This window comes from Camellia sinensis, chromosome 10 (genome assembly GCF_055761805.1).
Source record: "Camellia sinensis isolate YWXY chromosome 10, ASM5576180v1, whole genome shotgun sequence".
Taxonomy (NCBI): Eukaryota; Viridiplantae; Streptophyta; class Magnoliopsida; order Ericales; family Theaceae; genus Camellia; species Camellia sinensis.
In genome coordinates, this window is record NC_138970.1 from 12,814,707 (window position 1) to 12,886,795 (window position 72,089).

General features: G+C 37.5%; 1 protein-coding gene and 2 long non-coding RNA genes across 4 annotated transcripts; all 3 read right to left on the reverse strand.

The window, feature by feature from the left end:
- Nucleotides 1-13,469: 13,469 nt before the first annotated feature.
- On the reverse strand, nucleotides 13,470-23,943 carry LOC114264984 (uncharacterized). Of its 2 annotated transcripts, XR_014341634.1 has the most exons (6): nucleotides 23,667-23,943; nucleotides 16,883-17,696; nucleotides 15,264-16,780; nucleotides 15,081-15,171; nucleotides 14,862-14,975; nucleotides 13,470-14,740 (listed from the first exon to the last, which is right to left on the reverse strand). It is a non-coding gene; the product is annotated as an uncharacterized LOC114264984 (long non-coding RNA). The 2 variants fall into 2 exon arrangements; XR_014341633.1 differs by having other exon boundaries at nucleotides 13,470-14,975.
- Nucleotides 23,944-24,873: 930 nt separating this feature from the next.
- Nucleotides 24,874-43,372, reverse strand: LOC145800967 (uncharacterized). The gene is made up of 3 exons (XR_014341635.1): nucleotides 43,163-43,372; nucleotides 42,031-42,291; nucleotides 24,874-25,264 (listed from the first exon to the last, which is right to left on the reverse strand). It is a non-coding gene; the product is annotated as an uncharacterized LOC145800967 (long non-coding RNA).
- A 2,517-nt stretch (nucleotides 43,373-45,889) lies between these two features.
- On the reverse strand, nucleotides 45,890-49,043 carry LOC114264981 (disease resistance protein RGA2). Its single transcript, XM_028205720.2, has 2 exons — nucleotides 46,310-49,043; nucleotides 45,890-46,213 (listed from the first exon to the last, which is right to left on the reverse strand). Exon 1 carries the CDS (start codon nucleotides 48,604-48,606, stop codon nucleotides 46,351-46,353), a length of 2,256 nt encoding a protein of 751 aa, XP_028061521.2. The 5' UTR covers nucleotides 48,607-49,043; the 3' UTR covers nucleotides 45,890-46,213; nucleotides 46,310-46,350.
- Between the last annotated feature and the right edge of the window lie 23,046 nt (nucleotides 49,044-72,089).

Genomic DNA, 72,089 nt, shown 5'->3' on the forward strand with positions numbered 1-72,089 from the left:
TAATATAATCCACTAACAAAATAATAATCTAAGTACTTAAATCATAGTCCTACTCTCGGCACTCCCACAAGTAAAAAAAAAAAACCCCGTGTAGCTCTACTCCTCAGAATCTGAAAAAAAATAAATAAAATAAGAGTAAGCTAAATAGCCCAGTAAATAACCAACTATCACTGCTAGTTGGATCAAGTATACAAGTATACAAAAAAAATAAATAGTCGATAACCAACAAATATAAGTTTTGTTACAATTCAATAAATGAACAATTATTTGTAAGATGGTTTCATAGCTAAAAATAAACAATGTACAATACATTTTAATTGAAAATCCAACAAGATAATTCAAAGTAAATTCATTGTTCAAATCGATGGTTCAATAGTTGGATGGTTCAATGATTTGATTCACAAAACCCAAGTCTTAATGACTATGATCACTTAGCCCGTGACAAGGCCCAAAACCACACATAGGTTGGTGGTAAAACCCCAAAAGAAACTAGTTCTGTGCCAATAAATAACCCACATTGGCTAGGGTCCAAATCGTAATCAGACTAGAGTGATATTCAAAATTCAAACAATACACAAATTTTGAATAAAATATTCGACATTTTCAAAATAAACCTTTGGTACAATTTTCAGACTAGTTTCACAAAATATTTAAATAATTTTCATAATAATATTCAATGTTATTTTATACTTGACCCATATTTTATTTTAAGAGAACATGAAGGCCATAAATAAATATTTATAATTTTAATCGATTCAATAGAAATAAAAGTTAACCAACAGTGATAGAAAGTTACTTACCTCAAACAGCTAGAATAATATTTCCCAAGCTAATCTCAAATTACCAAGATCCACCTCAATCTCACAAACCTAATAAAATATTACACCGCATAAACAATTATTATGTGCACCCATCCATCTCTTCTTGTAACAACAATAGAATAAATTAACCCAATAGTCTATTAGGAACTCCCACAATTTAGCATCAAAACAAAGCCATCACGGCTTCGGAACTTCTCAACCCATATTATTCTATTGTTGTTTATATATATGTAAAAATTTGTAATTGCTTGTAGTCAATCTTGTATCCCCAAACACACCACCATTAAACTTAACCCATCACATATCAATCTCAAAATATGAACCAGCCAAACGGGATGTAAAATACACTCTAAAATTGAGCAAAATCGAGACCCCCAACATAGACTACATCAATATATTTATTTAATCATATATGCCCATAAAATCATCTATTGATATATTAACACTAAAATCATAGATAAGAATACAATAAAATAAATCTTACATAAGTGATGAATAAAGCAAAACCACCACTCTTATGAATCCTCCTTCTTCCATTTGGCTTTGGTCTCTTTTTTTTCTTTTTCTTTTTGTTTTTTTTTTCTCCTTTTCAAACCCTTGAGCAACAGCCTCTAAATTACCCAGCAGCACTTTCACGAGACTCCCTTTTCTTTCCTTTTTTTTTTCTTTTGTTTTTCTTCTTTTACATAAAGGGTTATTAACCTAATTCCTTAAAATTACTAAATTATCCATACAAATTAATTTAACTACTACTTTATTCAAAAATAATTCTACATATAACTTGGGTTTTACATTACATGCATTATACATTCATAAATGTTTATTTTGAATCTACAGCATGTAACACTAGTTAATAAAAAACAAAATGAATGCCCTATGGGCTTACATCTTTCCAAGATTTTACTTGGGTAAAACAAAGAGAGTCATAAGCTCTGTACATATATAAAGTCCTTGGCTTGAATAAACATTTAACACAAAATACAAAATAGAGCCTCCAGCTCCAAAACCCTCCCAAGCTACGTCTTTGGAGGAAACATGTCACCGGTATCTGAAAATGATTTCCCAAGTAGGGTGAGCCAAAGCCCAGCAGAGACAGTCCAACACAATATATGAAGTTTAACTAAGATATAAGTGTCAGATAAACATTAACACACATTCTTCCCATTGACCATTCAGTACCGATATACACATCTCAATGCATTTTCATTTATTCATTCCACATTAATCCATTCATGTTTATACTTTTCCAAATAACCCAACTGAGACTACAACTCAATGGTTTTCAATCAGCATAACTATCATACAAACACTTCAATCTTGCCATTTTACAAAAATTTCGTCCGGGAGATCGGCACTCATGTATACATAAGATTTCAGGACTTTCACCCTGGACACTCTGGCCAACTTAATTCTCATTGGAGTCCATCTCCTATCTCCTCCCAAACAATGAAGTACATCCCATTTCTCCTCCCAAAACGTTATATATATAATGTATTTAAAAACATCATCATATACAATGACTAACCACAACACATATTCAATGCCTTAATCATACCGTCATATTCAATGACACAATTTAAAATAATTAGTTTCGATTCACCTAATCCTCATGCAGTTTCTAGAACAATCATAGCTATCCTTCACCGATAGCCCAAGACAGATATTTCTAAACAGATATACAATCTTTTAAACAGATAATTCCTTAAATTTCCATAGATAAGTGATTCGATAAATCCAACTACACCATTCATACATATATCCTCTCAATTTCACATTCTTCGTACCAATTTCATTATTTTTACAAAATAATTATTCAAGATATATTAGGGCAAAACTTCCCATTCTTCCAATATTGATCCAAAGGTTAAAATCAACTATTTTAATACAAGATCACTTCAAAACCAAACCCCATGACCAATTATATAACATCACATAGAAACCCCTCTTTTTAGACTTGAACCCAACCCTAGGTTTCTTCTCAAAACCCCCAAATCTCACCATTTATCCATAACTGCAACGCCTCACTACTTGCTGGCCCAAATAACTTGTGGGTCGACCAACAATACCCAAAAGCTTAAGTCCAAGTTATTTAGTAGCAAGGTAGTAGTGCTTTATATACCCAAGATCACCCATGCAAACTTCCGATGTGGGACTGGGTGTTACAAACTCCCCCACTTATAAATCCTCGCGAGGGTCTATAATCAATCAGAATACCACGACAAGCTCGTGGCCAGCCCAGAATAAGTGGCCCACATGGTTGTGTGCATGGGTCGGCTTTGATACCATTTGTAACGCCCCACTATTTGCTAGCCCAAATAACTTGTGGGTCGACCAACAATACCCAAAAGCTTAAGTCCAAGTTATTTAGTAGCAAGGTAGTGGTGCTTTATATGCCCAAGATCACCCATGCAAACTTCCGATGTGGGACTGGGTGTTACAAACAAGTTACTTAGGCCAGCAGGTAGTGGGACGTTACAATAACAACAAATAACTAGGTTAAAGATCATAACAAAGTGTATAATATCCCTACCTCAAGTGTAGAAGCTCAAAGGAGAAGTGGAGAAACCTCAAAGATGTCGAAACTCGACTCTATTCGGTTCAAAAGGTACATCTTGAGATGCTCCAACTTTTTAATGAAGGCATAAAGGTGTAGAGACCACTAGATCTAGGCCAAAATGTAGAGAGAGAGAGAGAGTATTTTAGAGAGAGAGTCTCAATCTAGGTTTTTGGAAAGTTTTAGAGAGAGAGAAGAATGAAAAAGTGATATAAAATGTCACTTTCGCGATCTGATATACGCACAGTCTGCTCGAGCGAAGAGTTTGATGCTTGAGCACCAGACACAAAGTTTGCTTCCGCTCGAGTACAAAAATGGCCCGCTCGAGCGTAGAATACACACATCCAGTATTTATGCAAACAACAGACAACCTGCTCAAGCGCAAGAAATGTCGCTCGAGCGTCCACCTGCTCGAGCGTAGGAAACGCCGGGGAAACACCCCTTCAGTATTTTGCAGACGTGCAAAGTACTGAGTATTTGCAGACCCCACTTGAGCGCAAGAAGGCCCGCTCGTGCGGAAGACCAAAATTCTGGACAACAACAATCAAGCACAACTAGCAACCAACCTATTCTAAACACGCCCAAGACATTCCAAAACTCAAATTTAAAGAGGAAAATGAGGAAAAGACATCAATAACAATATTAAATCACAAGACCCGAGTCCGGAATATAATGGTTGACGGGTCCAAACCGGAATCGCTATACAATTTCTCCTATAAATAGTTAGTCCCTTATTTGGGTTTAACACTCAATTATTTTCGTTCTTACTTCTGTTATTGCTCTCGGCATTTTGCTGCATTAATTTTTTTGTAAGAAAGTGTATAAACACAAAGTGTGTTCGTTGTATGAATAGTTTGTAGTGCTGCTACTGTTCGTTGTAAATCATTTCATCCTAGGAGATAGACGTCCATAATCTATGAGCACCCTAGAGAGGACAGAGTCTTAAGGAGACAATGTTAAACACTGGACTTGATCATTCTAAGAAAATATTTTTCTATAAGTATTTTCCTGTTTTTTTATTTTGTTTTCTTCTTCCTACTATATTTCCATTTTCTATTTGGTTTCTGTAATTAAACAGATTTTGAAAAATCTTTCTTTTAATTTATTCCTTGTATGTTCTATTTGTTGTTAAGTACACAAACAAAACTTAATTTTAATACAATGAAGATTATCCAACAATCTTAAGACATATTATTTTGTTTTCTTTGATAAGTTTTCATTGTATTAGTAATTTCGTTTTACCTTGTTTTATTTGAATTCAAGAAAATATTTTCTAAAATAATTTTTTGATTTTTGTAACAAGAAAATTATTGTGTTGTGTTTTATTTTTCTAGTTTCAGTAACTAGAAAAGTAAAATTATTTTGTATTATAACTTATTTTCTGGTTTTAGCAACTAGAAAATTAATTTGTGTTTTGGTTTTGGTTTTTTTCTAATTTTTATAATCAGATAATATAGCTTTTGCAACTAAAAGTAATACTCAAAATCTGATTGTTACAACAACTCCAATCCTTACCAAAAACCATGTTCAAGTTCCAATAAATCATGGAGAAAAATCGAAAAAAATTAATGGCACTCAGTTTAAGAGATGACAGCAGAAAATGTTGTTCTATCTTATAACTCTTAATCTTGCCCGGTTTCTTCGTGAAGATGCTCCAGTGCTTAAAAATGATGAAAGTGATCGACAAATTGTTATTGCAGTGGATGCATGGAAACATTCTGATTTTCTATGTAGAAATTACATCCTTAATGGCCTAGACAACACGTTGTATCTGAAAACAGCAAAAGAATTGTGGGATTCTTTGGAGAAAAAATACAAGACAGAAAATGCCAGCACAAAGAAATTTGTTGTTGATAAATTTATGGATTTTGCCATGGTAGACTCCCAAATGGTAATTTCTCAAGTTTAAAGTTTTTAATTAATTTTGCATGATATTCGTACTGAGGGTATGTCTCTTAGTGAGTCTTTCCAAGCCGCTGCATTAGTGAAAAAATTACCATCGACTTGGAAAGATTTCAAAAATTATTTAAAACATAAATGCAAAGAGATGACCATGGATGAACTAATTGTAAGACTGAGAATTAAGGAAGATAACCGTAAGGTTGAAAAGATGAATGGTAAAAATCCTATTAAGTCCAATGCTAATGTAGTGGAACAAGTGCCCAAACCACATAACAAAAAAAAGATGTTTGTTGGAGATGGTTCTAAATAAGGTGACAACAATGGCAATAAAAAATTCAAAGGAAAATGCTATAAATTTGGCAAGAGTGGACATTGTGCCTCCTCTAATTGCTAACACCCTAAGAAGGATCGCGGAAGTACAAGCAAAAAAACCCTCAATCAAGCCAATGTGATAGAAGTCGATTACATTTCTGACAGGATAAATGACATCAATCTCTCTGATGTGGTGTCTAAGGCTAATTTGGTTAGAAATCCCAAAGAGTGATGGATCGACACTGGGGTAACTCGACATATTTGCTCGGATAAAAAGATGTTCACTACTTATAATAAGGCTGCAAATGGTGAACAACTATTCATGAAAAATTCGTCTACTTTTGCTGTGGCTAGATATCGAGGAAGAAACTTACCCTCAACAACGTGCTGGATGTACCAGACATCTGGAAGAATTTAGTTTTTGGTTCTTTGTTAAGTAAAAATAGTTTTAGACTTGTATTTGAATCTGATAAGTTTGTATTAAGAAAGAGTGGTATGTATATGGGTAAGGGATACATGAGCGATGGTCTCTTCAAGTTGAATGTAATGACTGTTGTACCAAAATCTGCTATGAATAAGAATAACACATCTTTTGCTTATATTCTTGAGTCAAATTTATGGCTTGGTAGATTAGGACATGTGAATTTTGATGCTTTGGGTAGACTAATTGGTTTGGATTATATACCAAAGTTTGAAATTGATCCTAATTAAAAATGTGAGATATGTGTAGAAGCAAAACTAACTAAGGCTCCATTTAAATCGGTTGAAAGAAAAACTGAATCTCTAGGATTAATTCATACTGATGTGTGTGATCTTAAATTTGTTCAATCTAGAGGAGGCAATAAGTATTTCATTACATTTATCGATGATTGCACAATATATTGTTATGTATATTTACTTAGAAGTAAAGATGAAGTCTTGGAAATGTTTGAACTATGTAAAATTGAAATTGAAAATCAACTTAGTAAAACCATTAAAATGATTAGAAGTGATAGGGGTGGTAAATATGATGCACAACATGGCATTATTCACCAAACTATAGCACCATATTCTCCACAGCAAAATAGAATTGCTAAAAGGAAGAATGGAACCCTTAAAGAAATGATGAATGCCATGTTACTAAGTTCAGGCTTACCGCAGAACTTGTGGGGGGAAGCAATATTGTCTGCTAATTATGTTCTTAACAGAATACCCCACAAGAAAATAAATAGCACTCCATATGAATTGTGGAAAGGTCAACCACATTCCTATAAATACTTAAAAGTGTGGGGATATTTGGCAAAAGTAGAAGTTCATGTTCTGAAAAAGACTTAAGATAGGACCAAAAACAGTTGATTGTGTGTTTATTGGTTATGCGTATAATAGTAGTGCATATCGATTTTTGACTTATAAATCAGAAATACTTGATATAAATGTGCACACTATTATAAAATCAAGGAATGCTATGTTTTTTGAACATGTTTTTCCTTACAAGAAAGGACAGGAATTAAGTTCACAAAAAAGAACTTATGATTGTACACAAAGTTAAGAGACTAATGACAATCAAAGGCAAGAGACTAGTAATGTTCTCGACCAGTAGGATTTAACCGATGATGAACCAAGACGAAGTAAGAGAGTGAGAATATCAAAATCCTTTGGTCCGGATTTTCTAACATATTTGTTAGAAAATGAACCTCAAAGCTTTAAGGATGCAATGACAAGTCCTAAAGCACCTTTGTGGAAAGAGGTTGTTAATAATGAAATTGAATCCATTATGCAAAATTATACTTGGGAATTGGTGGATCTTCCACCCAATTCTAAACCACTTGGATATAAATGGATATTTAAGAGAAAAATGAAAGCAGATAGTTTAATAAACAAATATAAAGCAAGACTTGTGGTAAAAGGTTACAAACAAAAGGAAGGTCTGTAATATTTTGACACATATTTCCCTGTGACAAGAATAATATTCATCCGTATGCTTATTGCTATAACAGCGTTGTATAATTTAGAAATACATCAAATAGATGTTAAGACAACTTTCTCAAATGGTGATCTAAATGAAGAGATCCATATGGAGCAATCCAAAGGAGTTGTAGTGCCAGAACAAGAAAAGAAAGTTTGTCGACTTGTAAAATCCCTCTATGGGTTAAAACAAGCTCCTAAGCAATGGCATGAAAAATTTGATCATGCTATGCTTAACAATGGATTTAAGATAAATGAATGTGATAAGTGCGTCTATGTTAAAAACACTGACACAGGTTATGTCATCATTTTTCTTCATGTGGGTGACATGCTTATTATTGAAAGCAGTCAAAACATGATCTAATTAACCAAGCAAATGCTGAACAAAAGATTTGATATGAAAGATATGGAGGTCGTAGATGTTATATTAGGAATGAAAATTACTAAAATATCTGATGGATATGCATTATCACAATCTCATTATATTGGGAAAATTCTTCATAAATATATCAAGGATGATGTGAATATAGCAAGAACACCTGTAGACATTAATCCCAAATCATTGGAAGCCTAATGTACCTAATGAATTGCACTCGTCCTGATATAACTTATACTGTCAGTAAATTGAGTAGGTACACTAGTAACCCCGGAGAAGACCATTGGAAAGCGATCATTCGAGGTCTTAGATATCTAAGATTTACCCATGATCATGGCTTAAACTTTACTCGATATCCAGCAGTACTTGAAGGCTATTGTGATGCAAATTGGATATTAGATACTAATGATTCAAAATCCACTAGTGGATATGTCTTGACTCTGGGTGGCACTGCTGTTTCTTGGAAATCTACAAAACAAACATGCATCGCAAGATTCACAATGGAATCTGAGTTCATCATTTTAGACAAAGCAGGAAAAGAAGTAGAATGGCTTCACCACATTTTAGAATACATTCCAATGTGGCCAAAACATGTGTCAGTTATTTGCATTCATTGTGATAGTCAATCTGCAATAGGCAAGGCACAAAGTCATATGTATAATGGTAAGTCACGACATATTCATTGTCGACATAATACCGTAAGGCAATTGCTTTCAAGTGGAATAATTTCAATAGATTATATAATATCTAAAGAGAAGATTGCGGATCCGTTAATAAAAGGTTTGGTAAAAGAGCAAGTGTATAGTTCATCAAATGTGATGGGATTTAAAGCCTATTACATAAGCGTCATCATAATGATAACCCTACTTAGATGATTGGAGATCCCAAGAACTAAGTTCAAAGGGACAACTAAGTTATGTGTGGCTCACTAGAAATCACCAAGGGATTAAAAAATCCCTGCCCATTCCTATGGTAAGAGTGATATCTGCAATATGTGTTATATGTAGGGGTTTAAGGATAAGCTTTGCTTTTAATGATTACTTATATCTTGATTTAGGCATAAAAAGTCAAGATGAGTATAACGGATACTCTCAATAAGAATCACCTATACGAGTGTCGAACTGGGGTCGATTCTATGAGAATAAAGAGGCTAAATTCTCTAAAAGCACTCACAAACAACTAGGAGCGTTCAAGGCCAAAATGAACACAACTGTGAAAACCGCGATGTGTCAGAAAATATTTGTATGAAATCTATTGTCTTGACTTACACTAACAGCTGAACAATTCAAGGCATCGCATCCATTGATTAACTAGTAAGTTCAATAGGTTATCACTAAAGAAGGTTCAAGGCCGAAAGCTACCTATCCTGATGCAAGAAATTTTCGATTTATACTCTCTCGACAAATTCTGCATGTTGTTTCATTTCCATTGTCATCAAATTCCATTCAGTAGGGGATTGTTAGAATGGTTAAGAAAATTTTGTACAAAAACAAAATTTTTAGTCAACTTTGGACTATAATTTAACTAGGTCCCAAGTATCGGTTATAGCGGGTATTGGTGGTAACGCATTCTATACTATGTTATGATTCATGTAGTATATTTGGTTGTTCAAAACCATTATCGGGTGAATGAAAAATTAAAACCAAAGTGAGCTCCATGAAAATGGTGTGTTTCGTGAAATTTTCATAGAGGTTGGGGTTAAGATTTGTCCCACATTGCTTTAATGGGCAAACTTTGTGTGGATTTATAAGCTTTGGGTTTGCAACTTGGAGAGGGCCCCAAGGGATACCCAAGTTTTGTGAAAGGGTGAGATTATGAACAAAGTGGGCTAAACCTATTGGACCTAAAACAAACACACATGCGTGCGTCGCCGCCGCCATTCATCCTGTCGGTCGGGCAGGCTAGGCGCGGGTGCGTGGTGTGAGGTTGGGTTGGGTTGGGTTGGGTTTGTCTGGCCCAATGCTATCTTTTTGGGCCAAAAACATTTGAATTTTATTTTTCTAAAATTAAATTCTTACCATTTGGAATTTGAATTTTGGTTTGAAAGTCAAAATTAATTTGTTTGGTCCAATGCACGTATTCTTCTTTACTAAACAGGTTCCTACATATTTAAATTAAACCTAAACAAGTTTTATTTGTTCAAATTTAAACCCGAATAGGTACTGTACCTGTTCATATCTATCTGAATAGGTTTCTATCTATTCAACACTATTTCGAATAGGTTTTCACTTGTTAAAACTTGTTCTAAAAAGCCACAATTTCTCCTATAAATAGTCAGTCCCTCATTTTGATTTAACACTCAATTATTTTCGTTCTTACTTCTGCTATTGCTCTATGCATTTTGCTGCATTAATTTTTCTGTGAGAAAGTGTATAAATACAAAGTGTGTTTGTTGTGCGAATAGTTTGTAGTGCTGCTACTGTTTGTTGTGGATCATTTCATCTTGAAAGATAGACGTCTATAATCTGTGAACACCCTAGAGAGGACGAATTTGTCTTAAAAAGACAGTGTTAAACACTGGAGTTGATCATTCTAAGAAAATATTTTCTGTAAGTATTTTCCTGTATTTTTATTTTGTTTTCTTCCTCCTCCTCTATTTCCATTTTCTGTTTGGTTTCTATAATTAAACAAATTTTGAAAAATCTTTCTTTTAATTTATTCCTTGTATGTTCTGTTTGTTATTAAATGCACAAACATAACTTAATTTTAATATAGTGAAAGATTGTCCAACAATTACACTTTTTACTTTTATAGTTTGACTTAAATTTTTACTTTAATCCTTCTATAATTTTAATATGAACAATTTCATCCCTACATTTTTTCGTTCCAATCTTGAATTGATCATTTCGTTAAAATTTTTTTTAATTTTTTCAACGTGTACACTTCAAGGGATTGACAAGTGTTTCATAATCATTAATCTTAACTTCTAACTTGAACAGAAAGACCAAATTAAAACTAGAAAATACCAAATTAATCAATTTAAAACAATAATAACCAAAGTAAAAATTAAGTCAAATTAAAAGGGTTAAAAACATAATTAAACCTTACATATGTAGGTGTGTGTGTATATTAAAGCAATAACTACTTTTTCTCTTTCTCTGGGTTAAATAACATACTTTTTCTATTTAGATTAAGGAATTAAGTAGAAATTTAAAAAAAAAAATGTGATGAAAATATAAATGAAATAAAAATTAATTTTTACTCTATATTTTTCATTTTTTTTTTTTTTAGTCTCTTCCCAAATTTATCTATGATCTAACACAACCTTATATAATTATATATATATATATATATATATATATTATATTTGTGTGATTCTTTTACCTTATTTTACAATTACCAACATTTGTTTTAAAACTATATATTGTACACACTACTCTATTATTAAAAAAATAATAATCTATCTATATCTTCTATATATATATATATATTATTACGTGAAGGCCTCAATTAGTGTAATGAAAACTTACTCTCCTCATGTTACGTGACAGTATTTTTTATTTTTTTAAAAAAAATTACACAAAAAGGTGGACGAGGTACGAATTTTTGCAGCATTATTTTATTCTTTTCCTTGAGGTTATACTTTTTTCTTTGTGATAACTATATCTTCTCTTGGTTTAGATATTTGATTTCTTTATCTTATCTTATTGTTTACCAAGATTTATTTATAAAGAAAATTTGATTTAACATTTTTAATCCTTAAAGTGAAATTTTAATAACAAAATTAATCGGGGTTTTCAATCATCTACAACAAATGGATATTTATAAAGAAATTTCTTTTTTAGAATAGCTACTCTAAATATTTTAAATTTGCAGCCAATGCCTCGTAAAAAAATAATAATAATAATAAAAAAATAGTAGTGATATTGTAAAAAATATGTGCTTCAATTATTTTTTTTTTAAATTTTATAGTTAAACGTTTGACCCAATGAGATATTGACACTTGTAAGATTTAAGTATTTTTAAATTTATAAACAAATTGTATAATAGGCTAAGTGCAGTTTTTCTTATCTTAGGTTCAAAAAAATCATGAGTTAAAAGTATTCCTCCTCAATTTTCATATAAGTAGGTTTTTTCTTGGAAAAATTACTCATAAATTCCAATTTGGAAAATGTTACTCTATTTAGTTCTGAATATTTTTTATTAAACCATTTAGTCCTTTTTATTTTTGGTATAATATATTTTTTTGATATACTGTATATAGAGTTTACCTTTATGCTCATATTGTGATTTCTTTTTGATTTTTTATTGGGGTGTGCGTTTAAGGTATGCTGCAACATTACTTTTTTTTAGGAGGGGATTTCGTAGACTCCTATGGAAGCATATGATGTGTCCCAGTTGGTGATGTGTGTTGCTAATGTTGTTTTGGGGGTGTATTGCTGATAGATTTTTGGGTGGGGTGTTTGGGTTGGTGCTAATTGATTCTTCGAGGTTGTATGTGATTGACGTGCTATGTGAAAAAATTCAGATTAGTTTTATTTTTGGTTTTCTATTTTTGTTTGTGATGGGTTTTCTGATGTTTTTTCGGTGTGTTTATTGGACTATTGTGTTTATGATGGTTGTTGTGGTTATAGGTTATCTTGGATGCTTTTTTTGTTTTTTCACATTGTGGTTTCTCAGTTTTGTGTGGGGGGTTTTGGATTTTGATTTGGTGTTCTTTTGTGGGATTTGGTGTTTGTAATGTGTAGTTCAGTATCGTTTTTTTTTTTTTTTTTTTTTTTTTTTTTTTGCAATGTGGTTTTTGGGTTTTGTGGGGGGGGGGTGGGGGGGGTTGGATTTTGATTTGGTGTTGTTGTGTGGGAATTGGTGTTTATATGTGTAGTTCGATGTCGGATAAACATTTTTTTTTTTTTTGCAATGTGGTTTTTGGGTTTTGTGTGCGGGTTTTGAATTTTGATTTGTTGTTCTTATGTGGGAATTGGTGTTTATAATGTGTAGTTCAGTGTCGGATGAAAAAAAAAATTCGCAATGTGGTTTCTGGGGTTTGTGTGCGGGTTTTGGATTTTGATTTGGTGTTCTTGTGTGGAAATTGATGTTTATAATATGTATTTCGGTATTGTATTGTCGTTGGTATGCATACACAATGTGCCGACGATGAGGGTTTTGTGAGAATTTTCCTTATTGATGTTTATGTTGTATCGATTAGTTGTGATAGTGTTACATTTGTTAACATATGACGATGGAGTAGTCTTTTATTAAGATATGCCGATACAATTTGTAACAAATGTCGATGCAATTTTTAACATTACATCTGGGTCTCGTTGTAACAGTGTAACTAGTGCGCGACGTTTAGTCAATTCAATTAACGTAGCATAACCATGAATAGTGGTACATTTATGAAGCTCTGTATATAATGTTTTTGCTTGTTTTGCAGCCATGGAGTTTGCAGTGTTGTTGATATGTACGTTCGGCCAGACGAATGCAGTGTTTACATTATTCGCACATAACAACTTGCGTACAAAATAATAACAAACCCACCAATAACATTATCATTGCCAAATACGTGAATAGATAATTCTTCAACTGCATTACAACGTCAACCATAACACCGACAAAACTGTGAACAAAAAACTGTACCAACAGTACAGACAATCCTAACAATTAGTATATTATTTCAAACATTACGAACAAAGTACATATACCAAATGTGTCATCCCTTTCATAAAATTGTATCCCACAATGATGTTTAAATTATTCGGACGTAACAACGTTATCACTAGCACATTCAAAATGCCACTGAAAAAACTCAAAAAAACCACTGTACTCACACACCTCCAGGCAAGTCAGCCAAAAGACTTTCCACAAAAACTTTTATCCCAAAAAGATGTTTAAATTATTTGCATATAACAACGTAATCAATAACCAAGTCAAACTGTAAGCAAAAACGCTCAAAAAAACTATTGAACTTACCCACCGCCAAGTAAGACAGCCAAAAAATTTGTTGTTACGTACGTACAACAACAAACCAGAAAACATAAATAGTTCAAATACCAAGTCCAGGAGCAAAGTGTAGTGTATTGGGATGGGGGGTAAGGACAGTGCCATCAACGTATTATTGCACTAAGTCCTCTAATCGAGTCGTTTAAGAACATCTTAACAATTGCTGCACATAACTCAAGTGGCATTAGCCCATCCATCATGTTAGCAATGTCGCAACCATGCATGTATGCCTGATGATGAAGCAAACAAAAATTGCACAATCCGATTTGGTACGTAACAGAAAACCAACAATCTTAATACCCCCATGGTTGGAAAACAATTCAACTATTTTTAAAAAATAAAAACAGCAACCAAAGCAACATCACAACTTATGTTTTCGGGCTATGTTGTGGGCAATCCATGACTGAAACAAGTGGGCCATCAAAATTGCGTTGTAACACTACCGACTACCAATCGTGTCTAAACGAATCTCGCATAGTAGTCTTCCACCCACTACTTCTATAAAATAAAAGTTTCACATACATCAATTGTATGCCACACATATCAACTTCAAACAAACAGGAATAATTAACGTAAGTACAAAAAAAAAATGCAAATTTCCCTACCTGTCGCCAAACTTATGAAAAAAATCACTACGCCTTCTAACAAGTAATTTCATGTTCACAGGCTTACCACTTTCAGCGATTCATTGTAATATTCATCCCGCATTCCTCTTCTCGGTTTTGTAGAATTATAATGTTTCCATGTCTCATTGAACGAGTCGTGCACCATTATAGTCCAGTGTTTGGCATGGTACACCGAGTAATGCGTGCATCTGTGTTCTTTCGTGGTTTTGGTTTGAACATTCAGATACTTCGCCCGCAATAGTGCACTCGGATTCCTCATCACATCCTGTTACATTTTGCCAAACACAAACAGATTCAGCTATTCAAATAACCCCATACGTATGACAATGTTGGGTAGGTGGAAATGTCCACGTAAAAGTCTGTGCGCTTACAGTACATATACTTACCGAGCATAACCTACTAAAAACGTAAGACATGTCAACGTTCTCGATCCTATCAACTACTTTTTTCTGCAACTCCATCAACATCGCTGTGTATGTGTCAATTACCTATACAAATCACTGACAATGTTCTTTCTATCAAACTACAATCTCAAACTGAACAAAGTCATAACTAATCATTTCTATTTATTCACACAATAGAAACTCGAATCACACTTTACTTACGTTCCCTTGAATAAAGGATTGCTGCACTAGGTCATAAATATCTGCAAACATGACTTGTATACCACTTTCACCTCCATCCCAGATTACAGCCCTGCAAACAATTTCACATCATTACCAATTTATAAACTTACATCGTCCCTCATACGCGCTAAAATAAAATTCAATGAAATTGTTGATGATTACCCATCGCAATCAAAGGTGTACACTCTTTCCAAAAGCTGCATTTCGTCATGTTCAAGCATGTTTCCCACAGCATGCTTCCTGCTTATTCCAAACCCTTGCCATGTTTTATTTCCAACTTCAACATCCTCAACGTCGTAAATTATTTCAGTCCCAACGGTCTCCCTATTGCCCATCTTCTATATTTGTTTAGCACGACCACCTAAATTGGGATACTCGTAGTCGCTTAATCGGAATTCACATCACGCCTTACTCTTGACTCTTCTCACCAATGATGTCTTGTTCAGACTAGGACTAATGTCTTCACCCTTGCCTATTCCTTCTAAACCAATGACGTCAAGAATGACGATGGTGTCTAGTTGGCCACCAACACCGAAATTCTCAATGTCACTCTCTATCGCCACATTATCACATTTTGTACTGTCAACACGTTCATCACCCAAATTTGCAACCCAATCCATACCATCAACACACTCTATCGAACCCTTCCCAACTTGGACAAAATTTTCACCAGCTGATGCTGAACGTTGACCACTGTCACAACTTAACAAATTTTTTGACTCATTACTTTTACCTGACCGATTTTCTAATGGCATCCGCAGGTTGGAATTCTCCTTTAGAATTGACTGGGTCATTTTGTAGACCTCACAGTCGTCCACGTGGTCTTCCAATGTTGTTATCCTTGCTTATAACCTACTAACTAATGTGCTTAGACGAGTAATTTCAACATCTTTTGCAACAATTACACCATCAAAGCCAATCAATAGGTTGCTAGCCTACGCACCTAGCATCCTTTCCATGGCCTCGACCTTACCATCTAGCTCACCCGCACGGCCAGACTTTGTTCGAACTTCTGTCTCCAACTCATCAATTCTGTTCAAAGCTTTCTTTAACTATTCTGTTGCATCATTGGTGTCTTCACAAACAGTGGCCCTAGGTGGTGTGCATGATAGGTCTAACAGATCGGGGAATAACACCGGCCATGCTTCCCCAGCTGCCAATATTTTCCCAGCCTCGTTGTTACTACCACATGACTGTGGCTTGGGAATGTCTTCTTTCTTAGTTTCCGACGTCAATTCAACCTCACCACCATGTGGCGAATCTGGCTGCCAACAATCCAAACTCGTTTCAACAAAGTTCATAGCATCAATTGGCGCATTAGCAGCCCACCCAGCCCATGTACTCACCGGCTCCACTTCCAACACCTTCCCACTTTGTTCCACACCGACTTGTGCATCTGCTAACACCTTAACAAAATACCTTTCAATGACAGTTCCAGCAAGTTTATCAGGATTAAATTGGGAAAAAAACACAACGGTACCATATTTTTAATTACCAATAAACCAAACATGTAACACAACTCACCAACAAGTTGTAAGTCATACCTTTATAGAACCCTCCACCGATAATTCCAAACTTTTCAATTTCCCAATGAGTTTTCCAAGGTTCCACTGGAAAAAAGGTAATGAAACATTGCACCTATCTAGCTCTACAATGCCCATGTGCTTACAAAGGAAGAGCTGCAAACATTAAAAAATGATAATGGTAAACATAACGTCAAGGATTCATGTTTACTGTTTAGTAGCGTTTGGGTACTTTAATACTGTAAATCAAAAACATACCAGTAACGCGACCACACACCCGATAACCCGTTCTGGCTTGTTGTGCGCCTCATTCAACAAAGAAATCTATGCGTTCCAGATCGATGATGTCCAATCATACAAGCGTAACATCTCCGACTTATCAATAACCCGAACGAATGCCTACCCAATGGACTCGCTCATTGTAGCAAAAAATAACTTCGCAAATATGTACAAACACATCAATTTCGCAACATCTTCTTCGTCACGCTCCGTCCTCCCATGCATTGCCACTACAAGTGAATCTTTGATTACCTTTGATGAAATCCTACTGACGTTATGGCAGCGTTGTTGTATAAAATTTGACGGAGCCTTCCTACCATGCGCTAAATCCAACTTCTCTTTCCTATATTGCACCCCAAAAACTAAACAGATGTTACTATTCCGGATCAACAACCCTCTCCCCCCGATGAAAATTTTCTCATCATTCGGATTGTATCTCTGAATTATACGACACACTGTTGCATTACACTTCTTATATGCGTTCGGATCCAATTTATAAACTTGGATCGCATCAATCATGAGCCAAAACGGGTCTTCTGTAAGTGCTTGACATGATCATCACCCAAATCGAACTCCAACACGGTTTTGATCACTCTGGCAATATTCGACCGGTACATTAGCTTCGTTGTGTCCACAACAACTTTTTTCATAAGCCTCGTAACTGTTCTTCTTGTTTTGAACTACAATTTTGCTTGTCTCCCTGTTGCCAATCGGGTAGAAGTCTTAACTGAAGAACATGACTACGGAGTTCTACATTCCACCTTGCGTCTCGCACTCTGCCACCTTGCACTTCCTGCAACAACATTAACATTACTATATCAGCAGAAGAACAATCAACTAAATAACAACAACAAACAACACAACATTCTCGATATCACCACAAAAACAATCAACAAAACAATACCATAACAACAACACGTAATAATAAATTTGTCTTTAACCATTAACTAGTTGCCCCACTGTGTATTTGACCATTGCTTCCACATCTAAACACAATATTTGAAACTACCATTTTTTATACATTTTAACCAAAACATTATTCATCGCCGTGGGCAAAAACCACCAAGGGTTCTAATGTTAATTCACCGCGTAACGCAAATGCCGTAACATTTCAAATACCAAACTTTAAACCACACTATAACGTCTACCACCTAACTAACGTATACAACCATTAACTCTAACAAAATTAAGCATTACGTAAACCACATATATGTCCTCAATTACTGCCTTGCACATATTACACCACATCAATACAATCAAATCAATGGTACAACCCTCATTGAAATTCAAGCAACTTACAAATTCAAATTAACATCGACATTTTAACACCACCACATCACCCATTAACTTATTCTCAGACCCTACCCAAACAAGTGACCATAGTCCAAAAAAACAAAAGTAGTTTCCAGTGCCCACTCCCTCACTTTTTACCACTCATAACGACATCACCCAAAAACAGGGGTCCGTCACCCACGTAAATAAACACACAACTGGACCATCACAAAAGATCATAACCACCGCTATCCCTTACTCAAATCAAGACACCAATCCACATTATAACACAACTACATCATAATAAAGGGCACAACAGTAAAAATCATTAAACCTAAACTCCACTCCCGTCCTGCCATTAACACACCAACGTACAACACAAAACACACCACCAATCGACAACAGGATAGAACGTAACAAGTACATTTCAACAATCCGCAACAAAAATCAAAGGCACACATCAGAAAACTATATAGTACATATCTGCCGCCATTTCTTCCCGCGACGATCATCGGCGCCAATGATGTATAGATGTCGTATTCAATGCCAATTAAAGAATGGAATGGTGATCAGACCCAACTTCACGATGGCAGCAATGTATTTCAATGAATGAGGTTTCTAGTAACTTAGGGTTTTCGGCGACAATCAAATGTTAAATTCAGAAATTAACATCAACATTACCAACCCAAACAAAAAATCTCAGAAATCACGCAAACAATATCGCTGCAACGTTCAAATCCCAATCTGCAACCCAGAAATTACCTTCCATATTCATCCAGATATGTGGGACAATAACGAAACATTGCATTTCGATGTTGGACACTTTGGTAAAATTAACACCAATAATAACCCATATTTACCCTTACTTTTTGCCACGTAGCACATAAAATATGGACTTTCAAGTCTTTAGTATTGAAATGGGACCTATCAGTCTTCCAAAAAAACACAGCACTAAACGGTTTAGCATTTTCAAATTCAAGATTTAATAGTGCTTTGCCCTTTCTTGGAATAAGTTATTTAAGTTATTTCTATATTACAAGCTATAAGCAAAAATTGTACCAAATATTTTGGTATATATTTTCAAAATTTTTAAAAAAGAAAAAGAAAAAGAAACTATAAGCAAATCCAATAAATTACGCCAAATGTGGTTGATATCATAGAAAATTTTAATTTGACTTATTATGGCATGAATAAAACAGCAAAAGATCTAAAACATTAGGAAGAAATCTACAGTACGACCCTAAATTTGTGCATATTATAAGAAAGCTATGTTTTTTTTGGAAGATTCATTAGAAAATCTTTTTTCAAGTGTTTGTATCCTAATTAGTCCATAAGATATTATTGTATTCCAATAAATTCTATTATTTGAATATTTGATCCACCAAATCCTAATTCTCATATTTAAGGTATTTTATGGACATTTCTACCCTTACAAATATTTTTTGAACGGTTAGCAATTTGGTGATGTGAACACTCATATTTTACAACGTGAATATTCACATTGACGTGTAAATGTCCACATTGACGATGTGAATATTCACATTGACGTATTAACATTCATATTGATGGTGTGAACAGTCACATTGACGATGTGAACATTCATATCGCAGAATATTCACACTGTAAATGTGAATATTATTATTAGGAATATTTTGGTAACTATGTCATCCATAAGACTTATTGGAACATAAGAAAATAATGTGGACTAAATAGAATATAAGTAGGTAAAAAGAGATTTATAAAAAAATGCCCTCTTTTTTTTTTACTAAAAATTATAAATATGTATACTGAGTTATGTCACTTTGTGATAAAATTACGAATAATAAATTTATGATGTCCACTCTCAAGTTGCGAATAAAATAATTATGATATTTTTTTGCCAGCCAAGTCATGATATTTTATAGTAAGAAAATTTATGACATTTTGTGATTTATGTGATGAAGTGTGGTGAACTTTCTATAAGAAAAAGGTGTACATGCTTTACAAAAATATTATAAAATGTGAAGTTTAACTTGAGATTTTAGATAAAGTTCGAAATGAATGATTTTTTTTAATCGACTTATAGCACCTTGAATTTTGAAAAATAGAATATTCAAATAGATTATTTATTCTAAATTGAGTGTTTGTTTTTTAATCGAATTGAAGCGGATAGTTTCTTGTAAATTTTGTTACGCATCATGAAAAAATATCATGAAACTAATTCAAGAATAATTGCATAACATATAATAAAACATTATAAATTAATTTAATGTTAAAAAATCTTCATGAAGACATTTCATAATATTTCTTTCATAATACCTACTATTTTTTTAACACAAAAATTAGACTTCATGATATTTCTTTCATAATACCTAATATTTTTTTAACACAAAAATTAAATACACTCTAATAGATGTTTTATACTATTAATAACATATACATGTATATTATACACCTCATAATGGGCATCAATTCGCGCGCTTCGCGCACATCACAGTCACTAATAGGGGTGTCCGCGGTTCGGTTTGGGACGGATTACAGTTCGGTTTGGACCCGCCCGCATGTATGCAGTTTGGGAAAAAATCAACCTGCAACCGCCCGCAATGCGGTTCGCGGTTTGTGCGGTTAGGGTTCGCGGGTGTGCAGGCAGTTGCGGGCGGTTTGCGGATTGAACTTTTTTTCCAAAAATTTATTTTTAAACCTTTTTTTTCTCCCATTTTGTCAATCTTTATTTTGGACCTTTTTTCTCATATTTTCTAAAATGCTCCAACATTAATAATTAATGAATTAAAACTTGTAAAAACTTATAAAATAAAAAACACAACAAATTCAATTCGTAACCTAAACAAATCATTCAAAATCTACATTCTATCATTAACTTGCATTCATCCTAAATTCATCATTCATAACCCAAATTAAAAAATCCTACATTGAAAATTCAACATTCATCATTCCTAATGTGGGCGGGTTGGGCGGGTGCGGTTCAAACCCGCAACCCGCCGCAACCCGAAATTTATGTAAAATCCAAACCGCACCCTATCCTAATGTGTTTGCGAAACCGCCCACATGCGTGTGGATCGGATCGGGTAGGGCGGTTTGGGCGGGTCGGATAACCCTATGGCCAACCCTAGTCGCTAATGCTAGAATTTTGTAAAGGAGTAAATATCTTTTACAAAAATGATTAAATTATATTTTATCCTCTTTATGGGTTGATTTTATATTTAGGTAGGGCCTCATGTGTTGTTAATTTTTTATTTTGACTATTAAAAATTTATTTTTTCTCATATTTATTCTTCAAGTTTTAAGTTTTTTTCAATATACTTTAAAAATTAATTTATCTCTAAAAGTAAATAGAAAATCAAACATTGTCAGCCATGTAATATCAAAATATTTTATAATCTATAACTTACCCAACTCTTAATATAATAATATTTTTTTATCTCATGTGATAACTAATATGACATTTTTTGTCTAATTTTGAATAAAAGTTAGTTTTAAGAATAAATTTTTAAAAAAAATGAAGGGTTAAAATAGAAAAAAAAATAAACTTCAAAAGTCAATGTAAGAAAATAACTAACATAAAGGAAGCAAAATATAATTTACCCTAAAAAAACGCATTGAAACTAGAATTTTACAAATCACACCCAAATTATGGAATGTTTTGGAAAGTAGGTTAAAAGTCAATTTTTTGACTTCTTTTTGAAAAAGCACGTGAAAAAGTAAAGAGAAGATCAGTGGCGGAGCCAAAAATTTTATGTAAGTGGGGCACCTATTAATTACAATCTCAAAATTTTTTCGTGATCATTAGGGTTATAGTTCATAATCCAAGGTCGTAATCCTGGATCTGCAGGAAGGTCTACCAAGTTGATTTCTATACAACTTCATTTCGGAGAGGAAAAATTATCACTTTCTTTTTGAGGAATAGATGACTTCAACTTTGATTTACTTTTGAAGTATTTCTCTATGACTATTTTAAAATAAAAATAAAACCCTAATCAAAATCCCTAATTTTAGTACAAATCACAACAAATCAAAATCCATAATTTTAATATAAATTTTAGTACAAATTAAATCCGTAATTTTAGTACAAATCACCACAAATCAAATCCCTAATTTTAGTACAAATCACAACAAATCAAAACCCCAAATTTCATATAACTCACCACAAATCAAGATTCCTAATTTTATTGTTAATTTTAAATCCCTAACAAATCACAGCAAATCAAAAGCCCTAATTTTAATATAAACCACCACAAATCAAGATTTTTAATTTGGAAAATTTACTCATAAATCTTATTTTCTGAAAAGTTGAACCATTTAGTCTTAAAAGTTTTCTTATGCACCATTTAGTCCCATTTATACATCATCATCAAAACAACATCAAACATCATCAGATATTTTTGATGTTTGTGGGTGTTTCAAACATCAGATTCATTTTTAAAAAAAACTCACCTTGTTCAATTTTCCATCTTCCATTATCACAGCTTTTCAACAGACTCAAAAATTTCACAAACTTTAAATTTCAAAGATCTAACTGGAAAAAAAAAAACAAAAAACAAAAAACAAATCAAGAAAAAGCGATGCTAAAACGATTGAATTCGAGTCGAACCTTGGTGAATTCTCGAGAAATCGAAGCTTTAGCATAATCAAGCAGCGGAGAAAATAGTTTCGGAAATCTTCCGAAATCTCAGGTGCGAAACAGAACCGAATCAGATCGGATCGGCTGTTGCGCGATGAATCTGATGAAAGAGATCGACGGCGGCCGATTGGTCCGCCATTGTTAGGGTTTACAAAACACGTCGGAGTTGAGAGAGAAAGACAGACAGACAGATTCAGGACATTATCAAGATGTTGCTCTGGTTCTCTATCTGCGATTGCCAGTGGGATCCAAACCCAGATTCGATGATGTTTTGTTCATGATGTTTTGACGTTGATGTTCATGATGGTAAACATTAGATTATTGAAATCTGATGTTCATGATGGTAAATGAATCTGATGTTTCATTCTATAATTTCAAACATTATTGAAATCTGATGAACATTAGATGTTTGAAATCTAATGTTTGAAACATTATTGTAATTTTTCACGATGTTTGAAATCTGATTTCAAACATTGTAATTTTTCACATTATTGTAATTTGATGTTGCTTTGATAATGATGTTGTGATGTTTGATGTTATTTTGATAATGATGATGTTGTTTTGATGATGATGATGTTTGATGTATATGCCCTCTATGGTCAGTTTCCTTATAATGGGACCTTTCTATAAGAAAACTTTTAGGACTAAACAGTGTATAAGTTGTTAATTTGGAATTTATTGGTGCATCACCCTTTTAATTTTAGCATATCAAGATCTCTAATTTTAACATAAATAATCACAAATAAATCTTTTTCTAAATTTAACAAATCAAAACATATCATTTTAACCGCAAATAACCATAAATCAATACATTATTTTTCATTTAAAGCAAAAGATTAGAGAGAGAGAGAGAGAGAGAGAGAGAGATATTACTTGTAAACAATGGAGAGAATAGGCTGAGAGTTGGAGTGTGGTCTCGTGTGTGGTGTGGTCCCGATTCACCGTGAGTCGAAGCAGAAGTGAGTCGAAGAGTCGAATGGAAGACTACAGCAATAGCAGAAAGCAAAGTGTTGTGATATGAATAAAGAAATGGGAGACAGGATGTATGTATATACATCTTAGAGTTAGAGATTGAGTAGCGGGTAGGGCCCATTGCACCTGTTTGGTACACAATTTCTTTTTGCAAATTTTTTTTTTTTTTAAAGATAGGGCCACATTTGTTTTGTGTTTTAAAAATAAGTAATAAAAAATAAAAAAATTCTAAAAGTTAGGGGGGAAACATGACCCCATGGTCCCTTCTTAAGTCCGCTTCCAGAGGAGATATGACCCAAAAAAATTAAAAAGTCAATTTTTTTGACGTTTAACCCAATTGTCAAAATTGGCCATATACTTGTCAACCACGTTCAATTGCAGAATTAGTTCATTAAATAGTAAGAAAGCTAATAAATGGAAATTTACAAAAGTCTATTCGTAGAAATCTACACTTTCAATTTTCCAATATTTTTAAAATAATAATAGTAATCTTCACATTCAATAACCCTGTTTTGGCAGGAAACAGTTCCCGACATCCCATCTCTTAATAATCTCCTAACTTTAAAATTAGGAGGTTATCATGTTTGGTTTAATTTTCATAAATTTATTTTAATTTTTTTCTTTAAAAAAATAAAAAAAAAATTAATTTAGTGAAAGAAATAAAAAAAAAATACTTACTATTTTTATATAATTTTATTTTTAGGAGAACAAAAATAATTTTTTAAGACTTAAAAAATATATTTTTTATCTTTATTTATCAAATTAATTTCTATTTTTTCAAAAAGAAAATTCTGAAATTCTTTTTGAAAGAGAAACCAAACATGAGATCCCAGATACTTTTGACAGTATCGGCAAATCGAGACTCCCGCACAGAGGAAGCAAAGTGGTAGCAAAAAAAAAAAAAAAAAAGGCAAATCACACCACAATAGTGTTAGCAAAATATATTCATAAATAGATAGTAAACATTATAAATATTAAAATTATAAAATTTATCATGAATTTGTAATAATTTTTTGTTGACACCACAACATAGTGATCCCCCCACCCCCACAAAAAAAAAAAAAAAATCAAAAAAATCAAAAAGATCAAAAGATAGAAAAAATCTTACAGAAAGAATTCATCACTTTCATTACTCATAAAATGTCAACACTTTCATTCAAAAACATCATCTTATCATCGGCATCACTACAACCAAATATCGCTCGCTTAATAACAAATTTAAAAAATCTATTAAAAAAAAGTATAATATAAACATCCCTTTGCCAACCACTTTAACAAATTTTTCTTTTTACAGGTTGGCAGACGCAGAATTTCCCTCTAGTTAGAGCCAAAAATCATAATCGTATCTTCATTCGCTCTTAAACTTTCTTCATAAAGTTTTAATAACAAATTTAAAAAATCTATTAAAAAAAAGTATAATTGTACGGAGAAGAAATAAACCTTCTCGTATAATCCTATTGATCAAGTCTGCGCTCCTCCGTATGTCGTCGCTTTATCACCTGAAAACACAAACGTAAGCTAGCTGGCGGGTGTGTGCCAGAAACTTCTCCGATGCCTAAGTCAGTAAGCTTGACAAATAGACAAAAGCTCTGTGTATTCAGAAAACAAAGTTGTGTTACCTCTCCAAATGTGATGTTTGTGAGCTTTTATAGGTTTCGTGTGGCACAATCCTAGTAGGACTTCTACTCCTCCCTGCAGAGTCTTCCTAGGATTCATACTCCTGAAGGATAATGTTTATCCTTCAACACCCCCCTCACTGCTTAAACCAAGTGAGATGGTTTTACCATGGCCGAACTACCATACGACCGAAGTAAGCATGGCCCTACTTAGTCCGAACTATAATTAGTTTGGTTCTCTATCCTTTGTTCCTCTTCCACTTACTAGGGTATGCCCAAAACCGAACTATCTTTTTACCAAGGTATAGACCGATCTAGTTTAGCTGCGCCATGACCGGTATACGTTCAAAGCATCCTTCAACCAAGCTAATCACCAAGAGTCCTTCGGACTGATCTAACTTCTGGCCTTGAGACCGGACTAAATTTAAGCCTCTTCAAGACTGGAGTAACTTTTTGGCCTTTTTACTCACCCTTCACACCGAGGCCCATAACAACCCAGCTTGGCCCAATTCGCATATAAATTATCCTCTCAATTGCCCCTTAATTCTATCTGCATAGCATGATAGGGATTACCTGTTTATCAGCCGAGCTAAACTATCTTTTAGCCTCTCCAGCCGAGCTAAAACCTTCTAGCTTTTCCAGCCGAGCTAAAAAAAACCCCATAAGCATATCCAACCGAGCTAAAACCTTCCAGCCTATCCAGCCGAGCTAATTACACACCGGGCTCCGCTTGTCCGGTCAAAATGTCTCTTCAATCACAGCATCTGAATCGATTCCCATTCTAACGACACGTGGCAGGTTGCTATTGGTCATCCACAGCTGTAACGCCGCCCTCGTACTTCACAATATTCGAACAGTTCCCGCCTCCAGCTCCTTCACCAACACAAACTCTTTTGCATTTCAAAATCACTCACCATACTATTCAACTTCTCTCTCTGAACCTCCATTGCTCTTCAACCTCTGAGCTCGTGTTCTCCATTGCTGCTGCTTTCATCTCCAGTTCTTGCCTCTTCATCTGGTAAGCACTGCACCTCTATCTTGCTTTCCTTGTTTTCGTACTTTGTTTTGTGTGTTTTTGCCAAACACATTTTTTTTCATTTGCTTTGCTTCTTCTGAAAACACTATGTTAGTATAATCCTCAAGTATTCATGAAATAACCTGTAGAACACTGCCTTTGATCCAAAATTACACATAACCGAACTAGTAAACTGTTTGTAGTTTGATGCCAGTGAGACCAGACTATACAACCGAAACTAACACTCGTACCATTAGTTTTATTAAGTCGAACCTTTTGTTTTATCATAGCCGAGATAAGAAACCGAACTAATTATGCAATCAGTGTACTGGGAAAACCTCAATTCCGACCGAACTACGGCTTCGGGGCTAAACCAGCTTTCTAAGTTTTTAGACCGAACTAAGAAAGCTGCCCCTAGGCGCTCAACCGGTCTAATAGAACCTCCCCTCAACCGAGATATCAATCACCTTGTTGGAACCGAGATAGATCCTGTAACATCCTACATAGCCGAAGTAGGTCTTTTATTTTCTTTGCTTTTTTTTCTTTGTAGCACGGTCCAACGATCTGTGCTTAACACCTTTGTTTTCCACTTTGCAGACTTAGGTTGCCCAGGCACTCTGAGCGCTCAGCCGAGCCACTGAGCACAATTTTGCCACAGATCTAATTTATTCATAACTTATAAAATAAATGAGGAAGTATAGATTTTTAGTAAATACTCCGAGCGGTCTAGCCGAATTCCGAAAAGATTACAATATACCCGACGACGTCCAACTCATTTTAGCCGAACAAGATGTTGTACCATGGGGCAAAGAAGGCTTTGTACCCTTTACCCTTCTTTCAATAATAGAAATCGGGCTAAGATTTTCAGTCCAACCCCTAATTTGTGAATTCCTTAGGCAAACCAGACTATGCCCAACCCAGCTTTCCACCAACTCCTACCGTATAATAATGGGTATAGCCGAACTAAACCGCCAAGCAGGCATTAACCTCGGTCTAGCCGAAATCTTCCACCAGTATTCCATAGGTTCGAAGGAAGACGGCTGGGTGTACTATCCTAGAATACGCCGTCGACGTGAGAAAATAATAAAAAACACACCGAATAAAGACTTGAATGATGACGATTTTTTCTGGGTGTCTGGGAACTTTGAGGATCACCAAGCCCAGATTCCTGGCCGAAGTATTAATTGGAAAAAAGGAACACCTGGTATAATTACTTCGGTTTCCTTATCTGCTTCGTTTTATTTCGGTTTTCTATTTTTCAACCGAACTAACAGTTGTCTTCTTTCGTAGATTCTGCCCACCTCCAGTCTCTATACAGTTACCCAAATCTAGCGACCTTACGCACCGCACTACGGTATCCAGAACGTAGTTGGGCCAAGCTGCTAAAGTTCGAACCGACCTATAGATACAGCGGCCGTCGAAAAGCCAGAGTGACTGACTTTTTGTTGGAAGACGCTCCTTAACCGAACCCCACCTTGCCACAAATTAACTTAGTCCCTCTGACAGCCGAACAAGAAATGGCAAAAAAGAATAGAGTCAGGGCCCTCCTGACCGAAACCACCAGACCCGAAGTTCCGCCACCATGCAAAACTCAAGAGACCGTGGTGGCCCTTCCTTCTCAACAGCCTTCTTTATCACGCCGAACTAAATGCGCCCGGACTACCCAGACCGAACAACGGTTAGTTGATGAAGACGAAACCACCCTCCCACCGAGCCACCCACCGAGTCCGCAACCAGAGCCATCTAACCGAGCTACCTCCAAGTGGGCACCGAAGCTCACTTATCAGAACCGAGATATTGAGGAAACTGATTCGGTGATTGCTGAGAAGGATCACATACTGGCCTTCAACCTTACCAAAAGTGTGTGCCTTCCAAAGGACATGGAGCACCACAATCAGCTAAACACCGAGCTGAAGGCCATCCGGTCTTCAACAAAATCCATGATCCTGGTAGGTAGCACTCTCTTTTGCTTTTGTACCTTTCTAATTCTTCCTACTTTCAGCTCGGCTAAAAAGGAAAGTTTCTATTCTATTGTTGGCCATTCAGAAGAACCACATTGCATACAAGCGGGTGTTGGAGCTCAGGAGAACATCAAGGGAGGCCATGGCAGAGGCCGAAGCCAAAACCGCCGAGCTCAAACAAGAACAAGTGAGGACGGCCGAGCTGGAGGCCGAGGTGACTCGTCTGATCGGCCTAGTTGCTTCGGCCGATGCTGACAAACAGAGAGCCCTAACCGAGATGAAAAACAAGTATTTGCGGGAACTGGCAAAACTTGAGGGTGTTAAGGACGCCGAAATAAACGTTCTGAAGAAGAAAGCTGAAGATGCCGAGGTGAAGGGCTTCAAGGAAGGCGAAGCTGCATACATCCAGCAGTGTGAAGCTACGAAGGACTTGTTCTTCAAGTGCGGCTGGAGGGGTGCCGTAGAGCAGCTCGGTTGCGGTCCCGACACCGAGGTCTTCAATGCTCCTCAGTATTTTATTCCGGCCTCACTGGCAGAGTATGCAGCCGATCTTCAGAAGCAATTCCTTGAAGCGTCTGACGATGACGATGAAGAGAATGAGCCAACTGACACTCCGGTTGACAATGTTCCAGCTAACTAATCAGTTCGGGCGGAGCCTGCGGTGGAAGATCTGACCATTAAGCAACCTACTGAAACCGAGCTCCCAACTCAGACTGTAATTCCGTCTGAAACCGGACTTCGGGTTGATGCCGAGCTGGATGTCGAAATAGATGACCTTTTTAGCTGATTTTGTATTTTTTCTTTCTCCTTTTTGCTTCGACTTGTAACCGGGCTATGGCCCCCCCTTTTGTAATCGCTTTGAACTTGATTAATGAGAATGATCTTCTTTTGTGCTAACTGTTATTCCGGTTTGATCTGTATACTTGTGCCTGTAATGACTTTTTAATGACTTCTATTGCTCCAACTGTAATCTTGGTTTACTTTCCTGTTTGAGCATGCTTTCTAACTGCAACTTGAAGCATACTATTTTTCGGCCGAGATACTTTATTTCGGTCTTACCTGTGCCAACTGACTGACCTTACTAGCCAACCACTCTTTAGCCGATACGCGTACTTCGGCTGAAGAGTACCAAGAGTGGTTTAATCCAGTTAACCATTCTTCAGCCTATACCCTTATTTCGACTAAAGAGTAATAAGAGTTGGTTTAATCCAGTCAACCACTCTTTAGCCGATGCCCTTACTTCGGCTAAAGAGTATCAAGAGTTGGTTTAATCCAGCCAACCACTCTTTAGCCGATATCCTTACTTCGGTCAACCACTCTTTAGCCGATGTCCTTACTTTGGCTAAAGAGTACCAAATGTTGGTTCAATCCAACCAACCACCCTTTAGCCGATGTCATTACTTCGGCTTAAGAGTACTAAGAGTTGGTTTAATCCAGCCAACCACTCTTTTAGCCGATGTCCTTACGTCAGCTAAAGAGTACTAAGAGTTGGTTTAATCCAGTCAACCACCCTTTTAGCCGATGTCCTTACGTCGGCTAAAGAGTACTAAGAGTTGGGTTTAATCCAGCCAACCACTCTTCAGCCATACCCTTACTTCGGCTGAAGAGTAACAAGAGTTGGTTTAATCCAGCCAACCACTCTTCAGCCATACCCTTACTTCGGCTGAGGAGTAACAAGAGTTGGTTTAATCCAGCCAACCACTCTTCAGCCATACCCTTACTTCGGCTGAGGAGTAATAAGAGTTGGTTTAATCCAGCCAACCTTTAAGTTAGTTTTTCCAGCCAACTTAGAATAGAATGTTTGGTTATTCCGACCAAACGTCCTGCAGCCTGGATCCTTATCCTGGGCTTAGGAGGGGTGTTGGTTTAATCCAGCCAACCTCTAAGTTAGTTTTTCCAGCCAACTTAGAATAGAATGTTTGGTTATTTCGACCAAACGTCCTGCAGCCTAGATCCTTATCCTAGGCTTAGGAGGGGTGTTAGTTTTTCCAGCCAACCTATAGATTGGTTTTTCCATTTGATGTCCCTAACTCACTAATACAATCTCATACAAAAAACAACTATGCTGAAAAGAATTGACTTTGTTTTATTGAGAGAAAGGAAAATTACACATACTCGTAAAAAAAGCTAAAAATAAAATAGTTTGAGATTGGCAGTGTTCCATGGCCTTGGAATGGCTTTGCCGTCCTCATCTTCCAGGTGGTATGCCCCTTTGCCAGCTAATCCGACCACTTTGTAAGGTCCTTCCCAATTAGGCCCTAACTTGCCATCTCCTGGTATCAAGGTGTTTCTCATCACTTTGCGCAGTACCCAATCTCCGATCTTGAATTGTCTTGGATGCACTGTTTTGTTGTATTTCCTAGATAACTCTTGTTGGTATGAGGCAATGTGAACCAGTGTTCTTTCTCTTCTTTCTTCTGCAAGGTCGAGCTCCAATGCTATGGCTTCTCCATTTAAGTCTGGATCAAAATTTTCGCTTCTAATTGTAGGGAGGCCAACTTCCAGTGGGATTACTGCTTCCATGCCGTAGGCTAAGGAGAATGGTGTTTCTCTTGTTGATCGTCGAGGTGTGGTGCGGTAAGCCCATAAAACATGAGGAAGTTCCTCCGCCCACTTGCCTTTTGCCTTCTGTAACCTTTTCTTCAGTCCATCCAAGATGACTTTGTTTGATGCTTCTGCTTGGCCATTTGCTTGAGGATATGCTGGTGTAGAATTATAGAACTCTATCTTGTATTCTTCATAAAAGCTTCTAAAGATTTTGCCATCAAACTGGGTGCCGTTGTCTGATATGAGAGCTTTAGGTATGCCGAATCGAGTAATGATATTTTGCCAGACGAACTTCTTCACATCTTTTTCCTTGATTGATGCCAATGCTTCTGCTTCCACCCACTTTGTGAAGTAGTCTGTTGCTGCGAGAAAGAACTTCCTGTTTCCGGGCGCTATTGAAAGTGGTTCTACTATGTCCAAGCCCCACATTGCAAAGGGCCATGGGCTAGTCAATGGTAGGAGTTCTCTGGCCGGCTGATGTATTTGATGTGCGAACTTCTAACATTTCTCGCACTTTTTCACATACTTCTCTGAGTCTGCTTGCATGTATGGCCACCAGTATCCTTGCGAAATGGCTCTGTAGGCTAACGATCTTCCTCCTTGGTGGCTTCCGCACACCTCTTCGTGTATTTCGAACAAGAATGCTTCTACTTTGCTGGGGTGGACACACTTTAGATAAGGTCCTGAGAATGACTTTTTGTACAATGCCATAGATGGGGAGAGCCAAAATCGCTGCGACTTTGCTCTAATTTTGTTGGCTTCTTTCTTTTCTTCCGGTAAGACGCCATCTTTTAGGAACAGTATGATGGGATCCATCAATGAGGGGCCTAGCTCGGCGCAACATACCTCTTCTGCTTCGGGGTCTTCAATGCTTGGTCTTGGTAAGTAGTCGATGAGCAACGGATGAGGGATGGAAGTATCTGCCATTGAAGCGAAGTCTGCTAGTTCGTCTGCTCTGCTGTTTTCCTCCCTGCCAATCTGTTCTATCCTTACTATTTCAAATTTATTGATCTCTGTTCTGACCAATTCTTGGTACTTGGCGATCCTGTCATCCTTTGCTTCATAGTCGCCAGAAATTTGGTTTACCACCAGCTGTGAGTCACTGTAGACCATTAATTCGGTGGCCTTCATGTAGAACGCTGATTTAAGAAGTGTTTCATACTCCGCTTCGTTGTTTGATGCTGGGAAGCCAAGGTTGATTGCTTGCTCCACAACTAGGCCGTCTGGTGAGATGAGGACTATGCCAAGTCCTGCACCATGCCGGTTGGATGCTCCATCGACAAAGAGCTTCCACATCTCACCAACGAACAACTTCCAGCAAGTGGAGGGGTCAGATGATGTCGTGGGGTCAAGAATGTTGCTGGTGTTTTCTTCAAGGTCCATGCTTGCTGTCTGCCCCTCGCTATCTGATTGTACCAAGTCTTTATGTGTTGGTGAGTCTTGGCTTGGTGTAGCACGGTTTGCTTCTTCCTTGCTGTCTTTACTCTGGTCTGCCATGGGGTCTGACTGAATATTCTGCATCAGGGATTGCCCTATTCCGGCGCCAATTTCTATTCCTGGTTTGGTTGTATCAGTTAGGTCGACTGGGCAGATACGATGACTTCCTGGGGTGAATTCTGCGACAAAGTCTACCAAAGCTTGGGCCTTTATCGCGGTCTTAGGTTGGAACTTGATGTCGAATTGTCCCAACTCAACTGCTCATTTCAAGATTCGCCCAGAAAAGTTTGCCCTCTCAAACAGAGCTTTTAATGGGAAAGCTGTGAGGACAACTATGGTGTGGGCGTGAAAGTAGTGCGACAACTTCCTTGAGGCCATCATCAAGGCCAATGCCAGTTTTTCCAGTGGCAAATACCTTGTTTCGGCTCCCAGCAATGTCTTGTTGACATAATAGATGGACAGATGTTGAATTCCTTCTGCACGGACCAACACTGCGCTAATTGCGTGCTGAGAGACTGCCAGGTACAGGAAGAGTTCTTCTCCAGGTATTGGGGTGACCAGCAATGGTGGAGAAGACATGTATTCTTTCAGGCTTTCCAGAGCTTGGTCACATTCTTCGTCCCATTCGAACTTGGCTTTTAGTACATGGAAGGATGGTCGTAGTCTGTCCGATGACCGGCTTATGAACCGATTGAGCGCAGCTGCCATGCCAGTGAGATGCTGCACTTCTTTTACTGAGTTTGGTCTCTTCAAATCCTGGATTGCTTTGATCTGAGAGGGGTCTGCTTCTATACCCTGGTTGGTCACAAGGAATCCCAGGAATTTGCCAGATCCTACTCCGAATGCACACTTGGACGCATTGAGGCGCAACTTATGCTTCTTCAGGATCTCAAACATCTCGCCTAGGTCCTTGAGATGGTCATTCTCATCCTTGCTCTTGACCACCATGTCGTCGATGTAAGCTTCCATTGTTCTGCCTAACAACGGTTCAAACATCTTGATGACCATCCGTTGGAATGTCGCCCCTGCGTTCTTTAGGCCAAAGGCCATGACCTTGTAACAGTACAGTCCTTTTGGAGTTGTAAAGGATGTGACCTCCTGGTCTGGTTCATGCATGGCGATTTGGTGGTAGCCTCTGTATGCATCCAGAAAGCTAAGTCGGTTGTGCCCCGCCGTTAGGTCTACCAGTTGATCTATCCGTGGTAAAGGAAAACTGTCTTTTGGGCACGCCTTGTTGACTGTTTTATAGTCGACGCAGACACGCCACTTGCCATTCTTCTTTGGCACTACGACTGTGTTGGAGATCCATCTTGGGTAGTGCACTTCTCTAATTGCTCCTACCTCCAGCAGGTTACCTACTTCTTCCGCCACTATCTCGGCATGGTGGAGTGCTGATCTGCGTGTACGTTGGATGATTGGTCTGGCGGATGGGTGGACATTGAGTTGGTGACAGATGAAGTTGGGATCAATACCTGGCATGTCATATGGTGTCCAAGCGAACACTTCGATGTTAGAGGTCAAAAATTTCAACATCTCTAATCTCTCAGTGCTGGACAACGACGAACCGAGCAAAAAGAACTTATCAGGGTTCTTTTCATCTATTCTTACCTCTACCAAGTCCTCTACCGCTTTCTGATCAGCCGCTTTGCCGACATCTGCGAATAGCTCATTGCTCTCAGGTTCTTCCACCGAATGAACGTATCCTTTGGCAGCGCAGCTGCCATTCACCGTGACGAAGCATTGTTTCAACATGATCTGATCTCCATAGACTTCTTCAATTACCCCGGTATCGTTGGGGAACCGCATTACTTGGTGGTAGGATGACGCCACCGATCGCATGGCATGCAGCCATGTTCTGCCCAAGATGATGTTGTAAGTGGAGGGGACCTTCAATACCCAGAACTCCACTTGTTTTGTCACGCTTCCTGCTCTGACTGGAAGAATTATTTTGCCGACGGGCCATTCTGGCATGGAGTTGAATCCAATTAGGGGAGATACGACAGGTGCCAAGTCTTTGTCTTGCAGCTTTAATTGTTTAAATGTTTCGTAGTACATGATTTCACATGAACTACCCTGGTCAATCAGAATCCGCTTGACGTCAAAATCCTTGACTCGGAGAGTGACGACCAGGGCATCATTGTGAGGGCAATATATCCATTCCAAGTCTTTATCCGAAAAAGACATGACGTTTGTGGCCTCTGTCTTCCCCTTCTTGATGACAGGTTGGGCACTTAGCACCTCTCTTAAGTGTTCAGCCTTTTTGATTGATCCCCTGAGCTCGCATACACGCTCAGGTTCGAAGAGTCCATGTATCACATTGATAATGCCTTGTGGTGGGGCGTCAACTGGCATCCCGTTGGGGTTATTATGGTCCTGGGGGGCTGGTTGCGTCCCTCCTTCAATGTATTTATCCAAGTGTCCTGCTGCCACCAACTCCTCCAGGTGGTGCCTCAATGGCGTGCAATTCTCAGTGCGGTGCCCCTTTTCTTTATGGAAGGTGCACCGTGATCTTTCGTCATAGTCCTTTTGAGCTTCCCCAAGCTTAACTGGCCATCTGACGAAAGGCTCATCCCGTATTTCACTTAGAATTCGGTACATCGGTTTCTTGAAGACCATGGTTATGGCAGTACGGACTCTCAACCATCTTTTATCCTGGTCCTCTTCGTTGTCTCGCCTGCCTCGTCCGTTTCTGCTTGGACGATCTACCGTGTTGACCTTTGTCGAGGCCTTTTTCTCTGGCACTACGGTGGTGCCAGATTTTGTTTTGGCACGGGCACTATCCTCTTCCACCCTGATGTGCTGATGCACTCTTTCCATCAAGGCTTCCATGGTGAAGGGTGGTATCATGGTGATCGAGTCCCTTAGTCTATTCCCGACTGGAAGGCCTCTTTTATACTGTGCAATGACGAGATTGGTGGGGCAGTCCCCAATCTGGTTGAATGTCTCCCAGTAGCGACTATTGTAGGACCTTAGCGTCTCTTTTTCACCCATGTCGATGGAGAGTAACTGGTCAATCTCCACCGGGGTTTTGGTGTTTGTTCTGAACCTTGTGACAAACGCCTCCGCCAATTGTGCCCAGGAGGCTATGCTGCCTTCTGGAAGTTTTTCAAACCACGTCAAGCCTAAATCGCCAAGGCTTGACGGGAAGAGGATGCACATTAGAGCCTCGTTTCGCCGATATACCGCCATAACCTGGCGGAAGTGGCTTAGGTGAATGTAGGGGTCCGTTTTCCCCTCGTACGTAGTGAATTTGGGTTGAAGGAAGCCTGTAGGTAGGGGCGCGTTTTCAATTGCCGGAACGAACGGCGAGGTCTGTAGCCTCGCTAATGCTTTGTCCGTCGGTTCGTAGGCAGGGCGTGGTAATGGCATTCCAACCTCGATGCTTCCATGCGATCGAGGAGCCAATCGTTGAAGGGCAGAAACTCTGCGAGGGTCGCGCGCCTTGGCGTCCTCCTTCCATCGTGCCTTTTCTTCCAGCATGATCCGCAAATCGGATGATCTGGGCAACTCCGTCTGTTTGGATGATGTTTGGTGCGAGTGTGAGGGTTGGTAGGTACTTCCCTCTATGTAAGACCTCAATGATCTCGTTCTCTCAGACCTGGAGTAACGAGTTCTGGCGGTTCTAGACTGAGTATCGCCTGTCCTGAGGCTTCTACTCTCTGCTTGTGATGGTGTGGAATGCCTTCCATGGTCTTCTGAGCGGCGAAGGGGCGTCTTGTTTTTGCGCCCCTCTCCTGTCGCCACTCATTTTCCCTCCATCTGGCGCTTCAAGGCCTCCATGTCCGCCGCCATCTTCCTTATTAATTCGTCTTGCTCCTTCACGTGGTCCTCCAGAACTTGAGGATCAATCATCTGCATTTGCCTGTCAGGACTTTGTGAATGAGAGTGATGGGGGCTGTTAGTCCGCCTCCCCCTCATATCCCTCCTGGAGTTATGTCGTTGGGGCTCCAAGTCCGCCATGGGAGGGATAGAAGGTAGTCCTTCACGCCTTGCACCCCCATTTGGTGTTTGCCCGTCGATGGCGGACTGTGGTAATTCTTCATTGTGCGCCATTGTTCCTAAAGAGGTAAAGCTTGATCTGGAGGTTTTGTCCTGTCTGTTTTTCCCACAGACGGCGCCAATTGTACAGGGAAGAAATAAACCGTCTTGTATAATCCTGTTGATCAAGTCTGCGCTCCTCCGTATGTTGTCGCTTTATCACCTGAAAACACAAACGTGAGCTAGCCGGCGGGTGTGTGCCGGAAACTTCTCCGATGCCTAAGTCAGTAAGCTTGACAAATAGACAAAAGCTCTGTGTATTCAGAAAACAAAGTTGTGTTACCTCTCCAAATGTGATGTTTGTGAGCTTTTATAGGTTTCGTGTGGCACAATCCTAGTAGGACTTCTACTCCTCCCTGCAGAGTCCTCCTAGGATTCATACTCCTGAAGGATAATACTTATCCTTCAACACCCCCTCACTGCTTAAACCAAATGAGATGGTTTTACCATGGCCGAATTGTCATACGACCGAAGTAAGCATGGCCCTACTTAGTCCGAACTATAATTAGTTTGGTTCTCTGTCCTTTGTTCCTCTTCCACTTACCAGGGTATGCCCAAAACCGAACTATCTTTTTACCAAGGTATAGACCGATCTAGTTTAGCTGCGCCATGACCGGTATACGTTCAAAGCATTCTTCAACCGAGCTAATCACCAAGAGTCCTTCAGACCTGTCTAACTTCTGGCCTTGAGACCGGACTAAATTTAAGCCTCTTCAAGACCGGAGTAACTTTTTGGCCTTTTTACTCACCCTTCACACCGAGGCCCATAACAACCCAGCTCGGCCCAATTCGCATATAAATTACCCTCTCAATAATAATACAACTTTGTATAAACAACATCCCTTTGCCAACCACTTTCACAAATTTTATTTTTTTTTTAGAGGTTGGCAGATGCAGAATTTCCCCCTAGTTAGAACCAAAAATTATAATCATATCTTCACTCGCTCTTAAACTTTGTTTATAAAGTTATCCTCAAAAAAACAAGAGCAAGGCCACCATCACTTCACTTCTCATCAGAATAATATTGGGTCATCCGTACCTTACCGGACCATTAGCCAAGCCACCTCCCACCATTAATCTATGGAACTTGGAATTGTGAGAATATATTGTGAAATATATTGTAAGTCTTACAAATTAACTTAGAGTCCTATTAGAGGCATGATTGTATTAGAGTCATGATCGTATTGTATTTGTATTTCCTTTTTGGTTTAGGAGTTAGGGCTATATATATTCTAAGGTCTGATTGTAATGAATACACAATTGAATATACAGAGGAAGGTTTCTGGAATCTTACATGGTATCAGAGCTAGGTTTCAAACCCCAGCAGCCGTCGTGAAATCCTTTCTGGTTCTAATTTCTAGTTCGACTCTGTTTTCTAGACTTGATCGAACTCCTAAGTTATCATCAAGTTAAGCCTATGCTTCGTTAGGCTCGCGAACCCCATTTGGTTCATCGAAGGTCATCTGATTCGAGAACCGGGTTCTCTTCTCTCTGGTTTTTTGGGTTATTGATTTGTCTGTTTCATCGCAACACATCTGGGATCTGGGTGCAGGTTGTGAACCATCCTCGTAACCCGTCTAAGTCGCACAGACCCTCGTCGCAGTTCATCTGGGTCGAGAGGACTCTAGTCGTCTGTCTCTGCCTCTTTCGTGCCTCACGCAAAGGTTTGCTCTCGCCGATGATAGCTGATCTTCTCTTCTCCGACGATAGTTGGTCGTCTTGGGTGACTTATCTAGTCGACCTATCGGTTCGAAGTGGTCACTGTGCTTCAATAGCTGATCTTCTCTCTCTGGTTCTTCTTCAGTCTACTCATGAGTTTATTACATTTAAACCTTTCAATTATCTATTTATCATCCTTTGACTCCTGTTTTGCTCTATTTTAAACCCCTCAATTTTCTATTTATTATTATGATGTCTCTGGCTTTGAACGAGTGTGTCTTCTGCCATCAGATGGGATATTGGAAGTATCAGTGTCCTAAGAAGAGACGTATGCATGCTCCGTCTTCTCAGCAGTCTCCGACACAATTCTGAGCTCCACCTCTAAGTTCTTCTTAGTCTCCGATTGCATACACTGTCTCTGCCCCGACTCTTGATCCTGACTTGGCTTCCTTAAGTGCTCAAATTAGCCAGCTTCAGCATATACTGTCTACCTCCCAGCCATTCCCGTTTGCTTCAGTTGTTTCCTCTCTTCATTCAGGTTTGTTTGGGTCTTCTTTAGGTATTTCTTCGTCTGTCTGGCTTTTTGACTCTGGTGCCTCTCATCATATGACTCATCATCTCTCTTTACTTCAAAATTGTACTCCCCCTCCCTTTCCTATTACTGTTAATGCTGCTAATAGGTCTGGTATGTCAGTTATATCTGTTGGGTCTATCTTACCGTTTGCTATGTCTGCAGTCTTTATTCCGTCTGTCTTATATGTTCCTCAGTTATCTGTCAGTTTATTATCTATTAGTCAACTTGATACCTCTAGTTTTGACGTTATCTTTTCTTCTTCTATCTGTTCTGTGCAGGATCGGATGTCCAAGCAGCAGATTGGAACTGGCCGTAGAGTTGGAGACCTTTATGTGGTGAAGAACTTGCATCTGCCTATGACTACCTCTCCAACTGCCTTTTCTTCTTTTCAGTTAGATTCTCTGTCCAGTCCTTTCTATTTGTGGCATTCCAGATTAGGGCATTTGTCTGCTGACCACTTACGGTCTTTAGCTCAGTCAGGTATATTGGGTAAAGTTTTTCCTAGTCAACTTACCAAGTGTCAGGGGTGTAAACTTGCCAAAATGACAACCTTACCTTTCCGTAACAGTACTTCTATATCTGCTACACCGTTTTCTTTAGTTCATACTGATGTCTGGGATCCTTCTCCTATTCTCACCAAGGGGGGTTCTACATACTATGTGTCATTTGTTGATGATTGCACCTGTTACACTTGGGTTTATCTTATGACTTATAAGTCCGATTTCTATCAGATATACCGTACCTTTCAGTCTATGATTACTACTCAGTTTGGGTCTACTATTAAAGTGTTACGGTCTGACTTAGGTAGGGAATATTTTAAAAATAAGTTTTGTGAGTATTTGGCCAATTTGGGTACCATTCATCAAACTTTCTGTACAGATACACTTGCCCAAAATGGTTGAGCCGAGCGTAAACACCGTCATCTCCTTAAGACAACTAGGTCTCTTCTTCTCTCTGCCTCAGTTCCGGCTCCATTTTGGGGGGAGGCAATTCTTACTGCTGCTTTTTCTCTCAACCTCATGCCTACTCCCCTTCTTTTTGGTCGGTCTCCTTATAAGGCTTTGTTCTCCCAAATTCCTAACTACTCCCTTCTTCGTGTGTTTGGATCTGCCTGTTTTGTCCTTCTTCCCCGTAAAGATAGGACCAAACTTAATGTTCGGTCTGTCCTCTGTGTCTTTTTGGGTTACAGTCTTACTCAAAAATGCTACCGCTGTTACGATCCTGTCCCTCGTCGCCTTTATGTCTCCCGTCATGTTGCCTTTCTCGAACGTCAGTCTTACTTTCAGCTTCCCCCTCTCACTGCTCCAGTTTCCAAAGAGGATTTGGTTCACATTGACCCATTTCCTTCTGAGATCCCGTCTGATGAGTGCATCTCCACTGTTCCTGTTGAGCCCATTCGTACTTCTCCGTCTGTGTCACCTATGGCTCCTTCTCCTCCTTCAGCTTCTTCTCCCCTTCCGTTGTTGGTCTATTCTCGTCGTCAGGCTCTCTCACCACCAATTGTCTCTACTCCTGTTGTTGCTCCTTCTGCTTCTGATGACTCTGATCCTGTTACACACCGATATCCTACTTGTGAGCGTCGTCCTCCAAACAGATTGGGTTGGTCTAATACATGTTTTTCTGCTTCCTATCATACTTTTTTGTCTGTTATTCATTCTTTTTCAGAACCACAATCTTACACGGAAGCCTGTCAAGATCCTAATTGGGTTCAAGCTATGGAGGATGAGTTGTTTGCCTTATAGAAGACTAACACTTGGGAGTTAGTTCCTTTGCCTGCTGGCAAGAATCTCGTCGGTTGCAAATGGGTCTATAAAGTCAAGACTCATTCTGATGATTCTCTCGAGCGCTACAAAGCTCATTTGATTGCCAAGGGTTTCTCATAGGAGTATGATATTGATTATGAGGAGACCTTTGCACCTGTTGCCAAGATGACTACTGTCCGTACCTTAATTTCTGTTGCTGCTGTTCGACATTGGCCTCTCTATCAGATAGACGTTAAGAATGCTTTTCTTAATGGTTATCTCACTGAGGAGGTCTACATGCGTCCTCCCCCTAGTCTTTCCCATTCCTCTAGCCAAGTTTGTCATTTTCGGCGTGCTCTGTATGGTCTGAAGCAGTCTCCTCGCGCTTGGTATGATCGCTTTCAGACTGCTGTTACCGAGCTTGGGTTTCATTCTTCTGCTTCCGACTCTGCTTTATTTCTGAGACATACATCGGTTGGTTTTGTTGCTCTCTTACTCTATGTGGATGACATGATCATCACTGGCTCTGACTCTTTTGCTATTTCTGAGGTCAAGCAGCATCTCTTCCTCACCTTCGAAATGAAAGATCTGGGTCCGTTACGATATTTTCTCGGCATTGAGGTTGCTTCTTCTCCAAAGGACTATTTTCTGTCTCAGGCTAAGTATGCTAATGAAGTCATTCACCGTGCTGGTCTTACCGATACTAAGGTTTCTGATACACCTATTGAGCTTAATGTGAAGCTTAATTCTACTAATGGTGTCCCTCTGGATGATCCTACTTTATATCGCGAGCTTGTGGGTTGTTTAGTTTATCTGACTATCACTCGTCCTGATCTTGCTTATGTTGTTCATGTGGTTAGTCAGTTCGTTTCTGTTCCTCGCTCTACCCATTGGGCTGCTTTGGTTCGCATTCTTCGCTATCTCAAGGGTACCATATTTCAAGGCTTACTATTGTCCTCTACTTCCTCTTTGGACTTGGTGGCCTATGCTGACTCTGATTGGGCTAGTGATGTTACTGATCGCAAGTCTACGTCTGGTTTCTGTATGTTTCTTGGTGATTCCTTGATCTCTTAGAAGAGTAAGAAACAATCATTTGTTGCTCACTCTACTGCCGAAGCTGAGTATCGTGCTATGGCTCATGCCACTGCTGAGATTGTTTGGCTTCGTTGTCTTTTGTCTGATTTGGGTGTCTCTCAGTCTTCTCTGACCTCTCTCTATTGTGACAACCGCAGTGCTGTTCAGATTGCCCACAATACTGTCTTCCATGAGCGGACAAAACACATTGAGATTGATTGTCACTTTATTTGCCAACATCTGCAGTCTGCCTCTATCTCGCTTCCTTTCATCCCTTCAGCTTTGCAACTTGCAGACTTCTTCACCAAGACTCACACTACTGCTCGGTTTCAGTTTCCTCTTAGCAAACTCTCCGTGTTTTCTGCTAAAACACCTTAAGTTTGAGCGGGGGTGTGAGAATATATTGTGAAATATATTGTAAGTCTTACAAATTAACTTAGAGTCCTATTAGAGGCATGATTGTATTAGAGTCCTATTAGACTCATGATCGTATTGTATTTGTATTTCCTTTTTGGTTTAGGAGTTAGGGCTATATATATTCTAAGGTCTGATTGTAATGAATACACAATTGAATATACAGAGCAAGGTTTCTGGAATCTTACAGGAATGTGTGTCGGTTAATCTGATTTTTCTTGATTTCAACTACATAGCTTCCAGATATATAACTTCAATACCTTTTCTACAGCAGCTCAAAATTGAGAACGCAAGTTCCCATATGTTCTCCAAGACTGCTTCCAATATCGCCTGTTTGCAATGCCGTCAAATGGAGAGCTGTAATAATCAGAAGGTCCTCTAGAACCTCTACTTCCATTGCTCTCCTTTTGGGCATCCCTCAATTCCTCCTGAAGATCATACTGTGAACGCTGCAAATCAAAAATGGAAATTAATATCCAGCAATAGCAACTCATAAAGAACAGAAACAAATCAAGAGATGGTGTCATAACTACATTTATTAGACTCAACACAATGATCGTGACAACCTTTTGTTACAAGGAACAAATTGCAGATAAGCCTCAAACTGAAGAATGCATTTTGAACCAAGCTAAAGAAAACAGTCTTTTAGGCCTAGCAGAAATCATTTTTGTGCTGCAGCTAGTCGGTTTTAGATACTGCATTGGCTGGTGTTTTAATGAGGCAATGCCCCCTACAAGACAAGTATTAGAAAAATTGATCAAAATGCAGAAATTATCATTTATTTTTATCCTTCTGATTTGAAGAATTCCTTTGCTATTCCATAGAAATTTCCTGTTAAGAAATTAACATTAGGCAGTCCAATCTACAAAATCATTGTGTCATAACCATTCTTTCTACCATAAGAATGCTTACCGGGAAACATTTATCCCCAGATCCCATCTATTATTCATGAGTCAACTGTATAGCATGGAGGTATTAAAGCATTGAGTAGTCAGATTAGCGTTTATACTTCATGTATGTTATATCTGATGGTGTGTCAGATTCTCGAGATTGAAAGGAAACGAATGGAGTAGGCAATGATCCAATTATTTCAGTTTGAAACTGTCTCGTGGACTTGTAGTTTATATGAATTTATATATTTAAGACAAGTCAATAGAATGAAAGACCAAAACATGTAGATCAAAATCAATACACATGATTAGGAAAGAACACAATAAGCAAATCAGTTTAAGAACAAAATATGCGCAAAAAATTCCAGGTTCCCAACCCACATCTCGCAGAAAACCTCATCAAGTTAAATGTATCTTGCTAATAGCATACCTTGTTTGGATCTTAAAGTACAGAATATGCCTCTCAGATCATTTTAAAAAGTCTGTCAACATCGTTGTGAACCTCATCAGCTATTTCCTTCCAGAGTTCTCCATCATCTCCACTCTTACTTCTTGCCAGGAATTGACCAGCCCATATTCGAATAAACTCATCAAAAAGAATGACAAGGATGACAGAGCGATAATAAATAACTCCAGAAATTTAAAGACCTTGTCTGGATGATGTCTCAATGCTGCTTTCCAGTATGCCTTCTTGATCTTGGATCCTGCATCAGATGGTTTAATTCCCCTGTAACAAGGAATGACCTTAGAAGCTTCCAATACAGAGTTATTACGTCACAATCACAATGGTAGACTCAACAACTTCAATCTCACAAAGTAACATGACAAATCCACTTGGATACAACAGGAAGAATCATCAGAGTAAGGGTTGAAAGAGACAGCAACATTCTAGATGGATATATAGTAGAAAGTTAATTCCAGTTTTCAGTTGTCTGTTCTAATTGTATGTGCTCATGTTTCTAGAAGAAAAATTAACTACTTGTCAAATTCACATGCAGTACATATAGTTGCATATTTTAGCCCCTTTTTTTTTGGTAAGTAAAAGATTGTTAACTAATAGTGCCAATAGGGGCACAAGTTACCACTAATACATAGTACATGATATATATTGTACAAAAAGAAACTGTTATCATATGCAGATAACTGAATATAGGAATTAGAAAAAATTAAATTTAGGACTAGCCGCTGCTGGCCCAGCTAGAATTAAATTTGTAAACCTGACACTAAGCCAAAAAACAAATTACATTACTAGACTCTAGTTTTTGGTTCATTAAAAAACTTAGAAATGGTTCATCAAACATCATTTGCTACTAACACACGTTAAAATATGATCTGAAAATGAATGAAAAGATAAACTTAAATAATGGGGCAGAATGAGGAACTTTTCAGCCTGATTCCAAAATACTAAAATTCATCAAAATGTGTGTGAAAATCAAATATGAAAAATGTAGATACATCAGGCACAACTTATTGGAAACTACAGAAAACAATACAAAATTATGAAATGTATCAATATGCAATCAAAATTTATATAATAAATGAGTTTCATAACAGAAATCCAAGTCCATGGAAATAAAATATGTCATAGGAAACACAAATGCAGAGGACTTACAAAACGAGGTAATGATCCAAGGAGATTCCTTTTTTATCCTTTTCTTCCACTGAGGATACGTGGCGACAAGCTTGTCTCAATTCTTAACATTGCCGCCAGTTGGTCAGCCTGGTGAGCCACACCGTTGAACCTTGTCTTGTGATTGCTTTTCAAGAAGAGAGGTTAGTCTATGAAGGTCACTGGCTGATTGTTCCTACAAAATGGAGTCTTGAGGAGAGCTACTCCCAGATTCGACACATAGCATTCATCCCTCAGATTTGAAAACGGCCAAGGGTTAATGTAGAATAATGACTTCCATTTCTTGGGGGATACACTAGAGATGCTTCGGCAAGGTGGCTATCACGGGACACTTGGCAGTTTAAGAGCTAACCTAGCATTCCACTAATCAAAGTGGTTGAGGAGAATCAGCCGGCTGTTCCTAACAATTAGGAGATTCCCATTGCAATATAAAGCCATTCGAAAATGGAAAAAAGGACATCTAATCCAACTCAAATCAAATATTTAGCAAGACATCCGTGTCAAAATTTAGCCTAGTTTAGTTCAAGGCATCCGTGCCAAACAATATCCATGTCGAATTTAGTTGTAGTTTTGGCTAAAGTAAGATTTGGTGTAAAGTAAAATTTGCCCTATCGCAATATTTCATTATGCCCTCAGAATCTCTTAAACTAATGAATTTCATATATCTGAAATTATATCAATTAAAAATAAAATATTAAACAATCTCCAAGTTGGGTTTAGAAGCTTTTTTATCTTGTCAAAGGTTTTATCTCCGTTACTTTTTTGCGAGGTATGTAACAATGTAATGGAGCTCCTGAATCTGATATACAGTGCTTGCTGGATTTTTATGTAGCCTTTTGAGGTTGGAAATTATGTGGATTTCAAGAATGGGAGACTATCTAAAGAATAGAGGAACAATGTGTGATTTTGACCCTTATGTGTGGATCCTACTCCATATAAGAGAGTAGTATCTGATTCTGTGATAAGATTCTGTGCACATAGAAGACCTGTTCATTGTGGTTTTTCGGCTTCCAAATGCCACTTCTTCCCGTCACATCTGTCTTCAGAACGATCTAGTCACAGGGTTTCACTTCTCAGTGAGTGAAAGATTTGTCCCCAGGTGTACGTTGAAAGCTTCTATAGTAGAAGTCATTCGAGAGGGCTTGGCCACACTCTAATAAGTTCCCATCCCATCTTTTTTTTCATTAAACAATAATGGACTTGGCTTCGTGCACTCCACAATCATTGAATCTGGATTCGGAAGTGGCTGCACTCTGTAAAAGTAACAGCAAGACGGTAAATAACGAAAAAGCTCGCCTTGGAAGAGTCAAGGAATTAACTACATTTGACTGACTATACTTCTCTTTGTCCCTCACCAGGTGAGCCTAAGCGACAGAAATGCAGTAAAATTTGGTGGGTGTGACGTGGCAGAATTTGCTGTTAACTACCTTTTAATGCCAGGTGTAATATTAGTTACAACAGGATAATTAGTGTAATGTCAGTTACGCTAAGGAGGCAGAGATGGACAACTCAAAGCCATTAGGAACATTTACTAAAAAGCCATAGCTATATAACAACAATAATGAGAAACACAATGTTTAGAAAAGAATTCCACAAGAACATTACATATACAACATACCCAACAAAACAACATTAATAGCAGAATCCTAAATGCAGTTAAGTTCATACCCAACAAAACAACATTAATAGCAGAATCCTAAATGCAGCTAGGTTCAAGGGCTTCTGACGCAGATGACAGCTCCTTCCTCCTCCCTTTTAGAGACCAGCCATTCATCTGTTGGTTTTCCATCGAACACCCGTCACTTCACGCTTCGTGGTTCTCTTACTGATATGAAATTTCCATTACATGCACTAAGACAATGTTAAGAAGCCCATCAGAAGCAGCAGTTAATGCTAGAAAGAATAAAAATACAAGCAATACTTTCGAGTGCAACGAAATTGACTCACTTGGGAGAGCCACAAACTCATAAAATCTTGTACCCTTGAATTTATTGAAGCCTCCTAAGGCCCATAACGTCCTCCCACCCTGCCAAGTCAAGATTTGGACAATTACTAATCTCAAGATTCCTCAACTTGGGTAGGTTCTTCATGGTACTTGGCAGAGAGGTCAATTTGGGACAAGCTGCAATAGTCACTGTTTTGAGTTTGACGAGGAGTCGCATTCCTTTAGGCAAAGATTTAAGGTTTCCACATCCTGTAATCCGAAAGGATTGGAGAGAGGTCAAGCGTTGGATTTGTCTCTCTGGCAAACAACTTTGTTGTGTGGTTAAGTACAAATGCCTAAGACAGATTAAGTTCCCTATGTTTTTGGGTAACTTTCGAATTTTCACACAATACCAGATTCTCAAAGTTTGCAAATTGAACAGTTTGCAAATGGCATTAGGCAGTGTCTCGATATTTGCATTCCCACTGATGTCAAAAAATCTCAAATGCTTCAAATTACCAATGGAATGTGGCAATACCTGAAAACATGAGTAACTCAAATCAAGCACATACAGATACTTGAACTTTGAGATGCATCTGTTAACAAAGCCTGTGTCACTAGCTCCGCGTCCTTGAAATGGAAAGAAAACAGTCCTCAGATTCTTTCGTTCGAACAATGCCTTTGTGACTTCTTCCCCTGAACAATCAAAATCATGAAATGATACATGCTTAACCTTATCAGAAATCGGCCCAAAACGATAATTTGTTGTAATTAAGCATTCTTCATTTGCCATATATACTGCAAGATCATGAATGATCTCAGGCATTCTACACGTGTTTGATAGATTGCCATGTTGTTCTTCAGTCTTTTCTAAGAAAAATATGGAACATAACTGATTCAAATAATCAGTGCCAGTATCTTCCAACTCGCCAGTTAGGCCAGATGATTGAATGAGCCCCTGTGCCATCCACAACTGGATCAATTTATCAATTTCAATTTCATAGCTTTTTGGAAAAATTGAACAATATATGAAGCAGCGTTTCAACTCAGTTGATTGTGTGTCGTAGCTCGATCTTAACACGGCCAAAATGTCACGTTTCTTTTGTGGCAATTCCCATAGTTGTTTCTCTTTTAATTCTAACCATTTACTTTCATCAGTCTCCATAAACAAATTGTTGCCTAAAGTCTTTGCTGCACGAGGATATCCGTGGCACTTTTTCACAATTTCCTTTGCGATTTTTGAGAGCTTCGCATTCACATGTTTTTCCCCCAATTTTTCACGACAACCTGCCCACTTCCAAAGCACTTCAAGGCAATCCTTATCTGAAAGACTGTCTAAATTATGTGTGGGAACCGTGCCCACAATTGTAGCAACCCGTATGTAACGTGTAGTCACTATGATCTTACTTCCCATGATACAACCACATCTCAATAAGTCATACAACTTATGCCATTCTCGATGATCACAATCACATAAATTGTCCAAGACGAGTAAAAATTTCGTATTATGTAATTTTTCTTGAAGGAGATTCTTTAACTGATATGAATGGAGGCCAGCACAATGGGGGGAATCTGTTATGCGCTGAAAAATTTTTTGCATCACATCTTTAACATTAAGATATTGTTCTACCTTCACCCAAATCCTCAACTGAAAATGCTTGGCGACCATTTCATGATTGTACAGCAATCTAACGAGAGCTGTCTTACCAATACCTGCAATGCCAACAATGGGCAGGACAAACATGTTCTCATCATTGTTAACACGTGGGGCCATTATAAGGTGTAACAATTTTACTCTATCATCGAACCTTCCAACAAATTCCGACTCATTGACTTCAGAGGAGATTGATGAGCTGGCCGCGTTATGTTGTGATGTTGTGGCAATGGGATGAAACTTAGTCCTATTATCCGCGATCATGTCTAATCTCTTTCTTATATTTGCGATTCTACTACTCATTTTAAATTTAAATCGGAAATCAATTGTGCATGAGGATGAAAAGAAATTGCTTACCAGAAACGTCCTCGTCACTCGACGTCGTAAAACTTCGTAGTGAAATTCATCGACGAGGTTATCTGCATCATAGATAGCAGCTTGGAGTCTGTCAAACCATACCCCCATCGCAATTGAGTAATTAGGAAAACCGCCATGACCGTACAATCTCTCAGCATCTAAGAGCACAGCATTGATAGTGGACAAGGTGTCTTTTAGTGCGTTCAGCTCCTGCTCAACACCCCATGCCTTGCCAACTTCCCCGATTGAACCGGAGCCTATCATGCCCAGAATTTTACTTGCTAAGTTGAAAAGAATTGTTTCTACCATGTTCTAATTTCTTGATGATCAACAAGAAGTTGAAGAAGAAGAAAGATTAATGGAACCTAAGGTGGGTTGGGTTTAGCTGAGAAACAACTCAAGACTCAAACTATTATCTGCATATTTGTTTTGCACTAGTAGTAGTTGGTGCCATTGAATTGCAGGTGAGTGTTGCTGGGAAGTTTCTATTTTCACACCACACAAACTTTGTTTAATCGTTTCATATTTTCTCAATTCACACCGACACCTTTTCATAAGAAAAAAAACCCAAAATACCCTCACCTTCCCAACTTTCAAACCACCCTAACCTCTAGGTCACGTTGGTTTCGCCGTGTGAAGAAGTGGACTAGATTAAGATGGCCGTTGAGTCCATGATCATGGCTCAGTCTTGGAGCTCCTGGACTAACACTCCAGTGATATTCATAATATCCTTCAGTGATCGGATTAGTATAACTGTAGAAGAAGTGGGATTGAACAAATAATTCGGGATTAGAGTGTAACGAACGTTCCGCTGGTTGGCCAAAACAGTGGCTTCGTTTTTTTTTATGGGTGCGGCCTGTTATTTCTGAATTTTTTTTTAATATTTGTTTTAGATTTTTTTTTTTTTTGCATAAAAATATATATTTTTTATTTTATATAAAAGTAATTTAATAATTCTTTCACTAATAGCCATCATCAAAACAGACACGCTTTTACTTGATCTCCTCATTAACAATTCTCACACTAACAATCTCCTCACTAACCATCCATTTACTAACAATCACATCCAATCTAATCCGTCAAATAAATATGGGCCTAATCTTTAACTCTATAACCACTATCACCGACGACTACTACCCTCTCGTCACTGTTCCCTCCCTAGCATCCTCCTTTTCTTCTCCAGTGACTGTTACCCAATCTCAATTAACAATTTTGAATGATGTCATACATATATTACAATTAATAATTTAGGTAATTTTATTGTTATATAGAAGAATAGTGAAAAGTTTTATTTTTTCTGTTAAATAATAAATTCTAACAAATGAGATATTTTTAATTTTCAGAACCACAAGAAAAAATTTGTACTTTAAACAAATCTTATTGGTATATTTATAATTTACCATTTTTTATTTGTTTATACAATAATGTGCAGCCCATCGTTAGATTTTTATTAAGGCAAATTACAGTGTTTTTCTTTAAATTTGAAAAAATACAATAATGTCATAATTTTGACGTAATTATATTTATATTTCTTTTAATAAGATTAAATAAATCGAACTTAATGTAGACAGTGTGAAAATATAAAAATAAATAACATAAAATTTACAGCTTCATTTTAAAAAGATGATAGTATCATTTTTTCATATATATATATATATATAACTAACAAATTATGAAAATTTCATAATAACTCAACATAATTATATTAAAACTGTAAAGTATACTGTATTTTTAAAAAATATCAAGGAAAATTGGTATAATTTAGACTTTTCTTCTTATTATTATTATTTGAGAAAAATATGCAATTGCTAGGCTATTGTCGACACATGGGTCCACACGGTTTTTCACTTTCAGATTTTCTTGTGGGGGCGGTTCAAGCTTATTGTAATTTTTAATTTTTTCTTTATTTATAACATTTTCTATTTAGGATAAATTATAATATTCACTTATAAAATTCAGAGAAAATATAATAAATTATATAATTTTAATATAATTACATTAACTTTTATTATAATAAGGTCAAATAGATCAAAACTAATATAGATAGTGTAGAGTAAAACTGTTAAGGCTCTTTTGTTTTTGCAGTTAGGTTGGATGTAATTATTAGTGTGAAGACTGTTAGTGAGGAGACTATTAGTGTAAGGGATTATTAGTGAAAGGAGTAAAAAAAATTATGTTTGTTTGTAATATATTTTGTGGGTGTTTGGGAAGTGACTATTTTAGATGTTTTTTGGCTATTTTTAGTAAGCTATTTTAATTTTTGTGTTTGGGAAAATGGGATGGATTTTTATTTGAGTTGGTGTATTAAAAAATGTGTTGAAATAATGTTTAAAATTAAAATGACAAATTTATCCCTAATTTCATATTTTTCAAAATTAATTTAAAGGGGTAAAATTATAATTAGCCAACCTGTCACAGTGACATTTCTACACTGTCACTGTGACAGCCCATAGCCGGTCTCTCTTTTTTTTAATTTATTTTAAAAAAAATCAATGGTCTAAAGGGGCTAAAAGGCTTTTTTTATTGTTGAGGCTAAAATAGCCTCTGCCCACGCTTCCCAAACACCGCCTTTAGAAAGGGGATTAACTATATAAAATACCATAAATAGCCTTTAAAGTTTTTGCTATATTTTAATATTAAAAATATATATTTTATAAATATTTTTTGTACTATATTATTTTCATATATATATATATATATATATAATGACATAATACCAACGAAAAAAAAAAAAAAAACCCAAACAAATAAGGAGAATTGACCAGTAAATCTCATTTTGTGGACTTGTAATCCATAAGGTCCTAAATATTTTCTTGGTGACTGGGTGGTCCGGACTTGGTGACGAGGGAAAAAGAAATTCTAGGCGCCAAAGGGTTTGAGGAATTTTGGAAATTTTGGGGATTTTGGGCCAACTATTTCTGAGAAATAAAAAAATAAAAAAAAAACACAGAGAGGGAGAGGGCGGACCAAGAAACAAAGAGAAAGGGCACCGATTTGATTTTTTTTTTTTTCTGCTTTCATGGTACAAAACGACGCCGTTTTAAAATTGGTGACCAAATTTATTTGTCGCAAAAAAATTTCAATTCCCGCCCTATTAAAAATCAAATTTCCCTCTCAAATTTTTGACGACCAAAAAACAATATTAGTCACAGAAAATGTACCTTCGCCAACAAAATTTTTTAGTGGCCAAATCTCAATCAACGGCGACTAAAATATTAGTTGCTAATAGTACTAATTTGGCAACTAATTTTTTTTGATTGCTGAAAATAAGTTTTTGGCGACCAAATTTTTGATCGCCAAAAAATATATGACCTTTCGCGACCAAATTTGTAGTTGGTTGGCAAAAGCATACCACTTTCTGCGACCAACTCATTTTTTGGTCGCCAAAATATAACTTTCTGCGACCAATAATATTTGGTCGCTAAAAATAATGATAATTCGCGACTAATTAATATTTGGTCGCTAAATGTCATTTTTTTGTGACCAAAATTTTTTTAGTCGGCAAAAATGGTCGGCATTTGTGTAAATTCTTGTAGTGTCCTTTAATTTGTTTGTTGATTATTTTGCCACTGCTAGTATTATTGGTTGACAATTGGTGTGGGTTTGTATGGGGAAAGGTGAATGGGTGTTTATGTGTCACGTTGATCGATAAAACGCACTAATACCTTTTTTAATTTATTAGTAGGTTTGTAACACGCGCAGAATGGGACGTCGGTTACGTTTTAAGTGTTGTTTCATGCATAATGTGAACACGCACAATAAGGCACACTAAACTAGTTTTCAAATTTCTCAGTACTCGACCCTTTTTTTTCGATTGCTGTTGCCGTGGGTTTTGAAATTCAAATACCTGTGACTGAATCCCACAAACATGATTTGTGGGATTGTATTCGAAATAATTTTTAGATCAATGTGGTGTGGGTGTGTTGGGGTTGGGGTGATTCTTGTGGTGTGAGAAACCCATCAACCCGGAAAACGAACCCCTTTCATCTAAGAAACCCAACCCGATGGAATGTTTCCACACATTGGCAATCATCCCCATTTTGGAAAGATGAATCGGTGGTGTATGTTGACGTGAACCCTACCATTTGTTACGATTATCCCCTTTTCTAATTTGACTTTCAAATATTCGTGATTCCGAAACCCACATTATAGATTGAGGGAATATTTCACATAGTATTGGTGTAAATCAGAATTTCTGTGTTGTTCAATTTTGTTGAGTTCGTGATCGTGAAGAACCCTAATGCCTTCCTAGAACAGTGGGTTTTGCACTGTGAACCCCACCGATCAGATTTGAGCTTCATTGTCGTCGGTTGCAAAGTCTTAATCGGTGTTTGGAAAACGTAAGTTGTTCATTGTTGGGTTCACATTATAGATGGAATAAGTGGTGTGATTCTGAAACCCACGTTATAGATGGAGTGAGTGGGTTCACGTTATAGTTGTTCATTGTTGGGTTCACGTAAGTTGTTCATTATTGGGTTCATGCAATGTTGGTGTGATTCCGAAACCTACGTTAAAGATGAAGTGAATGGGGTTGACGTCAACTACAGCACTGTTGGACTACAACACAGAAAAATGGACTCGGAATGAAATTCCTACCTGGAAAACTTTATAAACAAATTTTCACCACTCCCACCCCCACAAATCCTGGGATTACACATACCCAAAATAATACAAAACATCTCCATAAATTATGTAAGAACATACTCATCCACCATACAACTATCAACATTCAAAAAATGATTTGTCAGTAAGCAATTTCCACTCACATGGACTTGTCAATCAAACAAAACTTAGTGGAATCAAACGGAACACAATTTAACCATATAAAACTTTCGATAAATAATATTTTTAGACTTTTCTTCTTTCTCCTTCTTCTTTTGAGAAAAAACATGCAATTACTAGGATATTGTGTACACATGGGTCCACTCCACACGGTTTTTCACTTTCAGACTTTCTTGTGCGGCGGTTCAAGCTTATTGTAATTTTTAATTTTTTTTATTTATAACAATTTCTATTTAGGATAAATTATAATATTCACTTATAAAATTCAGAGAAAATATAATAAATTATATAATTTTAATATAATTATACTAATCTTTATTATAATAAGGTCAAATGAATCAAAACTAATATAGATAGTGTAGAGTAAAACTGGAAGGGCTCTTTTATTTTAGGAGTTAGGTTAGATGTGATTATTAGTGTATGAACTATTAGTAAAAGGACTATTAGTGTGAGGAATTATTCGTGAGAGCACTAAAAAAATTGTATTTATTTGTGATATATTTTAGTGAAGGGATTAACTATATAAAATACCATAAATACCCTTTAATGTTTTTGATATAATTTATTATTACAAAAATATATTTTATAAATATTTTTTTATACTATATTATTTTAATATATATATATATATATACACACATATATAATAACATAATACAAAAAAAAAAACACACACACACACACAAATACACAACACACAACATGGGCAAAAACAGTCTTTTTCTAAACTAATCATCTAACTAGTTTTGAAACCCAACGCTTTGAAACCCAACGCTTGGAGGCCTCTAGTAATCCTCTCCTCCAAGGCTTATCATAATTTTAAGGCCCGTTGCTCGAGTCTTGACTTAAATGAGGCTTGTATTGAGGGGTTGGTATAAGTTTTCAAGTTATAATCTCTCATCTGAAACAGACAATAGGATACCTTGGTAATCTCGTCATGAGTGCTGCCTTGGACTTGCGAGAAGATGTGAGAATTTTTCTGTAACAAAATAATAATAATAATCCTAAGGGACTATGAATCCCTTTCCCTATTTTGTAAACAAACATCATTATAATGGGTTACACATCTATCCTAATCTAATCCCCTTCTCTATCACCCAAAACAAAGGAACCCTAAAGGATAATATAATTACACTCTTATACCGTTAATTTTTCTTTTATCTCCTAAACTATATGTGATCCAATTAAAAATGATTATACAAATCAATAAGCCAATTCAAAACGATTATCAAGAACGCTAAATAAAAAAATATTTTTTAGAATTTAAACAACTTAAATCATATCACAAAGCACTTATTTTTTTGTTATCTTGTACAAACTACACTCTGCGACTAATTTATATTACAAAAAATTAAGATTTAAAAAATTAAAATTTAAGGATAAAATTATTTTTTGAGGATTAAATATTTTTATTACAAAAAGTGTTGTCATTATATTTTTAGCAATGAAAATTGGACATTAATGATGAATTATTATCTTTTTGGGACCAAATTGTCTTAAAAAAATAAATCATTTTGAGATCAAATTATTTTGTTCTAAAAGTATATATATATATATATTTTTTGGTCCACCCTAAAAATATATTTATTAGTGACATTTTCAAAATTTTGTCGCTAAATGTCTAGTTTTGACTTTCGAGGTGATCTTTTAGCAACTATTCTCATAATTATATAAATTAGTTTCTAAATGTCTTTTGTAATAAAATTTTCACTTTTAGAGATCAAAAAATTTGATTTCTAAAACTCTTATATACTATAGTGTTAATAGATGTGTGATTGTATGAGTACATTATAAAACTACGTTTTTTTTTTTACCCATTAAATTAAAGTTCAACGGTGATAATTTGTACAATTGTCTATAAATTGGATAACATGAATACAAATTTGAAAATTTAAAAATTATTTTAAATGGAAGGTGCCATTGAATTACAATGAGTAGAAAAAAGAAGCGGCAATTGCGGTTTTGAATTGGGTCCACACGGTTGTCCAATGGTGAGGAGAGGCAACATAGACGATAGATACACCACCGCGTAGTTGACTCGGTAAGACTTGAGATTGTAGGGTGAGCTAAAAGAAACTAGAAAGTATTGTTTTTATTTATCATGTTTAAATGAATAAAAAAATAAAAAGGTAAGAAATTAATATAAGTGAGATTTTTTTTATTATTATTTATATTTTAAGGGGCAATATGTTATAACTAATCAAGTCGTTTCCTACCAAATATCATTGTCTTTAGTGAGAAATAAAATAAATTTAGCAAGATAAATTTTTTCTCATTATTTTTTATCGTTTCTCATCATATTTCACTCAACTTACAAACTACACACTCAAAAAATATATATATATAGTTATCTTTCTTTTCATTTTTTACCAAATTACTCGTACAAACAGAGTGTAATTCTTTGATTTAATTCTTGATCATGTCAGGCTCTTGCTCTTTGTCTGATGAAAAGTAGTGCATTTCATTAATTCGTGTCTAATCTAACTAGGATTTATAGATGTCTAATCTAAACTTAAAAAGGAATTATGTGTCCTGTGTAACAAAAATATAACAGTAAATCACAAATATATTTTCTGAGATTTACGTAAAATATGAATTGTCTTTTATAATTTTAAAAACTACATCTCAATTTTTTAAGTTTTTAATCATATAACAAATGATTTTTTTTATATTAATAAATTATTAAATCAATTAACAGTTTTTAATATTATTATAAATATATTTTAATTAATAATTTAAATAATTTTATTATTATATAGAACAATAGTTATGAATTTTATTTTTTATTAATTCTATTAATTAAAAAATTATAACAAGAGAATATTTATAATTTTTTAAATTATAAAGAGTAATTTGTATTTTAAATAAATTATTAATAAAATAAAATAAATAAGGTATAAAAGAGGAAGGAGAATAGCCGAGAGCGTGAAGGAGAGAAAAAATAAATTTAAAAAGATGGCAGGCCAAGATTTTGGCGTCTAATTGGGCCCTAGATTTATGTGTGCGTGTTGGGCGTACAAAGATCATTTTAGTGGAGATATTAATTTTGTATGTTATATAATAAAGTGTTAAAATTAAAATTAATGTATTTTTATAACTTGTATAATAAATGTAATCAATATTAATATTATAGCACTAGTTGATATACTAGCGTGTATATTAATTGGTGTGTGTAGTACTACCGTTTAAAAATGTATTAAGAATTTTTTAATTTAAAGAGTGAATGGTGGTACAATAAATATATTAAAATGTGTATTAAAAATATATAAATATATATATAAATAATAAATAATATAAAAAGTGCACTAGATCTCACCCCACTAGTGTGCTCTCCCTCAAGTGGCTTGCTACCATTGGCAATGTTACTAATCTGGGCATTATTTGATATAAGCTACGCCTTGTTTGTCATCCCTTTAAAAAAGTCAAAAAATTAAAAAGTTACTATCCTATTTAAGTCGTATCATCTTATTTAAATTACATCACTTCAATACTACATCACTTCAAACTCAACTTATATCCAACTCATATTTCATAAAAAGTTAAAAAGTGCATTTATGTAGATCATCTCAAATCAAATAAATGTATTTATTTAAATGAATATATTTATTTGAGTCATATTACGTCTTTTTTTTTTTTTTTTATACATATTTTTTATAAAAAATTAAAAAATATATTTATTTAGATTATTCCAAATAAACTCTTAATTCTTCTCTTAAGAGTTCCAACTGCAGTAACATTATGTCAATTATCTACAAAGCTAACAAACATCTGACACGTCTTCGTTTAGAAAGAGTTAAAATAGCCTTATTTTTTTGGCTATTTTAGTCTCGTTTGATTTTTGTTTTTGGCTTTTATGACTTTTGTATGAGAAAAAATATAATGATTATGGTTTGAATGTGACATTTTATCTTGTTAACTTATGTAGTGAATTTTGCCTTTTGTGTTTTTTTAGTCAAAAAGCCAAAACAAAACATAGCTTTGTGTTAGTGAGTCCAGTGTGGATGCTCTAAAGGAGTAAATATTGTCATTAGGAAAAGGTAAATTAAAAATATTTTATTTGAAATTTATTTAAATTGTAAATTATTTTTGTGATTTGAAAAATAATAAATATCTCTTATAAGAATTTTTTATTTAATAGAATTAACTAAAAAAATAAAATTTCAATTGCTTTCGTATACAATAATAAAATTATCTGAATTATTAATTAAAATATATTTCTGACATCAGTAAAATCTGTTAATTGACTTAATAATTTATTTAGGGGTGGGCGTGGGTCGATTGCGGCCACGAAACTTTCAATCCGCCATTTGTCCGCCAGATTGGCGAATTGAAAAAAATCAATCCGTATCCGTCCGCCAATCCGGCGGATGTGAATTGAGCGGATTGACAGATGGATGTGAATTACAGTAATGGATGCGGATTGGCTTTTATGACTTTTGTATGAAAAAAAATATAATGATTATGGTTTGGATGTGACATTTTGTCTTGTTAACTTATGTAGTCAATTTTATTTTTTTGTGTTTTTTTAGTCAAAAAGCCAAAACCAAACATAACTTTGTGTTAGTGAGTCCAGTGTAGATGCTCTAAAGGAGTAAATATTGTCATTAAGAAAAGGTAAATTAAAAATATTTTATTTGTAATTTATTTAAATTACAAATTATTTTTGTGATTTAAAAAATAATAAATATTTCTTATAAGAATTTTTTATTTAATAGAATTAACTAAAAAAAATAAAATTTCAATTGCTTTCTTATACAATAATAAAATTATCTGAATTATTAATTAAAATATATTTCTGACATCATTAAAATCTGTTAATTGACTTAATAATTTATTTAGGGGTAGGCGCAAGGTCGATTGTGGCCACGGAACTTTCAATTCGCCATTTGTCCGCCAAATTGGTGAATTGAAAAAAAATCAATCTGCATCCGTCCGCCAATCTGGCGGATGTGGATTGTGCGGATTGGCGGATGGATGCAAATCGGTTTGGTGGTTTAAAATTTTATAAATTTTTAATATAATTCAACTTATTTACTTCCTCAAAAAAAAAATTTATTGTAATTAATGACTTAAAAAAATATTACAATCACTGTATGCTACATCCAAAGAAAGAAAACTTGAAACTTTAGAATATTATAATCATAGCATGAATCATCCACATATTACAATCACAGCATATCTCATCCACATAGTTCTTAAAATATAAAAATAATTCAAACCATCAAAACCATAAATAGAGCAGTAGTAGAGATTATATACCTCTGTATTGTTACATCTATATCTGTTTTTGAAAATAAAAACCAACTAGCATATATCATCTTTTTTATTTATTATTTTTAGAGTTAGATTTAAAAACTAAAAAATATAGATAAATAATACATTTATTTTTTTAAAATTTAAAAAATATATTCAAGTTAAAAACTCTTTTTCAACAGAACATATTCAACAGAATATTTAAATTTTTTTTCAATTGAAAACACAAACAAAATATCTAAGCAAATTGAAAACACAAAATCTTATAAATTATTAGGAGTGCTCGTGGTTTGACTGTTCGGTTGCGGCCAAAAAAACCTCAAATCCGCCATCCGTCCAAAACTAGGCGGATTGGAAAATATCAATCCGCAACCGTCCTCTCGTCATCACGCATCCGTCCAAAATGTGACAGATCGGTTCGATTCGGTTGGTTTGGATAGATTGATATATCCGTTGCTCACCCCTAAATTTATTGATAAAATAAATAATTTGTTATGAAATTATAAACTTTAAAAAGTATGATATAATTTCAAAAATTATAAGAAATAATTTACCTTTTAAACAAATTTTAGCAAGTAAATTTATAATTTATCCTTAAAAAATTGATACTAACGGGACTTGAGACTAGAATCTTGTAAGCATTTCATCAGAAATTTTCGAAGAGTAGTGGAAAGCCAGTTTTGAAAAGGCCACATCTCATCGAAAGAGAATTTGACTGGCTGGTGTGTCAAGTTTAGTTTTTATAATTTAAATTTTTTATTTTTTAAAATTTATTAAGTAAAATATTTATACAAAAAATTAAAATAATTAAATATTAGTAATTATATGTTTAAATTAAATTTGTATTACAAAAATAAATAGTTATTTTTGAAGTTATATTTGTCGTCTATTATTTTAAAACAAATATAATTCAAATATATAGGTACGGATATCCAATTAATTTGATTTTGAATAATGCTAGGGGTCTAAATGTTTTATAAATATTTTTACTAAATACCTCACATGGGTATAGGATCCACATAGAACTCGTCACACACCCATATGACACATTTAGTAGAAATATTGATAAAACATTTGAGGTTCTTAGCATTTTTCTTTAATTTTTTATATGAATATTCTACCCAATAAGTTTAAAAACTGAATGGTTTGTGTGTGGGTAAAAATCTGACCACACTGCCCGTTTAGTGATCAGCAGCAAAGCACCGGCAGAATAGATGGCTCCAACAACCTGTAACAGAAAGGAAAAGCTCCGGCGGTGGTTCTTCCACCCGGGGGCACTTCGACGATCAAGTCAGTATGTTTCTCAAGGATAATCAGGTATTAAACTGAATACTCAAAGTATAAATTACGTACCTTAGACCCACGGGGGTGCCTCTCTTTTATAATATACTCAATCCAAGTCCAACTAGAAGTATGACTTCTATGAACTCCATTCTTAGTACTTACTCTGGACTCTTTAGGAGATAGAGATAAACTCCCTAAGAGGTTTATCCTTATCTTAATTAAGTCCCCTTTTTGCTTCAGGACTCTTGTCCCTTATCTTCGGATTCCGACATCTTCGGAGATGACCTCGGCTTCTCCGAGATTACCTCGGCTTCTCCGAGATTACCTCGGCTTAACTACCAGGGCACGTGGCACCTCGGCTGACACGTCGGCGTCACCATGCCACGTGTTGGTATTCAGAAAATATGTCCCCACAACTGCCCCCTAGGTTCCATTACCTCGGCATTCTGAGGTGATGGAATCTATTCCGAAATTTTGTCACTTCTTTTCTGAGCAATGGCTCAAAAAAATTGTTTTGCCAAGATTATCTTCTTTCAGCCGACGTGTTCTCTTCGGAGAACGAGGCTTCGGTCGTACTCCCCTACGCGCATGAGCTGTCATGCATATCTAACTGTTTCTTTTACGTGTTTCGTCTTTATTGGAGCGTGTCAGTGACGCGCCTGAAGCTGTCTGTTCGTTCGTCTGCGCCGTCTGACGCGTGCGTTGCTTCTAGGCGCAATAATTGCCCTATTTTTGCCGCCGTTTCAAATTTTTGACAAAACTCTTTTTTTGCCTCTTCTTTTCCTTCACTTTGTCATTCTGTCTTCTCGTTCTCTCTCTTTCTGAAAGCTTTTTCTTTTTCGAATCCGCCATTGCTTCAAACTTTCTTCTGGAACTGCTTTTGATCCTTCATTTTTGCAAAAAGCCCTCTTTGTTGTTGCAACTGGTTTCTAGGTTCGGCGAGTATTGCTTCGGCTTCATTTGTCCTGGTAAGACCCTTTCCTTTAATTTCTTTCATTCTGTTTATGTGCTTTTGTCTGTCTGTTTGCCATTATTGACCTTTATTCGAGGCCTGGGATTTATCTGTATCTTGAATTTTGTGGCTATACTTTGAACCTCTATGCTTTTTCATCATTCTCTTTGCCGCTGTTTCTTGATTTGTCTCTGTATCTCTATTGTTTCTGAGAACTATACCTCTATTCTTGAATCTGAAACTTCGTTTTTGTTTTCTTCTTTTTTGTATCTGTCCCAGATCTGTGCCCTCGATCTTTATCTTCATAATTCATAGATTTGGGATTTGTCTGTAGAACCCTTAATTTTTAGGAAAACTTGAAAAACGCCCATCTTTTAAGACATATTCCTCTTAGTCTAAGCCGACATAATGGGTATGTGGAGGCATAGAGTCAATACCCCAACAAAACTTGAACACTTTAGGGAAGAATTCTCTATCCCAGCCGACATTCATCTTAAGCTGGCTGGGGATAATGATACCATCGTGCCCACGGACCATACAATGCCTTTTCCAATAGTTGCTTTTACCGAATGTGGACTTCGGCTTCCACTTGATCCCCTTTTTCGTCAAGTTCTCTATTTTTATAAGCTGAACCCCATGCAACTTACTATCAATTCCTATAGGGTAATTAACGGTATTATAGCCTTAGCTAGGCAAGAAAACCTTAGAATCACCCTAGCCGACCTTCAATATTGTTATACCATGTGCCCTCTTGATCTGAAGGATAGGGGTTTTGTCTATTACCTTAAGCCGAGATCCACTCAGTACAAGATTATAGCCGGCCTTCCAGACTCCAACAAGGGGGCTGGAGATGACTTTCTTATTGCCTCTGGAAATTGGGAATTTGGCCCAGATGAAGATGTCCACCTCTACCCTCTTCCTCGAACACTTACAGAGGGCAAGAGTAAGAGCCCTGAGTCAATACTTAGTTGTTTTCATTCAACACTTAAATACTTTTGTTGTTTCTGACGTCTGATTCTTTGCAGATCTTCATCAGCCACCGAAAAATTTTCGTCAATCCTTCTTCCCAGGAACAGATCTGAAAACACTTCTTGGCCTTCCAATCCAAAAACGAAAAGCCCCAGTTTTACTAAACTTCATCCCCACATACAAATCCACCTTACCCGACGTCCCAAGAAAAAGGAAGAAGAGTCTTTCTCCACCCACAGCCACAACCTTAACTGCTTCTACATCCCGAACAGATCAAGAGTCCACGTCTGGCCCAGCCGATCTTCCATCGACTTCGGCCCCCTACTCAATACCAATCCCTGAACGTAAACGCCGACGAAGGCTTGTAAAGACTGCCGAAATGGTTCGCCCAAGGCCTGTCGTCCAAGACCTTCTCGCCGACCTTCCAACTGATGCCGAAGCTGCACCAGCCCAATCAATGCTCCCACCCAAACAAAAGAGAGTAAAAAGGGCTCAGCCTAAGGCCAAGGCTACAGATGCCGAAGCTGAAGATACTGTGCCTATTTCAAAGCTGGCAGAAAGCAAGAAATCAGCCTCTGTCTCCACCAAGAGGTCTGCTGAGGGTCAGCCCTCAGGGTCTACACAAACAAAGAGGCCAAGGTCATCGTCTGCGACGACCTCGGCTTCAAAGAAGCCCGACGTCCCCTGGGCCCCTGATCTATCCCTGGAGGACAGGCCCATTATGGCTAGTGAGAGTGCTGACGACATTAATGTTGCTGTCGCTCTTAGCACTGCTCTCCTTCTACCGAATGACTTGGAGCGAAATGCCAGTCTTAGTGAGTATGAAAATTATGCTCTTATGCTCCAACACTCTGCTCAAGTAAGTTATTTCTGTTTGTATTTGTGTTTCTTTCTTCTTTTTCTTTCTGAGAAAATTTTCTGATACTTCTGTTTTTATTCAGGCTATCCAACATGCCCATTCATTTTCAATGCAATCCTTTGAGAATCGTCAAAGATTGGTTGATATGAAGAGGGAAGCAGCTTCAATGAAGAGAGAATTAAGGGCCCTTGAAGTAAAAATGAAAAAACTAGAGGATCAAGCCGAGGCTGCAACGAAGAACCAAACCTTAGCTCTTGAAAAGGCCGAAGCTGCTGAAGCCGTTAAAAAAGTAGCTGAAGCCGAGAAAAGGGAGGCCGAGGCTCAGAAGGTCCAAGCGCAAAAAGAACTTCAACAAGCTCTGGCCACCAAGGAGGCCGAAGTCAAAGAGGCCGATGAAAAGGCCTATGCTCAAGGCATGGCCGACGTTGCAGAAGACTACAAACTTCAAGTCAGGCAGGCATGCAACAGGGGATTTTCCCTTGGTTGGATGTCCCTGATAAAGAAGCTTGATCTTCCGGCTGACTCGCCATTGCGCCAGGCCGACGCTATTCCTCTACCATTTCCTCCTCCAAGTCAGACTGAAGATGAATCAGAGACCGAGGTAGAGGCTGAGGGTGAAGACGAAGAGAAAAATGTTGAGGAAGCTTTAGTGAGGAAGTCCAAGACTGGTACCGAAGTCAGGTCCACTCCTCCAGCTGAACAAGTCTTGGACTTAACTCAAGATGAAGTGGGTGATGAGGCTGAGGAAGTGTCCAAGGAGTCTGTTCCAGGGTGTCTACCATCTGACCTCCTTCTGACTGAAAGAAGTCTTGACACAACTTTGGCAGAGATAGATGCCGAAATACACGCGGAGAAGGTGGCCGAGGAGATTCCAGCTGAATCATCCGAGGTTCCAGTTCCTGCTGCTGCTGATGTTCACGAGTCTTGACTTTCCCTTCTTTCTTTTCTGGATTTTGGACTTTGTTTTTTCTTTCAATTCCTGGACAATGTATATTCCTTCTTATGGCCGATGTGCCTTTTTCAGTATGTAATTGCAACTGTTCTTGCTATGGATATTTCAATCTTATGATGTTCTGTTGTTTGCTTCTGCGTAGTTCTATACTTAGAAATTTTTGCATGCTTTCTCATTCTGCTTTCTTTGTGCACTTTTTTCGGGGTTACATACCTCGGGTATAACTGCAAAGCTTTTACTTCGGCAAGATACTGACCTGCAAACCTTGCATAAATTTTGACAAGTATATACTACTCAATGTATACTTTTGCTATCTTCTTTTCAAGTTTTCAACAAGTATTTAAACAGTGATTTCGTTCTAACCTACTTGTAAATTGCTACAAATTTCAACAAGTGTTTAAACAATATACTTGACCTTTGCTTCAACCCATTAATTTTCTGTATAAATCAGCGGGTGATCATACGTCGGCTTAACATAAACTTGTAAATTGCTACAAATTTCAACAAGTGTTAAGCATCTTCTCTAGGGTAACCCACATATTGCTATGAGAACTTAAGCAATAACCTCGGCCTATCTTCGACTTGTAAATTGCTACAAATTTCAACAAGTGAAGATAAGGAATCAGCTTAATTCCAACTTGTAAATTGCTACAAATTTCAACAAGTGAATTAAGGAATAACATCGGCTTAACTTCAACTTGTAAATTGCTACAAATTTCAACAAGTGAAGATAAGGAATCAGCTTGATTCCAACTTGTAAATTGCTACAAATTTCAACAAGTGGATCAAGGAATAACATCGGCTTAACTTCAACTTGTAAATTGCTACAAATTTCAACAAGTGAAGATAAGGAATCAGCTTGATTCCAACTTGTAAATTGCTACAAATTTCAACAAGTGGATCAAGGAATAACATCGGCTTAACTTCAACTTGTAAATTGCTACAAATTTCAACAAGTGAAGATAAGGAATCAGCTTGATTCCAACTTGTAAATTGCTACAAATTTCAACAAGTGGATCAAGGAATAACATCGGCTTAACTTCAACTTGTAAATTGCTACAAATTTCAACAAGTGAAGATAAGGAATCAGCTTGATTCCAACTTGTAAATTGCTACAAATTTCAACAAGTGGATCAAGGAATAACATCGGCTTAACTTCAACTTGTAAATTGCTACAAATTTCAACAAGTGAAGATAAGGAATCAGCTTAATTCCAACTTGTAAATTGCTACAAATTTCAACAAGTGAATTAAGGAATAACATCGGCTTAGTTTGCCTGAGTTTGATATGTCTTCAATAAACATCAATCATACATGTTGAGAGAATTCTGAAAAGACTTTATTGATAATATCGGCCAAACAATGATGTTTATCTAATGATAGAAGAATTTCAAATTACAAGTATTCCAAGGTCTGGGCAATGCTTTGCCCTCATTGTCTTCAAGCCGATATGCTCCATTGCCTAATACTGAAGTAACTCTGTAGGGTCCTTCCCAGTTTGGGCCAAGCTTGCCCTCCCTGGGATCCTTCTTGTTCCCGACGACTTTTCTTAGGACTAAGTCGCCAACTTGAAAATCCCTTGGATTAACCTTCTTGTTGTAAGTTCTGGCAAGTTGTTGCTGGTATACTGCAAGCTGAATTGCAGCCTTCTCTCTTCGTTCTTCTAGTAAATCCAGGTCTCGGGCTAAGAGTATGTCATTGGTGCCATTCTCTACTCCCTGGGTTCTGATCCCTGGGATGCCGATCTCCAATGGGATGACTGCTTCTGTGCCATAGGCCATGGCAAAGGGGGATTCTCCTGTTGATCTTCTCGGCGTGGTCCGATATGCCTAAAGTACGTTGGGCAGCTCGTCTACCCACTTTCCTTTTGCTGCCTAGAGCCTCTTCTTTATTCCATCTAGGATTACTTTGTTGGACGCCTCTGCTTGCCCATTGCTTTGAGGAAAACTTGAGGTTGAGAAATAGTTCTTGATCTTGAATTTTGCACAAAAGTTTTTGATAAGTTTGCTGTCGAACTGTGTTCCGTTGTCGGCAACTATTGCTCTTGGAATCCCAAATCTGGTGATTATGTTTCTCCAGATAAAATTCTTGACATCCACATCTCGGATTTTGGCAAGAGGTTCTGCCTCTATCCATTTTGTGAAGTAGTCTGTTGCTACTAGTAAATATTTTCTTTGCCCAGTTGCTTGGGGAAGTTGTCCAACCAGATCCATGCCCCATTGGGCAAACGGCCAAGGGCTGGATACTGGGTTTAGGTCGGCAGCTGGCTGATGTATCAGAGGTGCAAACTTTTGACATTGCTCACACTTCTTTACATAGGCTTCGGCATCCTTTTGCATGTAGGGCCACCAATACCCTTGGGTAATGGCCCTATGGGCTAACGATCTGCCCCCAGTATGGCTTCCACAAATTCCTTCATGAATCTCATAAAGAAAATCTTCAACCTGTAAAGGGTGTACGCACCTTAAAAGTGGTCCAGTGAAGGACCTCCTGTAGAGATGGCCTTCCGCTGTTAGACTGAATCTGGCCGATTTCAGCCTAATTTTATGTGCTTCTTTATGGTCTGCTGGCAGCTTCCCCTCTTTTAGGAATGCAATGATTGCATCCATCCAACTTGGTCCAAAGCCTACGCACATTGCTTCTTGGTCGATGTTTTGTTTATCTATGCTCGGGGCCGACATGTAGTCGATCATAATTGTCCTTGTTTTTCCAGTTTGAATTGAGCTGGCCAGGTTGGCTAACGCGTCGGCGTGGGTGTTGTCATCTCGGCTTACTTGGAGTAATCTGCAGTTCTGGAATAGGGCCGCCAGTCGGATGACTTCCTTTGCATATGCCGACATTCTTTCGTCTCTGGCTGCAAATTCTCCTGTTGACTGGTTAATAATTAATTGCGAATCACAAAAAACAATTACCTCGTCTGCCTCTGCTGCTGCTGCTAGCTTTAGTCCTGCAATTAATGCCTCATATTCTGCTTCATTATTGGAGGCTTTGAACCCCAGACGGATGGACTGTTCTACTATTTCTCCATCTGGAGATATCAGCAGTACTCCTGCCCCTGCTCCCTGGCGGTTTGAACTTCCATCGACGAATAGTCTGAATGAATCGCCGATGTAGATGCTGCATGGTCTGAGCTTTTCTTTCTCTTGCTGTTTTGTTTTTGACTGGGTTTCTTTTTGTTTGTCGGGGTGATGCTCATCTCGGCTCGACGGAGCCTGAGGTGTGATGGCTTCAGGTGTGAGTTCTGCGACGAAGTCGGCCAAAACTTGGCCTTTTATTGCTGTTCTTGGCCTGAATTCCAGGTCAAACTGGCCCAGTGTTACTGCCCATTTTGCTATCCTTCCTGTTAAGTCTCCTTGATGTAATAAGGACTTCAATGGGTGCTCTGTTAGAACCACAATCTTGTGTGCTTGAAAGTAGTGGCTTAATTTCTTTGAGGCCATTACCAGGGCTAGCATTAATTTTTCCAGTGGTAGGTATCTTGTTTCTGCATTTGCCAAAGTCTTACTTACATAATAGACAGCCTTTTGCTCCCCTTTTTCCTCTCGGATTAGCACTGCACTGACTGCGTGTTCGGAGACTGCTAAGTACAAAAACAATTCCTCCCCTGGGACTGGGTTAGAAAGGACCGGGGTTGTGGTCAGGTACTTTTTTAGGTCGGCTAAGGCAGCTTCACATTCTTCTGTCCATAGGAAGTCTGTGGCTTTTTTCACCAGGTTAAAGAAGGGTCTGCACTTGTCTGAGCTTCTACTGATGAATCGGTTCAGGGCTGCGGCCCTTCCAGTGAGCATTTGGACTTGCTTTGCCGATGTTGGGCTCTGTAGCTCCAGGATGGCCTTGATTTGGTCTGGGCTGGCCTCTATGCCCTTTCTTGTTACCAAATAGCCTAGAAATTTACCTGACCCAACTCTGAAGGCACACTTTGCGGCGTTGAGTCGGAGCCGATATCTTTTGAGTATGTCAAAGACCTCTTTTAGGTCGGCAAGATGACCTTTTGACTCCTTGGTTTTTACGACCATGTCATCGATGTAAACTTCTACTGTTTTGCCGATCAGATGTTTAAACATCTTTGTTACTAACCTCTGATAGGTTGCTCCTACGTTTTTCAGCCCAAAAGGCATTACCTTGTAACAGTACAGGCCTTTCGGGGTGATGAACGCGGTCTTCTCCTCATCTGGAGGGTACATAGCAATCTGGTGGTACCCTCTATATGCGTCTAAAAAACTCATCCTTTCGTGTCCCGAAGTGGCGTCTACCAGTTGGTCGATTTTGGGCAGAGGGAAGCTGTCCTTGGGGCAAGCTTTGTTGAGGCTGGTAAAATCTACACAAACCCTCCACTTGCCATTCTTCTTTTTTACTACTACTGTGTTGGACAGCCACGTTGGGTACTGAACTTCTCGAATGGCCCTGGCTTCAAGGAGTTTGTCTACCTCTTCCTCCACTGCTTCGACGTGCAATAACGTCGGCCTTCTGGCTCGTTGAATCACTGGTTTTGCCGATCTGTCGACGTTCAGACTGTGGCAAGTGACCTCGGGGTCAATGCCAGGCATTTCATAGGGTGTCCAGGCGAACGCCTCTATGTTTGTCCTTAAAAAATCTTCCAGTTCCTTTTCCTCTTCTCTGGCTAAGCCGGAGCCGAGAAGAAAAAATCGTTCTTCGTCGCCCTCCTGGACGAGGATTTTTTTTAGCGCCTCTTCGCTTTTCTCGGCTGGTTCTTTCCCAACATCTTCCAGGACTTCTATGTCCTCATCTTCAACTTCTGCTTTCTTTGGCTCCCGTATACTACAGGTGGACTTTATTGCTGCCATGGAGCAATTTTTGGCTTGTAGTTGATCCCCTCTGACTTCTTCAATCCCATGCTCTGTAGGGAACCGGAGTAGTTGATGCAACGTTGAGGGAACTGCCCCCATAGCATGCAACCACGGTCTTCCAAGGATGATGTTGTATGGCGAGGGTGTGTCAATGACCAGGAATTCTGTCCTGATCTTCTTAGTGCCGGCTTGTACCTCCAAGCTTGTTGCCCCCAGTGGCCATATCGGCGTTCCATTAAAGCCGACCATCGGGCCGCTGGATTGCTCTAGGTCATCGGGGTGAAGGCCTAGCTCTTTGTAACATCTGACGTACATGATATCACAGGAGCTGCCTTGGTCTATTAGGATGCGTTTTACTTGGCATTCCCCAACCTGGAGGGATACTACCAAGGCATCATTATGCGGATGTTGGACCAATTCTAGGTCGGCTTCGGTAAAGGCTATCATTGGCCCTTGGCATTCTTCTGGCCGATGTCTCTTGTCCCCAACTTGGTAGATATGCTGTAAATGTCTTACCCTCTGGGTTTCTCCTCTGACCTCGTTTTCGTTGACCCTTGAGTGGATCACATTGACCACCCTTGGTTCTCCTGCCTGTGGTAGCTGTGCTGGGGGAGGGGGTGCTGCTGGTGCTTGAGGCAACCTTGCCTGTTCTTCCCTTGTTCTGGCCTCATCGACCAGGTCCCTCAGAAGGCCTTGCCTTACTAGATCCTCTAAGTGTGCTTTTAAGGCTCTGCAACCTTGAGTTGGATGCCCTTCTTCATTGTGGTAGGCGCAACGTCTGCCGACGTTTCTTCCCATGAATTCCCCTGGTGCTCTGTCCGGAGCCCTGAAATATGGTTGATTTCGAATCCGATCCAAGATTTTATGGATTGGGATCCGGAATACCGTGGTTACCGCCTGTTTATTTCTTAATTCTATTTCTTGTCTGGTGGGTCCATTGTTGACTCGGCCTCGCTTTGGCGAGCCGTTTCCTTTTTCTTGCTTCACCTCTTTGTTTCCCGACGTATCTTCCTCGGCCCTGGCGTATTTCTCAATTCTTGCCATGAGTTCTTCCATGCTTTTTGGCAATGTTTTTGCCAAAGACTTCCGTAGTGGGCAGTCATCTTTCAGGCCGTTCTTGAAAGACACGACTGCTACTTCCTAGTTGCATTCAGGTATTCGGTTGAACACCTCGTAGTACCTCTTCGCATAGGCCCTAAGGCCTTCTTCCTTGGTTATTCTTAGAGCCATCAAGGCATCAACCCTCAGGGGTTGTAGCTTGTTGGTCACGAACCTGGCCACAAACATCTCGGCCAAGCCTTCCCATGTCTTTATGCTTCCTTTTGGTAACTTATGGAACCAATCAGATGCAATTTCCCCAAAGGATGAGGGGAATACTTTGCAGAGCAACGGCTCGTTCCCGTTATATAATGCCATTGAATTTAGGTACAGTCCAACATGAAAGTTTGGATCTGACTTACCATCATAGATTTGAAACCTCGGCATACTGAATCTTTTGGGTGGTTCGAATTTGTCCAGTTCCACCGAGAAGGCTGTCTTCGGTTTTACTGGAGAGTTTACCTCGGCTTCCGCGTTCTGCTGCCTCCTTTTGAGGTAGTCCCTTAGGTCTTCTCTGCTCCTCCCTGGAGCTCAGCTGTCTCTGGATTTTAACCTTTTTGGCACACTGCTTTCGGCCTCGAGGTGGGTCCGTTTGGGTCTTTCTTCATGGGTTGTGTCAAAGTGGAGTATTTGCCCCTGAACATGTCGATGTTCTTTGGGGTCTGGATTCTTCATGTGTTGCGTCCTTCGGGACTCTTCTTGCCTCGGCTTTTCTCGCCCGACTTCCCTGGAAGGCTGGTGAGAGTGCCTTCCGCTCCTGGTATGCTGAGGAACCTCGGGGATTGTTTTTCTTCCGCCCTTTTGGGTATTGGTCGCTGGTATCGGCGTATCTTGCAGCGGGTATGGTGGCTGCATTACATTGTTTTGCATCATGAAGTTGACGACTGACTGAAGGTCTGCCAACTTGTCCGCCAACTCTTTTACTTCCTCATCCCTCCGTAGGCACCTGTCCCTCCATATCTGGAGGTTATCTTCATTGTAGTACGTTCCTTGGTTTGTTCTTTTTGACGTGTCGCCTTCCAGGTTTACGTCGTTTTCTCTGTGGTCCTGGCCACGGGCTTCTGAATTGTGGTTGTCTCCTTCAATGTCGAGGCCAATTGGTCTGCCATTCCCAGTGGGAGCGTCGTCCCCGATATTTTCCTGCTGTCCGTTACTGGCCATCTATTCTTCCTTCGTTCCCACAGACGGCGCCAAATTGTGTGGGTAAAAATCTGACCACACTGCCCGTTTAGTGATCAGCAGCAAAGCACCGGCAGAATAGATGGCTCCAGCAACCTGTAACAGAAAGGAAAAGCTCCGGCGGTGGTTCGTCCACCCGGGGGCACTCCGACGATCAAGTCAGTATGTTTCTCAAGGATAATCAGGTATTAAACTGAATACTCAAAGTATGAATTACGTACCTTAGACCCACGGGGGTGCCTCTCTTTTATAATATACTCAATCCAAGTCCAACTAGAAGTATGACTTCTATGAACTCCATTCTTAGTACTTACTCTGGACTCTTTAGGAGATAGAGATAAACTCCCTAAGAGGTTTATCCTTATCTTAATTAAGTCCCCTTTTTGCTTCAGGACTCTTGTCCCTTATCTTCGGATTCCGACATCTTCGGAGATGACCTCGGCTTCTCCGAGATTACCTCGGCTTCTCCGAGATTACCTCGGCTTAACTACCAGGGCACGTGGCACCTTGGCTGACGCGTCGGCGTCACCATGCCACGTGTTGGTATTCAGAAAATATGTCCCCAGAGTTTGGATCACCAAAATCGATTTCAAAATAGACTTATAAAGTCCAAACACCCTCTCAAATTAAGATGATAACTTGAGAAAAGTCCAACCCTTTCGAGAATTCAAAAATCACCTATTTGTGTTTTTTTTTTTAAAAAAAAAAAACTCGGGCCGAAGCCGAAGAAAGGAAAATTACAACCAAACAAACCTAAAATCCCCTGCTTTATCGTTATCAAGCACTGCTGCCAAAACGGTTGGAGCATTCAACAAAAGCTCACGCAAGCCATTCGATCGAAGAGCATCCTTTGCAATGAGGTCCGCGCGCACATTCACATGGGCCTTTTCTCAAATTAAGGCAAAATAACAATCTATTTTTCAAATTAGGTTTAGTTTAGATGGAATTCTTAAACTAGGCTAAAATGTGATTGTGAATCACGCTTTCACCCTTTTTATGGCTCTCCCGTGAAAAAATTGTAAAATCATAAAAGCCTGGTTACAAACTACGCCTTTAATTAAGAAAGTATAGTTACACACCACGCTTTTAAGGAAATTTAATTTGTACATAACCACGCTTTTAAGTAAATTTTTTTTTTTTTCAAAAAACGTGATTGCGAACCACGTTTTTACTGTTGACTAAAGAAAACGTGAATAATAATCACGTTTTAAAACGTGTTTTCAAAACACGTTTTCAATGCAAATCAAAACCAACACACTCTTCTTTCTCTCTCTCACTCTCTCTCTCTCTGACACACACTGGTTAAAATCAAAACCTGCACTCACACTGGTTAAAATTTATAATTTAGCAAAATTTAGCAAATTAAATCAACTATATAATTTTTATTAAATCAACTAAAAACTTAGCCAATAATAATCAACTATATAATTTTTATAATTTTTGTAAATATAAATCATTTTTATATAATTTTTATCTTTCGAGTGGTCATAAATAATTTTTTACAAATTAAATTGAAACAACCATACGTATGTATATAACCTGCCCAAAAGTTAAAATGATAATTATTTTTTACCCTTAAATGATAATTATTTTTTATTTTTTATTTTTTATTTCTTAATCAAATTAATTTTTAATTTTTTTTAAAAAAAATTCTAAA

Excerpts from the sequence above, each read along its gene's own strand:
- LOC114264981 (XM_028205720.2), bottom strand. The coding sequence starts at position 48,606 with ATGGTAGAAACAATTCTTTTCAACTTAGCAAGTAAAATTCTGGGCATG.